General features: G+C 37.5%; 1 pseudogene; it reads left to right on the top strand.

The window, feature by feature from the left end:
• Nucleotides 1-15,789: 15,789 nt before the first annotated feature.
• On the top strand, nt 15,790-29,844 carry LOC101616867 (annotated as a pseudogene).
• The last annotated feature ends 42,245 nt before the right edge of the window (nt 29,845-72,089 follow it).

The following is a 72,089-nucleotide window of genomic DNA, read 5'->3' as shown; positions in this document are numbered from 1 at the left end:
CTGTCAGGTAGGGTTTCATAGAACTATGCAGAGAAGCCAGACTCTAAACAGCTAAAAATATGTTTGGTTGGTTATTTTTAAAACAATAAATGTGTCAACATTTGAGTTTGATGCTACTGGGAATTTTGAGGTAGTACGTCTCAGCCTACAGTGAAGAAATGAACTACCTGGCCTGTTGATTTCTTTCATTTTTTCTTAATATTTTTTGTTTATTTATTTATTTGAGAGAGACAGCCAGAGAGAGAAAGAGGCAGAGAGAGAGAGAGAGAGAGAGAGAGAGAGAGAGAGAGAGAGAGAGAGAATAGGTGAACCAGGGCCTCTAGCCGCTGCAAATGAACTCCAGACACATGCGCCCCTTGTGCATCTGGCTAACATGGGTCCTGAGGAATCGAGCCTTGAACCAGGGTCCTTAGGCTTCACAGGCAAGTGCTTAAGCTTTAAGCCATCTCTCCAGCCCTGATTTCTTTCTTTTTTATATAGCACATAGTAAATGCTTATTACAAAACCTTCAAACAACATAAAAAATAAAAGAAATGAATGTAAAATCAATTCCATATCCTTTAATCTCTAGGTAAGTACTCTTAGCATTTGGTTTCATTCATTTGTACATACACACACACACACACACACACACACACATACACTGTAATATATATATATAAACAGGTTGCAGATGGATATAGCTTTTATTTGGCATAGAATTTTATGCTATATATGTTTATATTACTGTTTACTCTGAAAAATTCTTTCTGATGTATGTTTAGGTTTAATACATTTTTTCACTAATATAAACATTTCTTCAATTACCAGTCTGTGCATGCTTTTCTAATTTTACAGATTCTTAGAAGTGGGTTTCTGAATCAAATATGTATGTATATTTAACAGTTTTGATACCAACTGCCATATTGCCTTCTAAATTTTTATCAATTTGCACTTCTATGTATATTCATGAACTTTAGATTAAGTAAGAAGGAAATGTCAGAAAAGTTAAAATGCAAAATAAATTAAGCCATGTAAAATTTGCTATGAAATAAAAAACTTTGCTTTTAATAAAATTGTATTTGGAACAAAAGGTGATCACAGAAGGGATATATCCACTATCCCTAAACTTTTGGCTGATGATCAGATTTTGACTTCTTGGACAGAAATCTGTGCAAATGATGCCCTTTACCCTTAGTTTCCAGACTCAACTGCCTTTCTGTTCACTGTTATTAAGGTAAGAAGGAAGGACATCTCTACTTCTTTCTGAAGCTCTTAGTTTATGCTATTCAAACACACTTTTTCTATCTGCTTCTCACTCTTTCACTCACACATTTGCTTTTCTTAAACCATAATCAAAAACCAACTTCTCCCTTTAAGCAGTCTCCTTGACTGTGCCTTTTCTTCTAATCTTTAACCAGGAAGAAAGAAAAATGTGCCAAGTCTGAGGTATCCAAAAGGACATATGAAAATCTCCACAACACAGTTCTAATCCTATTAGAACAAATCTGGATTTCATAAGCACATTGTGATCCTTTTTTTTTTTTTTTTTTGAGGTAGGGTCTCACTCTAGCCCAGGCTGACCTGTAATTCACTATATAGTCTCAGAGTGACCTTGAACTCACAGTGATCTTCTTACTCCTGCCTCCTAAGTGCTGGGATTAAAGGTGCATGCCACCATGCCCAGCTTGTGATTCTTTTTTTTTTTTTTATTAGTTACATATATAGTATGTATACAGCCATGATTATACCATTGTTAGCCTTCTCTCTGTTGTCCTCCCATGAGGATTGTGGGGGTGGCCATCAGTTATGGGGGAGAGGCAATGTCTCTGTGCAAAATGACCCAACTTATGGCTCTAACAATCTTTCTGCCCCTCTTCCGCAAATTTCTCTGAGCCATGTTGGGTTCATTTTAGGACTATTTCAGTGACAAGGTCTTGGGAGTCTCTGTGTCTCTCGATATCTGATTTGGTAGGAGGTGAGTGTTTTCTGTGTCTGTCTCCTCCACCCTAGTGCTGATACCAGGTTCACTGAGAAAGCATATCTTGCTCATTACTCCACTGACTTTATGGTTTCACTTGGTCCTCTGGTGGGGTGCTATGGGCTGATTCTCTCCTCAGATTCTGAGTCCACCTGAAAAAGAGAAGTAAATTCTCCAATGGAGAGTGAGGTCAGTGCAAGATACATGATATCCATTATTATTTTAGACAGAATTTAATAGGTGTAGGCCCTCTTGTAGCCCAGTATTGGTGGGAGCTTGATATTGGAGAGCAGGCTCATTTTTCGATATAGTTCTGACTTGTTTCCTCATTCCAGGTATGGGTTCCATTCCACTGAGTGGATCCGTTAGCCAAATCAAGAGCAGTTGGTAACCCACCATGGCTTTGTGCCACTATTGCACATGTGTGAGCATCACATAAGGTTGACTGCTGCTGAGTAGCTTAGACCACGAGTTGCTTAAACAGATGTTGGCCAATTTCCCCCAGTCTCTCATGTAACACCTTATGGCACTAGATAAGACTATTGTCAAGTTTCCAGCCAGATCACTCCATGTTCCATCCCAACAACATATGGTGTCTTTGGCAGTAGGGTCTTACCATTAACCTTTGGTGAGTCATCAAATACTCTGAAATAATTTTGTCTTCTTTTGGGAAAACTTGTCTTTCTGATCAACAGCTCATTGTGGATGTTAGCCACATGCTGGTACTGGGAGTTACAGGTTCATGCCAAGGGAGAAGAAGGAAGAAAAATACAAGTAATATAAAAGAGAAAGAAGAGAGAGAGAGAGAGAGAGAGAGAGAGAGAGAGAGAGAGAGAGAGGGATGGAGGGAGGGAGGGAGGGAGGGAGGGAGGGAGGGAGGGAGGGAGGGAGGGAGGAAGAGAGAAACAGGAGACGATTGAGAATGGTCTTTATCATACCCCCTTCAGGCTCCTGTGAATCAGGTATTCTCTCTAAGCACCTGATAAAGTTTCAACTTTTTAGTATGTATTTCAGGATGTAGGATTTTATGGTACCATTGCCATTTGGGTCCAGTTTTTACCCCCCACTTACCATCCCCACCTTTCCCACCATCCTATTATCCAGTCCTTGAGATACTTATTAGGTATGTCAGCATAAAGGGCAGATTCAGGTTAGGAGCCACAGGTGAGTGAGACCATGTGATGATTATCTTTCTGTGATTGGGTGAATTTGCTGAGAATGATCTGTTCTAAGTTTGACCATTTTTCTTCAAATTTCATTGTGTCATTTCTCCTTACTGCTGAGTAGAATTCCATCATATACATATACCACATATTAATTATCCATTCATCTAATGATGGATATCTGGGTTTATTCCATTTCTTAGCTATTATGAATTGAGCAGCTATAAACATGGTTGAGCAAATATTTATGAGCTGAGGTTTGGAGATTTTTAGGGTAAATGTCCAGTAAGGGAATAACTGGGTCTGTTGGTAACTCTGTAGTCAACCTTTTTAGGAGTTTCCATATTGCTTTCCATAGTGTTATACATTACATTTCCACCAACAGAAAATGAGTGTTCCTATTTCTCCACAACCTTGCCAGCATTTGTTGTCATAAGATGTTTTAATGGCTGGTTTCCTGTTATCCTTACTGGAGTAAGGAGGAATCTCATAGTGTTTTAATTTGCATTTACCTGATGATGAAGGACATTGAACTTTTTCTTAAGTATGTGTGTACCATTTGTAGTTCTTCCTTTGATAACTCCCTGTGTAGTTCTCTGCCCCATTTTGTGAGTGGGTTGTTTGACTTTTTATTGTCTAGGTTTTTGAGTTCTTTGTAGATTCTAGAAATTAGGCAATTATCCAATGTGTATCTGGTAAAAATTTTCTCCCATTCTTTGGGTAACCTATTGACTCTGCTCATTGTGTATTTGTCTGTGAAAAAGCTTTTCACCTTCCTGAGATCCCAATGGTTGAGTAATTGTTTAATTTCCTGAGCTAATGGGGTTTTGTTCAGGAAGTCTTTTCCCACTCCTATATCATGGAAAGGTCTTCTGATTTTTTTTTTTCTTCCAGTCATAGCAAAGTTTCTGGTCTTATATTGAGGTCTTTGATACATTTGGACTTGATTTTTGTACATGGTGATATGTGTGGATTGAGTTTCATTTTTTGCATATGTTATCCAGTTTTTCTAGCACCATTTGTTGATGATACTAGCTGTTTTTTTTTTTCCCCCAGTCTACTTGTTAGAGCATTTGTCAAATATCAAGTAACTATAATTACTTGACCCAAAGTCCTGGTCCTCAATTCTGTTCCATTGGTCTATGTTCCTGCTTTTATGTCAGTACCATGCTGTTTTCATTACTATGGCTTTGTAATATAGTTATAGATTAGGTACGGTGATACCTCCAGAGGTGTTTCATTTGCTAAGGATATGCTTAGATATTCAAGGCTTTCTACCATTCCATATGAAGTTTGAGATTATTTTTTCTATCTCTGTGAAGAAAGATGTTGGGATTTTTATTGGTATTGCAGTAAATCTATATATTGGTTTTGGTAAGATTGCAATTTTTTCAATGTTAACTGTGCCTATCCAGGAGCATGGGAGGTCTTTCCATTTTCTTGAGTCCTCCTCAATTACTTTCTTGAGTGTTTCTTTTTATTTTTTAATTTTTATTTATTTATTTGAGAGCAACAGACAGAAAGAAAGAGTCAGAGAGAGAGAGAGGAGAGTGGGCGCGCCAGGGCTTCTAGCCACTGCAAACGAACTCCAGACGCATGCGCCCCCTTGTGCATCTAGGTAACGTGGGTCTTGGGGAATCGAGCCTCAAACAGGGGTCCTTAGGCTTCACAGGCAAGCGCTTAACTGCTAAGCCATCTCTCCAGCCCTCTTGAGTGTTTTTATGTTTTCATTATAAAGGCCTTTTACCTCCTTGGTTAAAGTTATTCTGAGGTATTTTATTTTTTGATACTATTGAAAATGGAAAGATGTCACTTATTTCTTTCTCTGTATCTTTGTCTTTTGCATATAGAAAGGCTACTGATTTTTGTGCATTGATTTTGTATATGGCTACTTTACTGAAGGAATTAATCACTTTTAAGAGTTTTGAGATGGAGGTTTTTGGGTCACTTATAAATAGAATCATGTCATCTGCAAATAGAGCTAATTTAACTTCTTCCTTTCCAATTTGTATCCCTTTTATTTCTTTCTCCCGTGTTATTGCTTGAGCTAGGACTTACATTAATATGTTGAAGAGCAGAGGTGAGAGTGTACACCCCTGTCTTGTTCCTGATCTCAATGGGAATTTCTTCAGTCTCTCTCCATTAAGTATGATCTGGGCTTTGGCATCTTTATATATAGCCTTTTTATGTTGAGGTATAGACTGTCCATGCCTATTCTCTCTAATGTTTTTTATCATGAAATGATGTTGTATTTTATCAAAGGCCTTTTCTGCATCTATTGAGATGATCATGTGCTTTTTGGGTTTAAGCTTATTTATGTGGTGTATTACATCTGATAGCTTTCCGTATGTTGAACCATCCCTATGTTCTTGGGATGAAGCCTACTTGATCCTGGTGGATAATGCTTTTAATGTGCTGTTGAAGTCAGTTTGTGAGTATTTTGTTCAGGATCTTTGTATCTATGTTCATCGGGGAAATAGGCCTGTCATTTTCTTTTCTTGTGGTACCTCTGCCTGGTTTTGGTATTAAGGTGTTGCTAGCTTCCTAAAATGAGTTGGGGAACTTTCCCTTTTCTCTGATTGTGTGGCACAATTTGAGAAAAAAATGGTTTTAGTTCTTCAATGAAGGTTTGATAGAATTCAACTGAGAATCCATCTGATCCTGGATTCTATTTTAGGAAGGTTTTTGATTACACTCTCAATCTTGGTGATTGTGATAGGTTTGTTTAGGAGATTAATCTGCTCTGAGTTTAGCTTTGGTAGGTGATATGTGTCCAGGAATTCAGCCATTTTCTTGATATTATCCACTTTTGTGGAGCAGAGGTTTTTGAAATAAGTTCTGATGATTCTCCCAATTTCACTTATGTCTGTTGTGATCTCTCCTTTTTCATTTCTAATTTTGTTAACTTGTAGTGTTTCCTTTTTTTGCTTGCTCATATTGGCCAGGGGTTTATCAATCTTGTTTATTTTTTCAAAGAACCAGCTCTTTGTTTCATCAATTTTCTTAATTGTTTTCTTAGTCTCCAATTCAATAATTTCTGCTCTGATCTTAATTATTTCTTTCCATCTGTAGCATTTTGGGTTGGATACTTCTTGTTTTTCCAATGCTTTTTGGTGGATAGTTAGGTTACTAATTTGGGATATCTCTGTTATTGTTATAAAGGCATTTAGTGCAATGAATTGTTCCCTGAGAACCACCTTCATTGTGTCCCATAAGATTAGGTATGCTGTGTTCTCATTGTCATTCACTTCTAGAAACTTTGCCATTTCATTTTTTATATTATCCACTACCCATTTATTGTTTAGGAGTGTGTTGTTCAGTTTCCAGGAGTTGGTTGGGTTCCAGGTGCATCTTTTATTGTTAATTTCTAACACTATAGCATTGTGATATGATATCATGCAGGAAATTATGTTGATCCTCCTAAATATGTGGAGGCAAGCTTTATGACCCAGCATATGATCTATTTTAGGAAATGTTCCAATGGCTGCTGAGAAGAATGTATAATCTGTAGATTTTTGGTAGAATGTTCTGTAGATGCCTGTTAGGCCTAATTGATCTATGGTATTATTGACCTCTCTTACTGCCCTGTTAATTTTCTGATTGGATGATATATCTATTTCTGATAGTGGAGTGTTGAAGTCCCCAATTATGATGATGTTGGTGGTTATTTCTGTTTTGTTGTCAAGTAGGTTTTGCTTTATGAATTGTGGTGCACCTGTGTTTGATGCATAAAGATTAATAATTACAGTATCCTCTTGTTATATCATTCCCTTGATAAGTAAGAAGTGGCCTTCTTTATCTTTTTTGATTACTTTTGGTTTGAAGTCTATTTTATCCAATGTAAGTATAGCTACACCTGTTTGCTTCTAGTTTCTATTCACTTGGAATATCATTTTTCACCCTTTTACCATGAGGGGTTTTCTGTCTTTAGTGGTGAGGTGGGTTTCTTGAAGACAGCATATTGAGGGATCTAATTTTCTTATGCACCCTGTTAGCTTATGTCTCTTGATGGGTAATTTAAGGCCATTAATAGTTAGGGTAATAACTGTGAGGTTTGATTTAATACCTGCCATATTGTGGTGGTTTATGTGGTTTGGTGTTTTCTAGGTCTTTGTAGTTTTTGTGCCTTCTTGAAATTTGGTTATTGTGATCTGCTTCTAATAGGCACTTGAGGTTGTTTATTTGAATCTACTATGTGGAACATTCCCTAAAGTACTCTCTATAGGCTTGGCTTTGTGTTCATATAGTTATAAAGCTGAGTTTTATTGTGGAAAACTTTTCTTTCACCATCTATTATGAGGGATACTTTTGCTGGGTAGAGTAGTTTGGGTTTGAAGCCATAAGTTCTTAGAGTTTACAGTGTTCCATTCCAGGCCCTTCTGGCTTTTAGGGTTTCCATTGAGAAGTCTGAAATAATTCTGATAGGGTTTCCTTCATATGTATCATGTTGTCTCTCCCTTTTAGGTCTTTATGTGATTGATGTTTAGAGTCTTAATGATAATATGTTTTGGAGAATTTCTGCTTTGGTACACTCTGTTTGGAGTTCTGTTAGCTTATTGTAACTTGATGGGACTTTCTTTGAGAGAGTGGGAAAGTTTTCATTGCTAATTTTTCTGAATAAGTTTTCCATACCTTTGGACTGTATTCTACCCCTCTGATATTTCCATGTTCTGAACTTGAGATGCTTAAGTGTATCCCACAGTTCCCTCATGTTCTGTTCACAGATATTTTGAACTTGTTGAAACGTTTGTAACCACAAACTGTTTCTTCTGTTTTGTCTTCCAGTTCTGAGTCTTTATCTTCCGCATGGCTGACTCTATTTTTGAGAGCTTCTACAGAGTTTTGGGCTTGTTCACTTTGGTTCATATTTTCTACTGCTTTTTTATGTTTCCAATCCTCTGTTGATTTCCCTTTTAACATCATTTACTGGTTTTTTTTAATTTTTTTTTTGTTTATTTTTATTTATTTGATAGTGACAGAGAGAGAAAGAGGCAGATAGGGAGAGAAGAGAGAGAATGGGCGTGCCAGGGCTTCCAGCCACTGCAGACGAACTCCAGACGCTTGCACCCTCTTGTGCATCTGGCTAACGTGGGACCTGGGGAATCGAGCCTCGAACCGGGATCCTTAGGCTTCACAGGCAAGCGCTTAACCGCTAACCCATCTCTCCAGCCCCATTTACTGATTTTTTTAATGCTTCTTGGGGTTCATCCATGTTTTTTTTTTTTTTTATGTCTTCATTGAGCTTAGCCAGGCAGTTATTGATGTCCTCTTTTTTTATTTTTATTTATTTTTTTGCTGTCTTTCAGAATGTTTATCTTAGGAATGCTTCCTGCTTCTTTTCTAATGGTCTAATCTGGTGAGCATACCATTCATACAATTACTGGTCCTTTGTTGAGTTTCTCCAAGGTCTGCTATTTGCTTCACCAGGGTTGCATAGTTTCTTTATTCATTTTGTGGTTCTGATCCTATTGTCTCTTCTATATTTTGATTAGAGACATCCATTGTGGAACAGGGAAATTTAGCTGGATATATTTGCATCTGATTGTTCGTGATATTCCTTTTTCACTGTGGTCTGTCCATCACAATGTTTCAGAAAACCTAGGGTGTAGGATGCTAGCCTCCTGGCCAGGGGTGGGGAAGTAGCAGTGAGTAGGATGTTGATTTCACACAGAGTTCAGAACAGCTAGGGTGGAAATACTAGCCAGGGTCTCTGTTTGGGGGTGGGAAGGGCTGTGCCACTTGGATGGCAATAAAAAGTGGGTCCAGCAAGGCAGAGCAGGAAAGCAGACTGGGACTGCGATTGCACATATGGGACAGCAAGGCTGGGTGGAACAGTGATAATGCATGGGTGTCTGAAAGGCTGCATGGAACAGTGATTGTGTATGGAGCTGCAAGACTGGACAGGAACATGGATTGTGTACAGAGGCTGGCAAGGATGGGTGGGAATGGCCACCGGGACTGCCATCACACCCATGGAGTTCTGCCTGATGGTGGGATGCTAGCTTAGATACACTTGGACTGCAGTTAGTGCAGGAGGAATCTTCTACTTGGATTTCACTGAGGACAGCTGCTTGAGGGGGTTGGGGGACTGGTGGACTACCCAACAGTGTGTAAATCAGCAGATTCCCTATTTTGCTCCTCCGTACCTTCCCACTGAAAGCCTACTAGAATCAGCAAACCCCTAAACCCCACCCCTACCTCAAGGTTCTTGCTTTTCATCCCCATGAGGTGAGGTGAGGTTAGGCCTATGCCATCTTGACTGGAATTTATGTTTCTTTATTATATATAAAAACCAATGCTCAATTCCAAGAAAACTTATAATCCTTTCTTTAATAATTATAATTTAATGCATAGGAATTCTTTCCTATATATAATAAACTTTCCATATGTTCTCATAGATAATTTTATCTTTCAGCTTTGGGGACCCACTGAACTATTCTTGAGTGAGTTGATTTACCTCTTCTTATAAAGGAAATAAAATAAATCATGATTTTATCTAGGAGTTTTCATGTTATTATATGATACCTCCCATCCTTCATTACAAATTCCAAGTGGGGTATATGTGTCCTAGCTCTCCTTATTCCCCTCGGCACAATTCAACTCAATTCATTATGACCTTTACTTCTTCCAAATGAGCTAAATCTACTTTTGCAAAAATAACAGAGTAAGAGTCAGTAGTAGAAGCCAGAATGCTAGAAAGTGGCAATGAGAAAGGGAAGAGAAGAGAAGACTTTAGGAGAGCATATAGTAGATAAGTAAGTGTAGAGGCAAGATATTTGGAATGGAATCATTTAAGTGGGATCAGGTGAGGGGATACAGAGAAGAAGGGGTGGGAGGACAGTTAATAAAAATTAAACATGTCATAAATAAGCCATATGGAAACCTATTTTTTCATTAGCTAAAACACATATATAGATAGATAGATGTTATAGATATTTTAGAAGACTTTGGGGATGGAGAGAACTCTTAGCAGTTTAGGCACTTGCCTGCAAAGCCAAAGGACCTAGGTTCAATTTCCCATTACTCATGTAAAGCCAGATGCACAAGGTGGCACATGCTTCTGGAGTTCATTTACAGTGGCTAGATCCTTGCATGCCCATTCTCTCTATATATCTGCCTCTTTCTTTTTATCTCTCACTCTCTTAAATAATTAATAAATAAATAATTTTTAACCTTATTTTATTTTTTTCTCAATTTCTTAAAACATTTTCCATGATTATAAAAAAATATCCCATGGTAATACCCTTCCTTCCCCCACTTTCCTCTTTGAAATTCCATTCTCCATTATATCCCCTCCCCATCTCAATCAGTCTCTCTTTTATTTTGATGTTGTGATCTTTCCCTCCTCTTATGATGGCCTCGTGTAGGTAGTGTCAGGCACTATGAGTTCATGGACATTGAGGCCATTTTATGTCTGGAGGGAGCACATTGTAAGAAGTCCAACCCTTCAATGGGTGCAATAGTGGCACGTCTGTCATGGTGGAAACCAACTGCCCTCCAATTGGACTGGAGGCCCACTCCAAGGGAGGGAATACATCCCTGATACTGAAATCTTAAAACAGGGGTAGTCATGATCCCTAGGGGTGTAACATCTGCTGATGTCTGGATAAGTGTATATACTATGCTTATCAAACTGTCCAGTAAGCACTTCTCTTAATATTCATACCCATATATTAATACTACTCTCACTTTGGGTAGAGAATATTCTCTTTTCAGATGGTAGTGACCTTGGGAAGACTCAGAAGGTATCATGGTGCTGGAAAGAAGTGACTAGAGTACCAAGTAACATCTTGATCACACCTTCCAAGGCTCAGGGTCTAATGTGGAAGAGGTGGTGGAAAGAATGTAAATAAATAATTTTTAAAGGAGTTTAGGCATAAATAACCTGTGGAGTGGATAATGCAGTGCTCAGAAGCCATAGATTGTAACAAGACAATTTCTGTGCCAAGGGTGGGAACCATTTGGTAAGGGAGATCCCTGATAATCCCAATACATTACAGGGTATTGATGAAGCTCTTGGTTGCCCTCTAGAACTAGATGGTAAAATCTTACTGCTTAAGACTCCCCATGCTTGGGCTTCAGATAACTGAGAAATCAAACTGGAGCTGAGCTGGAAGCCTCCTCCCTATTGACTAGATGCTATGATGTTAGGAAGAGCTATGCAGCCTGTTATGGTAAGAAGTCATCAACAGGCTTATAAAACAGTGGACCCTGAACATTTACACCTGGCAAAACAGGCCAAGTGTGTCAATTGAGGAAATAAGGGGACATCTGTTATGAAGAAAGCCAACTGCTCTCTGATTGGATTTGAGGACCATTCCAAAAATTACAGATGATGGAGAACAGCAGTAATCCCACTAAGAAGGGCCATCAGTGGAAGTGAGGCAGGGAAGAGGGAAATGATGGTATCAACTCATGATGTGTCCATACAAAGTAAATTCATCATATAAAAAGAAACTGAAAAAAAATAACCTATGGAGGGAATTCATGCTTGATACTGAAAGTCTAATCAAAAGCCTTTATACTGGAAGATTATAAACCCTAGGCACAAACTACTACTGTTATCTGGCTAAATGGATATATTGTACCCACCATATACTGATATTCATGACCATACAGTAATGCTACTTGTACTTTGGTTAGGAAAGCTTCTCTTTTCAGATGATGGTGACCACTGGAGTGACTCAAAATTCATTGAAGTGCTGAGGAGAATTGACAATGGAATGTTCACTCCTAAGTGAGCCATCTCTATCACACCCTCCAAGGCTCAGAGATCATTGTGGAGGAGGTGGTGGAAAGAGCCAGAATAAGGAAGTAAGTGCTTTTAAATACTGTCTTCAAGATACAAAGTGGCCATGACATTCATGACCTTATCTACATATGACTTGCATAATAGGAGGGAAAACTGATGGCATCAAAATATATGACAGACTACTGTGAAAGCCAAAGGGATTCAGTGGAGGGGACGAACATAGGGGAACTGGAGAGGAATAGGGGAAAAGGGAGAAAGGAGGGTCAGTGGGAAGAGGTTATGAAGATGGAATATTGTATATATTTATGGAAGTTATCACTAAATTTTTTTTAATTAATAGGCATCTAATGTATATAGCCAGTGGCTTGTTTTTACTTGGAAATCTATGTGGTTTCTCTGGATTTTGATCATTTCTTTCTTTAAAGTTTCCTAATTCAGATTTTTTCACAAGTGTCCTCATTGTCGTTCTTCTACTTCTTTGTGTTCTTCTTCCTAGCCAAATTCTTTTGTTTCCTTCCCCTAGTTCATCCCTCAAATAGTACTTTGCCTTAAAATCTCTGTATTAGCTTTTGCTTACATAATAAACTATCCCCAGAACTTACCTATATAAGGACACAGTAATTTATTCTACTCACATGTATGCAAGTTGACTGATAGTTCTGTTCTAGACAGAGTATAACAGTGTTTCTTCCCAAATGAGGTTGGTTCCAGATCTCTTTTCTATGTATTTTCTGCTCCTTTGACCACTAGTTCAGTACAGACATTGTCTTTGCATGGTTGTAGCAAAAGTGTAAGAAGGCAAGCCTAGTCACACATGTCAATGTTTTGCTTACATTAAATTTATTGATCTTTTACCTCCCAAAGGAAATTATGTGATCAAGTTCAAAACCAGAGCCAGAGCGTATCATACCAATACTAGGAAGGTAGAGGCAGGAGGATATCAAGAGGAGGATAGCTTGTGGTGTACTCCAAAAAAACAACAAAAACCTTTCAACAAAAAGAGATGAGACAGTAGTACTATGATTATCATGATCTGTGTGGTAAAGAGTAAATACATAACTAATGTAGGTGAGGCATTGTAGCCTATAAGAAGATAGTCTGTGGGATTTGACATTGATCTCAGCTACCTTTATGGTTTTATTTCTTGGCCCATTTTCCCTTCATTGCAAAGCTTCAGTTTCAAAGATGCATTTCAGTTTTCCTGATGTCATATTCTTCTTGTTTAGCTTATATAAACTTGAGGTCTTAGTTGAAATGTTTCTCTCACAGAGGCATCCTCACTCATTACAGATGAAGTCAGAGTCTATCCCCTTATAAGTATTACAATTTTTCTTTGTTGTACTTAACCATGATTTCCATGGAATAATTTCTTTATATTTGTTTGATAATTTATTTTTTTCTACTATCACATAATTCAACTAAATTTTGGATAAGAATTGCTTTTATTTTGGGCTGGAGAGATGGCTTAGTGGTTAAGGCACCTGACTGTAAAATCAAAGAATCAGGTTCAATTCCTCAGGAACCATGTGAGCCAGATTCACAAGGGGGCACATATGCCTGGAGTTCCCCTGCAGCAGCTAGAGGCCCTGATGTGTCCATTCTCTCTCATAAATAAATAAATAAATAAATAAATAAATAAATAAGAATTGGGACTGGAGAAATGGCTTAGCAGTTAAGTCACTTACCTGCCAAGCCAATGAACCCAGGTTCAATTTCCCAGGACCCATGTATGCTAGATGCACAAGGGGTCGCATGCATCTGGAGTTCATTTGCTGTGGCTGGAGACCCTGGCATGCTCTCTCTCTCTCTCTCTCTCTCTCTCTCTCTCTCTCTCTCTCTGCCTCCCTCCCTCCCTCCATTCCTTCCTCCCTCCTTATTTCTTTACCTTAAATAAGGAAAAAAAGTGTCAAAAGATTAAATAAATAATGAGTCTTTTGTTAATTTTGTGTGTGTAGGCTACATGTGTATGCTATGGCACTCTTGTATCAGTCCTTACCTTCCACCTTGTCTGAGCCAGTTTCTCCTTCTACCCAACTGAGTTTCTCTAGGATAAGTGGCCCAGCAGATTTTAGGGGATTCTTCTGTCTCTGCCTCCCATCTTTCTATAGAAATTCTGGGATTACTGAAGCCTGCTTCAGAATTGGCTTTTGAATGTGGGTTCTGGTGATTCAAACTCAGGTACTCATGCTTATGTGGCAAGTACTGAGCTATCTCACTGGCCCTATTTTGTTAGCTTTTATATTTTCACTGTCTATCTATCCTTATAATAATAAATGAATAGAGTTAATGAATCTATATACTAACATTAAATTTTGCCAAATCTAAATTTGATTTCTGAAAGACTTTCCTAGTTGTTCACTAATACTTCTAGTTGTATATTCCTTAAACTCTCCATGTTTAAATGTCAAGTCTTTCTTTACTTCCAACTAGTAAAAATATCATAATTCACTCTAATACTCTGTGGTGGTCAGTTTTATGTGCCAACCTGACTATGCCATGGAATGTCAAGATATTTGACTGAACATAATTCTTGGAGTGTCTGTGAGTATGTTTATGGATGCGATTAACATTTCTCTCATAGACTGAGTAGTGCAGATTGACATCCCATGGAGGGTGGGCCACATACAATTTGTTGAAGGTCCGAGCCAAGCAAGAAGACTGTATAGGAGAGAATTTACCATCTGTTTGACTCCTGTGAGTTAAGATATCAGTCTTCTCTTGGTTGTGGGTTCACACATGGATTGGAATTTGCATGGATTTGCTCTCCTGGTCTTCAGGCTTTGAACTGGGGCTAGAGTTCCACCATCAACTCTTGAGAGTCTTGCTATCTACAATGATCTTGGGCTGTTTTAACCTCTAAAATCATGTGACAAAAAACTCTCCTGTTCTCCCTCCCTCTTTCACTCCTTCCTTCCAAATGTTTCTGCTGATATTGCTGATATGACACCCAAATAAAAATTCTAGAAATTGTCTCCAGTTCCATGCTTCCCTCAGCCTTTGAATATAACTTGTCTCTAAATCTTGCTTTTTACCACTTCTGAAATGTCTTGTTACTTAGAACCCGATTTTTCTTCCATATCATGAATAATATTGGCACCAAAAACTGTAAAAAATATTGTTAAGAAGGAAAGGAAGTTCAAGAAGGGGTAGAACAATCTAAGAAAACACCTGGAAGGTCTAAATTGTTCCAAGTTTCCTGGCCAGGCTGAGTCACATCCTAGAGAGTGGCAAACACACACGAGTCACACCTCCACAGGGAACTACCAAGGAAATGTAAAACACATGAGATAAAGTCAGACTGGAAAGCAGAGGAGGTTTGTCTTTCAGACAAGATTTCCAAAATATCTATTTGCAAACATGGTGTCTGCCTCCCAGCAGCTTGTGACCTTTCACAAATAACTAGACAGTGTGATAATACTGCCCAGAGTAAAGATATAGAAAGCAAAGAAAATAAGATTTTTTTGTCTTTATAGAATAAGCTGGGAAAGAATCCTGGAACACTGTCATTTGAACATGTGCTTCCTGATCATTTTGAGTGGGAGGTGGAGACTCGATGCTGATGATACACACTCCTTTAATTACATGAAGCTCACATCATCACCAGGACACAGGTATAATGCTTGCTCACATAGCATCTGGATAAAATTTTGACTTCATCATGAATATGCATCTTCAGTAATAAATGCTTTTCTGATATGTAAATATAGTATGAAATTTATCAAAAGTGCAATTTTTGAATTAAAAATAGCCTTAGCACACATTATTGATATCACCATACTAAAATCTACATGATCATTGGGTGTGTGGAACAGTATAACTGAAATGAGTTTGGTACTCTGATACCTTTCTGGAATCTCATTTTTCAGCCTACATTAAATTGTTCATTTGAATTAAAAATCCAATCAAGTCGCATGATGGCAGATATGAGAGGAGGTGATTGGATTTCTGAAGGTATAAAAAGGCAGAAAAGTTTGCACTTGCTAGAAATCAAAGATGATCTTGCTTAATCTCTTACCTAGTTCCCTAGACCTGTTTTTACACAAACAACCTGGACCCTTTCTGGGAGATAGGTCTTTCATAGGATTTAAACATTGTTCTTGGTCAAGTTCAGTCCCTGGAAGTTGGTGTCAGGTCTAGCCTTTTCCTAAGATAGCCCCTAGCACTAACCTACCAGCTGTTCCTGTGGTTCACCTAAACAGAAAGACAGCCCACCACTATAGGGCTATAAATACCTTTGCAGGGGAGGACAGGCTCTCTGACCACTTGGGAACTTGTAGCTGTGGGTGAGTTTTTCCCTCAGCTGGGCCTGTGGCCCAGCCAGATTAAGCCAAATGATGGTCCACCCTAGCCCTTACTCTCCACATGGGTTCTTAATCCTCTCCAGCATCCCAAATGGCAGGAGCTCCTAGAACTTTCTTTTCTCTTTTTTTGTCCCATGGTTTTTCCAGGCCCTCCACATGGGATCTCTAGCCATGTGGGTGCCTTGCCTTGGTTCTGTACTTCCCTCAATAAATATAATAACTTAATAATTATCCTTCTCTTTTTATTCAATACTTTGATTAAAATTGGAAATGAACCTAAGGGCCTGGCTTAGTGGTTAAGCACTTGCCTGTAAAGTCTAAGGACCCAGTTTGAGGCTCAATTCCCCAGGACCCAAGTAAGCCAGATGCACAAGGGGCGCATGCATCTGGAGTTCATTTGCAGTGGCTGGAGGCCCTGGTGTGCTCATTGTCTTTCTTTCTTTCTCTGTCTGCCTCTTTCTCTGTCACTCTCAAATAAATAAATAAAAATAAAAACAAAAAAAAATTGAACGTAGGGTTTGGGTTCAAGGATTTCCCTGGACCCCTAACACCCCATTACAGACAGAAGCAATGAGTAATGGTACATGTAGTTAAAAGGTTACAGTAGAAGAGAACATTTTAAAATATGAAGGCTGGCAATCTATTTCTCTCATATATTGTGAGGAATTGTCATATCAATTAATTAGTCTAAGAGGAAAAAAATATACTCTCTCAGGAAACTGTTCAAGGCTCAAACTAAACTATAACATTTGCGTGATTCCTATCAATAAGAACAAACACAAATCGTTACAGGAATAAGGTACTGAAAAGTGGAATTTTGATTAAAAATTATGACTTTATGTTATTAAATGATTATAAATGTGATTTAGTGCCCCAGAGACTATTGAATGCAGCTATCGTTCATGATTTATCTTATTTAATTTAACATTAAACATAGCCAATAAAGCAGTAAGCAAGATACGTACAAAAACAATATTCTTTTTAGCAGAGAAAACAGACAAGGCCCAGATGCCCTCACTGAGCTCTTTATGTAAAGCCCGGAAGGACATGAGATGGTTGGGGTCATAATTTGAATCTGAGATGATGTGCCCACAGGCTGATATTTTGAAATAATGGACCCCAGGTTTTAGTGCTATTTTGAGGTCTGTGGAACCTTTGAGAGGTAGGACTGATAGATAGCCAAACACTAGGTGTATGCTTTTGCAGATTTTATCCATCTCTGGCTTTGGTCTAGCATTCTCTACTGCTCATCTGGCTGTGTGAATAAGCTAATTCCCATTGCAGCAGACTAAGCCATTCTGCCATGCCTTCATGAATGTGATGCACTACAATCCTCTGAAAGCATGAGAAAAACTAAGTCCTTCTTCTCTTAGGCTGCTTCTGCCAGGGTTTTTTTTTTTAATATTTTATTTATTTATTTGAGAGTGACAGAGACAGAGAGAAAGCTAGATAGAGGGAGGGAGAGAGAGAATGGGCGCGCCAGGGCTTCCAGCCTCTGCAAACGAACTCCAGACATGTGCGCCCCCTTGTGCATCTGGCTAACGTGGGACCTGGGGAACCAAGCCTTGAACCGGGGTCCTTAGGCTTCACAGGCGAGCGCTTAACTGCTAAGCCATCTCTCCAGCCCTCTGCCAGGGTTTTTATTTCACAGTAATAAGAAAGGTAAGTAATGCAGTGAGCTTCCTGCATATCTAGAGAAAGAGTGCTTCTAGGAGACAAGAAGCAGAAGCAAAGGCTCTAAGATAGCATCACCTTGGTGTACTGAAGAAATCCAAGGAGGACAACAAGGCTGATGGGGAGTAAGCATGGAACAGAGTCATGAGAGTCAACATCAGGAGACATGAAAGGCCTTGGAGGCCAACGCAAGGTCCTTGGGTTTTACTGGGAGTGATGTGCGAAGCAAAAGGAGATTCGTTTTGTCTTAACTTGATGACTTTTTCATTTCTAAGTAATTTTAAATATATGGGGAAATGACTGAGATTTCAGAGAAATCCTATTAAGCCTTCATTTTATCTTGTAATGTTAATGTCTTGTATCACCATAATGAATTGTTCAAAACTAAGAAATGAATACTGATATAAGACTAGTAGCTAATTAGAAATCATTTGTAATTAACAGTTGTGCTACTAATATCCTTCTATTGTGTCCTGGTTGTGATCTAACCTAAGATACCACCTGGTATGTAGAAATAAAGGGTTTTGAGTACAGGACAGATAGTCTGACCTTCATTTTGCAATATTACTCTAGCTGCTATCACTAATGAAAACTCACTTGTAATGCCTAAGACTTGTATTCCACTTACATGACAGCAGAAAATGTCCAGTGATAGATTATTTGCACCCAACCTGACATCAGTTAGATGAACCCATTGATTTCTACAAGGAACCAAGTTAATTAGTCATACATTTGCCTACCTATACTTAAACAAAATTAGACCTTATATATTTAAGAGAATAAGCTCAAGCTCCAAAATAAGGTCATTCTTTAAAAGCTTAATTGGATCAATTATTCAAATATGGTCGTTAGCAGAGGAAACTTTATCTCTGTATTTATACTTTATGTTCAAGTTATAAAGTACAGTTAGGTCAGCTTATTTATTCCAATTAAATAGCACTCTATAAGATTATATACTGACAAAACAATGCTCATAATTGTCCCCATAGCCAATAAAACACATATCACACTTCATCAGGAATTATCTAGAAGAGATTTTATTCATCAGACTTATATAGAAAGCACAATGTGCTGGTTGACAAAATGTCTGAACCATACAACTACACAAGTTGAATTGGTGCCATGTAATTTGGCCACATGTTCAAGTAATTACCTTTCAAATCTGATAGTAAGGAATTCAACCTCACTGTTCTAAAGACACTTTGCTATTATTATTTCCATCCATGTTGATAGCCATTCCATTTTCCTGTTAACTTCACTGAGAGACACATAATTGTCTAAATAATAGCACCATTTTTCCCACAATATATCATTCTGAGATGTACTAACCTTTTAATGAATTCTATAAACTGTCAAGGAGATATTTAATGATTATGTGTATCAAGAGTCAACTACATTTTTTGCATGTTTATATATGTGTGGGTATGCATATCATAAGCACATGGGAGCATGTATGTGCAGGTACATGGGCATGTGTATGCCTGTCCATGTAGATGTCAGATATCTTTCCTGATTCTCTGTAGTTTTTGTTTTATTGAGGCATGGTGTCTCACTTGATCTCAGTGCTTGCCAATTCAGCTAGTGTATCCAGTTTAGTCTAGGGATCCTTTGTCTCTGGCTTCAGAGCTCTGGCATTATAGGCAGGCTATCACATCTATTTGGCATTTACTTGGGTTCTGGGGATCTGAATTACAGACTTAACACTTGCACGGCATGCATTTGATCCATTGATCCATCTCCCCATCCCAAAAGCCACCTACTAAACCATAAAGCCCAGTGTCCTAGAAAATATGCTTTAGTGCATATCATTTCCACACACAGTGTTGGAATTTGTATATGGCTACCAATTTTAGATTATATAGCTTTCATACTATCTGAAGAGAATGCTCTTGAAAAATAAAATTTCTTCCTTTCCATTTGTGTATCTTTTTTCCTCTTAACATCATGATGAATTTTTCTTTTTAGTATGGAAATTCATTCTAAAAGAAATAAATACTAAAAGAGGTTTAATATCTCTCAAAAACTACAATAGTTCTTCCAGGTTATACCTGTTAATTGTAGATTTACATTTCCTAGATTCACCTTGGTTTAATTAAGAAAATCCTGGTTAAAAATAAGAAATATGAATTTAAATAAACTGTAATTTTTTTCTTAATATTCTTAATTTAAGTAAAATTAGGAAAGAATTGTCTAGAAGTTAGTACCACTAGATAAACAGACAGAAGTTGTGGAAAAGAAATAATTGAATAAACAAGCAGTAGATCCTACTCCAAAACATATAAGGACTTGAAATGAAACGTGATGTTATTCAAGGCTAGCTAAGGTTCTTAGCACAATCGCACTAAGATTTTGATGTCATCTTTTGGGGGGTGAATGTTACAAGCTAATATGTCATGGTATTTAGCCTTTTCAACTTTTGATTTGTATAAATCAATTGACCTAAACGGTCTCATTGTTCCACCTTCACTCTAGTAGATGGATGGTATAAGGTACACTGTGTGCCCCACCAGATGTTCTTCATGAAATGGCATTTCCTTTATGTTTTCTAAATAGGCATGTACTTTGATTAGTTGTCTAGTACAATGTAAATGAATTAAGCTTCTATTCAATTTTAAGATTTTAATATTAAAACTAGTTGAAATAAAGCCAGGCCTAGTAGTGCATACCTTTAATCCCAGCACTTGGGAAGCAGAGGTAGGAGGATCACCATGAGTTTGAGGCCACCCTGAGACTGCATGGTGAATTCCAGATCAGCCTGGCCTAGAGCAAGATCCTTCTCAAAAAAATTTTTTTTGAAATAACTAATCACAATTTTAGTAGAAAAATGCGTATTTAAAATTGTATGATCATCTCCTAGTACATTAGGAGTCTTCAAAGAAAGAAGAAGAGAACTTATCTGCAAACATTTGTCATACATATACAACTTCTGGTGCCTTTTACCATAATTGTCTGTAGTTATTCATTTATGAAATTGATATTTCATTTTTAAGTTAATCTTTTTTTTTTTATTTATTTGAGAGCAACAGACACAGAGAGAAAGGCAGATAGAGGGAGAGAGAGAGAGAATGGGTGCGCCAGGGCTTCCAGCCTCTGCAAACGAACTCCAGATGCATGCGACCCTTTGTGCATCTGGCTAACGTGGGACCTGGGGAACCGAGCCTCGAACCGGGGTCCTTAAGCTTCACAGGCAAGAGTTTAACTGCTAAGCCATCTCTCCAGCCCAAGTTAATCTTTTTTAAAAAAGTTGTTTATTTATTTGAGAGAGAGAGAGAAAATGGGCATGCCAGGGTTTTCAACTGCTGCAAACAAACTCCAGATGCATGTGCCATCTTGTGCATCTGACTTACCTGGGTCCTAGGGAATCAAATTTGTGTCATTTGGGTTTATAGCCAAGTGTCTTTACCACTAAGCCATCTCTCCAGCTCTGAAATTGATATTTCTTATTCATAGTAGGAGATAATTTTCTGGTTATACTTACAATGGTATTGTTGTATAATATTAGTGTAATAACTGTCAAAATTCATAAAACACTGAGGAAATTTGCTGATTGTTATTTACATGATGGAAAATAATCATCACTTTTTGATGCCACTGTCTGTAATCAGCAAGCTATCATGAACATAATCAAGCTATAGTAGGCAGCTGTCAGTTCTGGGATAAATTACACATAACTCAATGAGACTTATACCTTGTAAACCTACCCATGACATCAATGTCATTAACATTAACAAATAATTTTCTCCAATGGTATTTAGTAGTCCAAAACTCATCAACATACTAACACTTAAATATGAAGAGTAACACATTTAAATACAATTACACAGTGTGATCTTGGCAATTCAGTATATTTTATGAAAGAAACTTTTGAGATAGATGTTTAATATTTGATAAAAACCAAGACATCTATTACTTATGCCTACCCAGCTGTATAACCAATGATTTGAAAACTGATGACAAATAATCAAATTCATATCCAACTCATAAATATACTGATCATTGCAATGCTAAAAGTTTTCACTTCACTTGCCTTGTACACTAGCACTTTTTAAAAATTTATGGCCTTATTTCCCAAGAAGTCTAGGTTTAGAAGTTATAATCATCTTCGGGATAATGCCATTTTGTAAAACTCACATACTCCATACTTCAACCCAAAGTCAAATCACAGAGCAGTTGATTCTTGATTGCTACTGAGGAATACTAGTAACTCAGACGAGAAGATGTTTGCATTCCAGCAGGGCTTGATGCCAAGTGGGCAGCAATATATTTTGGAACCATGTTTACACAATTAACTACACATTACTACAATTACACACATTTCTGATTCAAAACCAATATAGTATTTCTTGTTTCAAGCAGGTACTCTAAAATTGAAAATGAATAAGAAAACTTGAATGTTGGAAAATTGTGCATGCATAACTTATTGTTAAATATAAATTACCATTGTGATTCCAGGGTTACCATTGAACTTCCAGTGTTAGTGAGCCCTTATCACAACCTCCACCCACTGCCTTCAAGTCTGGACTAGGTCATCTCTCTACATAAGTCCAAAAAGAAACCTAGTGTTAAAAGAACTATCATACAAGAGGTCAATTTCCCAGAGGATTCATGTCACTTATCAACTTTGTCAAAATTCAGATTCCTGAAGAATTCTTTCCTTAAAATTGGCTTTAACTTTCTCTTCAAATCTTTCAGCTATTTTGAACAATTAGCAAAAACTATTTCTTTTAATTTTACTTTTATTCCATACTTCATTGTCTTGGGATGGGGTCCAAATAAGTACGAAAGTAGAAAGAGAAAATAATGGGAGAGGATAATAAAAATATTTCCCTAATTTTATAATCACTAATAACATCTGAACTATTTTTGATAGATTAGCAGCTGATCTTCATGGCAAAGAAATCAATTATCCAGTTCTAGAAAACTCTAGAATTTGTTAACAGTCAGAATGGTATTGGTTATGTATCTTAATGCCATTTTTATATGTAGTTATCTGAATAATCTTTTAAAGTGAATTAAGTAGCAGGATATTGCATAAAATTATAGCTGGAAGGTTACTTTGGTATTGAAATCAACGTGATGTTAGACCCAATACTTTCAATGAGAATAGCATATGTCTTGACTTTTTTTTTTTTTAACAAAACAGATTTCCTTACTGGAAATCTGGATTTTAAAACTTATATTTAAATTTTCTCCATATTTGGACTTTCTCCTCAGTTCTACTTTCTAAAATGTCAAATAAAACTCTTAGCTTGTGGGAATACCATGCCATTATCCTCAAAACTTAATGGCCAGTCATTCTGAAGTTTTAGCAGTAAGCAAAAGACTTATAATAATTCACTTGATTATTTCTGGAATACCCAACTGTTCATTGTGGTAGGAATGATGGATAAGCATTTACTCCAATAAGAATTCTATTTTTACTTACTATTTATAATTTTCCTCATATCTAAATTTCATTCAATTTCTTTGTATTTATTGTACCCTTACAATGCAACACAATAGTTGCAGTCTTTTAAACTACATAGAATCTTGGGGCTGGAGAGATGGTTTAGTGTTTAAGGAACTTGCCTGTGAGGACTAAAGACCCAGGTTTGACTTCCCAGAGCCCACATAAATCAGATGCACAAGGTGGCACATGTTTTGAGTTTGTTTACAATGGCTAAAGGCCCCCATGTGCCTATTCTCTCTCTCTCTCTCTCATAAATAAATAAATTAATAAAAATAAAATATTCAAAAAACTACATAGCATCTTTAATATTTTAAAGACCCATAATGATTATAAAGCCCTATTTAGTCTAAAAATGTTTTTAAAATCATCTATACAAGCTCACTGCTAATAAAATATTATATTACCTATATATGCATGGTTTACAGCTTTCAAAAGATGTAAAATACTGTTTTAGAACCTGTTTTAATTGTCTTATTTCATGCCAAAGACACTTGATTATCTACTAGAACAAGATGAGAAGACCCGACTGCTGAAGGCACCACAGGCTATGGTTGCAGGACACTCAAAAATCAAGTTTGAACTGAGATGGAAGCCAGCTCCCTGATCAATAGCTGCCATAGTATGAACTTCTGGGGGAAAAATAGTTGTCAACAGTCTAAGAAGCAGTGGATCCTGCATGCTACAAAATCAATCACACAGGGATGATGTACCCACCTGAAACATAAGTTATGTGTGTGGGGGGAGCAATCAGCTGCTTTCTGATTGGATATGAGTTCTACTCAATGGGAAGGAATTCACACTTGTTACTGAGAACTGAATCAAAAGCCTATGGCTTGGAAGATCATAGACCCCAGAGGGAAGCTAACACTGACATTTAAGTGAACAGAGATGTTATGCCCATTGTTTTAGTTTGAATGTACCCCAAAGATTTGAGGTATTTTATTAAAATTGAATATAAAGCTTTAGCCCCTAGGAGGAAGACTGCTATAGGAGGGCATGTCACTGGCAGTGGACCTGAGTTCCAGCCTAAAGATATGAAAGAGTAGTCTGAGCTCTGCCTAGGTCCCTGCTGTGTTTGCTGTCTGTCTGTGCTTACTTGTGATGCTGGCTGTTTGATGGTATCTTGGGGCTTGGATCTGTGAAAGGAAGCCAGTCTCTTCTGCCATTATCAAACTTCCCTTGCATCTGTAAGCCTGAAATAAATCCCTTCCTCCCATAAACTATGTCTGTTTGGAGGTTCATCCCAGCAATATAGAACTGACTACAACAACCATACACAGCCTTTGATTAATCCTGATCTCCTTTTTGGTTAGAGAACCTTCATTTTTTACAGATGGAACCAAATACTAAGAAATTCATCAAAATAACAAGAAGAGATGACCTAGGGTTTAGCACTGTAGGAGTCATCTCTATCACACCTTTTAGGGCTCAGGTCACATTGTACAGACAGTTGTGGAACTGTTTCTATGAAGATGGTGGTAGACACTGAGATGAGTCAAAATTCATCATAGTAGAAAATAAGAGGCTATCAGGAGCTCAGAACTGATAGAGATTTCTACCATGCCCTTCAAGGCTCAAGGAACAATGTGAAAGAGTGGGAAGACAGAATGCAAGAGCCACTGGGTGCATAGGCGTAATGTAGGACACTGTCTTCCCAACATGAATCTACTGGTGCATTTATGACCCTACCCTGTGGTGGTTACCAATAGCCCCACAGCAACATGTCCACATGCTGACATGGAGGATGGAGCAGGTCAAAAAGACTATAGGAATACAACAAGACAGAAGGAGGGTTACCTTGAAAGAGGAGAACCTTTAAGGAATGGGAAACAGAAAAAAGGGTCCAAAAAGATTAAAAGATGGGAAGGAACATAATCAAATTAATGTATGGTCATATATTAAAGTTTTCAATAAAAAGGAAAATAATTATTTAAAAAACTAAAGAGACTTCAGAAATTGCTCATTAGTTAAGGCACTTGCTTACAAAGCCTAAGGACCCAGGTTTGATTCTCCAATACCCACATAAAGCCAGATTCACAGTGGCACATGTGTCTGGTGTTGGTTTTCAGAGGCTGTAGACTTTATCACACCCATTGCCCATCTCTCTTTTTTTCTCTCTTCCTCTCTCTCTCTGTCTATCTCTCTCCCCATGTCTTATCTCTATCTATTTCTGCTTACAAATAAATAAATAAAAATATTTAAAAATCTGAGCATGATGGCACACACCTTTAATCCTAGTACTTAGGAGGCAGAGATAGGAGGATTGCCAAGAATCTGTGGCCATCCTGAGATTACATAGTGAATTTCAGGTCAGCCTGGGCTAAAGCAAGACCCCAGATCAAATAAACAATAAACAAAACAACAAGAACAACAACAAAGGCTGGTGGGATGGCTTAGCAGCTAAGCCATTTGCCTGCAAAGACAAAGGACCCAGGTTTGATTCCCCAGGACCCATGTTAGCCAGATGCACAAGGGGGCACATGCATCTGGAGTTTGTTTGAAGTGGCTGGAGGCCCTAGCATGCCCATTCTCTCTCTCTCTCTTTCTCTTTCTCTTTCTCTTTCTCTTTCTCTTTCTCTTTCTCTTTCTCTTTCTCTTTCTCTTTCTCTTTCTCTTTCTCTTTCTTTCTCTCCCTCTCTCTCTCTCTCTCTCTCTCTCTCTCTCTCTCTCTCTCAAATAAAAACAAATATAAGGAAAAAAAAACCTTACTTTTAGTATGTTATTTAGTGGTCATGTTTTCTGGTATTACCCAGGTGTGTATAGTAGCTGTATTAATAATTGCCCAAACATGGAAGCAACTAAGATGTTCCTTAGTAGGTGAAAGGACAAATATACTGGGAGATGTTCACATGGTGAATAATATGCAACTATAAGAGAAAATGTGCTATCTGTTAATGAGAGGACATGGATAAATTTTAAAGAACAGAAGAGTTGTAGTGTAATAGAAATACTCCCTAAGTATTTCCTTAGTATTTATTCTTAAGGAGAACACAATTTCAGAATCACACAAAAGGATGTTTATTTTGTTTGGTACTCTGTCAGGGTGGCTATAAGTCTAAATTATTTGCTGAAGCTTCTATGAACAACACAAGGGTGAACTGTATTGGAAACAATGGACTTTGGGTGGTGACTAATGTCAGTGGCATTTCATCAAATTTATCACCCTGAGATTCTGGCCATGGAGAAGGATATCTGTGTCTGGACAGGGATATATAAGGACACTTTACCCCTCCCTCTCAATTTTGCCCTGGATCTCAATGTTCATATTTTAAAAGTATTTAAAAAGGAAGAAAAAGAAAATCCATTTTACAATTGAGGAAGTGATGGTTACCTTAGACTCAGATTCAAATAGGAAGATCAGGACAAAAGAGTGTGAGTCAGAAGCTACTGTGAAAGTTTAAAAAGGATAATGACTTCTTTTCTATCTCTCAGATCATTGATTGATCTCAAGGTCATGCAATAATTTTCCCAGATTCCCTTGTGAACTATACCAGCTGTTTGTTGGCAGGCTTGGAGAGGAATTGCAAGGCTAGAGAGGAGGCAGGTAGAAGTTTTAAGAGGCCTGTAAAAATAGTAATGGTAGGGTCATATTAAATAGTTGCAAAAATAAACTGATCGCTTCTTGATATTTCATCTAAAGACTTCATGGATTATTTTGCCATTACCAACATTTGAAGTTTTCTCCTTTTCTCTTTCACTCACTCAGGATAAAGTAATATAAAGTTTTATGTTACTATGAACACCTTTAGAAGAGATTGTTTTTAGCTGATGGTCTTTGTATGCATACTTATTTGGAAACTGCTATTTCCCTTTGCTGTAAAAAAGTTTCTTTCTTGGAATCTCTGAAAAATTGTCTACAGATATATACAGTGTCACTATTTATTAGGAAAATGGAAATAAAAACCACATCTTTGTTAAGATGGCTATTTGTACTTTGAAAAACACTGTTTCATGTATGGACATGGGCACCCCATAGCACATGGGTAGAGGTCAGGTGATAAGCTCTAAGTGTCTGTAGTCCTCTCCATTCACCTTCTTTGAGACAGGGACTGTTTTATGTTTGCTGCTGTGAATGCCACTGTAGTTGGCTCACATTCTTCAAGATTTCCTGGCTCTGCCTTCTGCTGCTATGGGCACATTAGGATTACAGAGGCATCTACCACTTTAAATCTGGCCTTATGTGGGAGTTAGGGAAGAACAAACTTATTTTGGCAAGCTTGTGAGTAAACTTCTGAGCCAGTTCCCCAGCCCAGGATAGATATTATATATGTAATAAAACAAAAGCCAACAAATGATGGTTAGGCCACAGAGAAATAAGTTCCTGAATTCCCTCAATGGCACTACAAAATGGTGTGGCTTCTATGGAAAACGGTATGAAAATTTCTCAAAAAATTAAGACTAGCATACCATATGATCCAGTATCATACTTGTGGGAATATACTACAAAGAGTTCACATTAGGACCTTAAGGAAATATTAGTACTCCCATGTTTATTGCACCATTATTTACTGAAGTTAAGAAAACAATCTATATGCCCATCAAAGAATTAATGAAGAAAACAATGTGGAATTCACATACAATGGGTTACTACTACAATTCATCCTTTAAAAGAAGGAAATTCTGTAACATGGATCGACATTGATGAATATATAGAACACAATGCTAACAGAAATCAACTAGTTACAGAAGGACAAATAGCATTATTTCACTTATATACAGGATCAAAGGTGCTCAGACTTATAGAACCAGAATATTTACCAGCATGGAGAAAGTCCTCCCTAAAGAGTCAATACAACTGAGCCTCTGTACCACCAGACCATGTGATCTCTTCTGACCTAAAGACACACTGAAGAAGTTGGAGGAACATTTATCTCCTTAATGAGATAGTGCACTTAAATTTGCAGAAGCCCCTCCCTCAATGCAGTTGTTCACAGACCATCACTGCAGAGCCTGATTGCTTTTCTGAGTTCTAGCTCAAAAGATGAAACTTCTTTTTTATTTCCCCTTTGTAATCTTTGTATGCTGGCAGAAACCCTGATTGCTTGCCTTGAAATTCTGGGGTAACCACTTTTCACTTCCTCTCAATAAATCTCCTGTGCCTTAAAAAGTTGTTAATTTGATGGCACAGCATATCCATTTAATTAGTCAACAGTAGTGGCCCCTCACACCCAAGGGATTATAACCTTCCCAGTTATAGATTTGGGGTTAGGCTGTTAGTGCTATGCATGTATTGTCTCTCACGGAGTGGATCTCTAATCTAGAGAGCAATTGTTTACCCCCATACCAGTCATGCCACGGTTGCAGCAGTAGGCACCACTTGGCTGGCTAGTGAATTGTGTGGCACACAAGGATATTCATCAGTTGGATAGATATGTTGCATTTTCTCACCTAGAAGCCTGCACTATGGCTGCTAGTCAACAGGGAGGAGGCTTCCAGCTTAGTTCCAGCTTGAGTTTTCATTATCCTACTATTGACTCATGTGCTGTTTTTGGCAACAGGGTCTCACTGTCTAGTTCTAGTGGGCATTCAAGAGTTTTGGGAATAGCCTGTATCATTTAGGGGGCTTGAAAGACTTCCCTGACCAACAACTCAATGAGAGGTATACCACTGCATGGGGTTTTCCTATAACAACCAATTTCTTCTGAGAGCAATATTATTAAATTTCACAGGAAGTTGTTTGCAGATTGGTGCTGATGGCATCTTTAGTCAGAGAAACCTTTTTTTGCAGATGTCAATGATTGCTGAGAATAAGTGAAGGCTGAGCGCTCAGCACTAAGTAAAACATCTATATCATACTCTCCCAGGCTCAAAGAACATTGCAGATGAAAAGGAAGAAAAAAAAATTAAGACCCCACCCCTGGCCCGCCGGACCAAACTGATCCAGAAGGCTAAACTGGCCGAGCATGCCAAGCGTTATGCCAACTGTATGAAGGCCATGAAGGAGCCGGGCTCTGAGCTGACCAAGGAGGAGCACAATCTGCTCTTGGTGATGTACAAGAATGTGTTTGGGGGGTCTCAGGTTCCTGCCAGGAGGGTCATCTCCAGCATTGACCAGAAAACCGACACCTCCAACAAGAAGTTGCAGCTGATAAAGGACTATCAGGAGAAAGTGGAGTGCGAGCCAAGGTCGATTTGCGCCATGGTCCTGGAATTGTTGGATAAATACTTAATGGCCAATGCAACTAATCCAGAGACTGAGATCTTCTATCTGAAAATGAAGGGAAATTATTTCTGATACCTTGCTGAAGTTGCATGTGGGGATGATGGAAAAGATAGATAAATCTCAAGGAGGTTACCAAGAGGTATTTGATATAAGCCAGAAAGAGATGCAGCCCATGCAGCCAATCACCCTGAGTCTGGCCCTTAACTTTTCTGCATTTTACTGTATGATCCTTAATAAGCTGGAGCTTGCATGCACACTGGCTAAAATGGCTTTTGATGAGGCCATGGCAGACCTTGATACACTGAATGAAGACTCCTACGAAGACAGCGCCCTCATCATGCAGTTGCTCAGAGATGACTTAACATTATGGATATCAGAGTAAGAAACAAATGTGCCCCAAACTAAAGGCATACATGGTGTCATCCTCCTTCCCATAAAGGAAACCTTTTTACATCTCCAGTCCTTACTCCACTCAGGTTTCCTATAGCAGAGAAACCCATTCATGTGTATGGAACCAACTGTTTATAGTCTTTTCACACTGCATCTTTGGGAAAACTCCATTCCTTGATTTGTGTTTGTCTTGGCCTCCCTGGTGTGCAGTTACTGCTGTAGAAAAGTATTAATAGCTTCATTTTATATAAACATAAGTAACTTCCAGACACTTATGTAGAGGACTAAAAATGTATTTGGCATTTAAGTCATCTGAGCCACTTCTATCAAGTGACTGTTTTGTATTACTGTGAAGATATGAAAATGTAGTCAAATACAATTTAAAGAGTGTTCCTTGTAACTTCTTAATTTCTACATTCCCTCCCTGACTCTTTGGGAATTTCCTTTCAGAAAGCAATTTTTTGATGCTCTTACTGTATATCCCTTTTTAGTAGGAATTCTGAAGTATTTTATTGAATGGGAAAGCACTTAATGTATCTGGGCTTGGGGTCAGAAATCTAAAGACCTCCTCAGTTACATAATTTGGAAGTCATGTTTGTCTGTGACAACAGGAAGTTTCCTTAATTGTTCTTCATTTGCTGCTATTTGAGTTGGCAGTTCCTTTCCCAATAAAATTTCACTTACACCTCAAAAGAAAGAAAGAAAGAAAGAAAGAAAGAAAGAAAGAAAGAAAGAAAGAAAGAAAGAAAGAAAGAAAGAAAAGAAAGAAAGAAAGAAAGAAAAGAAAGAAAGAGGGAAGGAAGAAAAAAGAAAAAGAAAAAATGTAAAAGCCAGAGGCTGGGAAGCCAGTGGCTGTAGCTACCTCTACAAGACTCAACTATCTCATCAACATTTTAATATGGATGAGGGAATAGGGTGCAAAAAGTCACCAAAGCTGAAGAGGGTCTTACTGGAAAGAAGGAGTTTAATGAAGGGAGATGGCTGATGTGGGACAAAAGTAGGTATTGTAGGTATTTATTGGCAGGAAATTCTGATAAAATTATACTATCTTCAAGTACGATAATAAAACAACAATAAAAATTAACAGTAAAAATTGTTAAGATGTAGATTTCATGTTGAGCGGTTTTACTAGGTTAAAATAATTTTTATGACAGACAGTGAGAAAGAGAGAGAGAGAGAGAGAGAGAGAGAGAGAGAGAATTGGCTTGCCAGGGCCTCCTGCCACTTCAATTGAACTCCAGATGCGTGCTCCACCTTGTGCACACGTGTCACCTTGCTCATGTGTACCTTGTACATATGGCTTACATGGAATCTGGGGAATTAAACATGGGTGCTTGGTTTTCACAGGCAAGCACCTTATCTGCTAAGCCATCTCTCCAGCCCAGTAAAATAATTTTTAATCAAAGAAAGGAACATATTCTTAGTTGAGAATTACTAACAGAAACTTTATCCTCCCTACTAGGCTTTATAGAATTGCACTTTCAGGAAAGCACAGAGTGGCTTTGATGACACCAATTTTCCAAGTTTATAATTTCATAAAGCTTTCTTTTTACCCATCACTATAAGCCTACCCATTAAAACCATTTGTCTTCTAATACTCCTTTGTGTTATCTGATAGGCATCACAGAGACCTAAATATTGTCAACTTGCAGGCTAAAACTCAAAAGTTATGCAGAATTCTTGATCTTTCTTATTCCATCTAGAAAAATGAGCTTTTCCTGAGTAGACTTTTACATTGTACCACAGGGGTAGAAGGTAAGAATCTATCCAAATAAGAGTGGGAATTTTCATCTATGTACATAGCCTCTTAGGTAAAATTTGTTCAGCAAATATTTACTAAAACAATACAACGTGGCACACATAATACTAAACATATGCTGTGTATCATTGACTAAAGCAATGGTTTATCCTTGAACAAGGTTGTTGGAGTCATTAAGATATGTGACACTCTTGGCAGGGCCCTGCACATTGAAAGAAACAATGTGCAGTTTACCTTTAATAGAAAATAGGGCAAATGGCAGCATTCCAGGCTTAATTTAATTTAATAATCATATGTAATTGTTGTGAGGAATATTGTAAAAATTAAGGAATCAGACTAAGTCAAATATGCCAAATGTGTCCTTAGAGTAAGTGGTAAAATGACATTAATATAGTAATTGGTATTCTCATTTTCGCAGCAATATTCTAGTATGAGTCTTAAATTAATCCTTATGAAATTTCTAAAATTTATATATTTTTTCTGTTTCAGAATTATTTTTGAATAATGTTGAGTTTTATCCCAAAGACATATTCCCTCTGTTGGAAAAAAGATATAATGAGAAGCATTTTGTGAAATGCTTTTCAGCATTTGTTAAAAAGTGTTGTGTAGAATATGTTTCAGATACTTGAAAAAAGGGAAACTAAACAAATAATTTTCCATTATTTAAAAATGCCTTAATATTTTAAGTAAACCTTTCAATTATTTTTTTGCCATGAAAGAGGCTCAGTCAAAAAATTATACATTCAATTTCCTTTTAGAAATTAAAGTCATCAGTACCCAAAAGTGTCTTTTGAAAAAAAAAATGACACTTTAAATAAATAATAATCAACTTATTCTGTATATAAATACAGAATAGTGTAATAAAGTAGTCTCTTTTGTTGAGATGGAGTCAATTCTATATTCCAGTCAGTTTTGCAATTTACTATTGTACTCTAGTCCGGCCTTGAGCACATGCCAATCTTCCTGCCTCAGCCTCCTTAGTTCTGGTATTATAAGCATAAATGGCCATGCTCTACTATATATATATATATATATTTGTGTGTGTGTGTATGTATGTATGTATATATATATGTATATGTATGTATGTATAGATAGATAGATAGATAGATAGATAGATAGATAGATAGATAGAGAGTGTTATCCTATAGTTATCCTAGGTCAATCCTTAATGAAATTATGAGGATAGAAAAGAAACAATGGGAAGAGTTATGAAAATAATATTACCAAGTAAGTGGGAAGAAAAGCCCAATAGAACTCATACCATTTTCTTATATAAAGTTCGGATATTAGAATATCTCAGTTAAAGTCTAATACGTGGCAATAGACAATCTAAATAAAATGCGAAAATAGTTCAGTATAGAATTAGGCACCAAGGAAAGAGTTTCCTGATCTGATATCTTATCAACCTATGAAATTAGAACTGATACTTTTGCATTGTTTGTATATTACTTTACTCACTGCTCTGATCAAATACCTAACAAGAAACACCTTAAAGGAAGCAAAGGATATATTCTGACTTACAGTTTACAGAGGACAAATTTCATCATGGCAGAGAAAGCATAGCAGCAGTAATTGGAGGCCAGTCCATCACATTGTACCCAGGGTCAGGAAAAGAAAGCAAAGAGCAAGTGGGGCCAGGCTATAAAACTTTAAGACCTTTCCCCAGTGATCCACTTTGTCCAGGAAGATTCCACCTCCTAAATATGCCATAACTGCTAAACAGTGCTACCAACTGGGGACCAAGTGTTCAAATACATGAGCCTTTGGGAAAGTCAACTATATAAAACCTGCAAGTAGGATTTCTTCCCCCCCCCACCTCACATATTTTAGAAGGGAGTTTTATTCATCTGCCCTGCAATTAGATGCTAGCAGACTGTGATGGTTTATTTTTTGTTTTATTTTTCCATTTCTGAATTTTTCATACATGTACACAATATATTTTGATCTTATTCCCCCCCAATTACCCTGTCTTATCCTCCCTCCCTCCAATTAATACCCTTCCTCATTCCCATTAATCCTCATAGTACATTGATGTCTTTTTTTCCTTATTGAGTTAAATTAGGGTGAGGCTGTCACTATTTCATCGTCAATTGGGGAAGGACACATGAGATCCCAGACCTCCCAGAGTAGCTAACGGTTGTTGAGAAAGGAGGAGACAGGGTCCTCAGTGGTGTAGCCATTAACAAATTCTTCATTCCATAGTAAATAACCTTGTACTAAGGATCATGAATACAGTCTTTTTTGAATGAATGAAGAATGAATGAATAAATGAATGAGTGAGTGAATGATATGTAGGATGCAATCTAACACAAAATATTGATCTTTAGAACCTATGCTATGTTCCATTTGACTCCCAAATATGACTGTTCTTAAGCCTCTCTGTCTTTATCTATATGAGTCTATATTTGCTCCAAAATATTTCAAACACAGCTGCATATTCAGAAAGAGACTCCATTTCAAAAAAAAAATGTCCAATGAGTGATAGAAGGATACCCCCTATTCTCCTCTGGCTTCCACCTGCAGGTGCATTTGCACTTAACTGCATACACCACACACATCACCACCATATAATACAACATGTTCTACATATGCAAATATAGTGCCAGCAATCCAGGACAATTCAGAACATCCTGGTAAAGGCAACGTCATGACTTGTGGTGCTCGGGTCTGTAGACCTTGTCGGTGACAGATGCTTTTATTTGTCAGAATCATTACAAACCTACAGAACTTTCCCAGACAACCAAAATCCTGAAAAATGGCTTCAAAAAGCGTAAATGTGACACATAGTTAAGACAAAAGAGCTGCATTTTTTCTGTTTATATCCAAACTCATTTGACAAAGACTGCTTTGTGGCAAGTTGCAGTGTCTCATTAACCTCATTCCACAGATGGAGAAAGAGGAAGGAGGTTTCTGTTTGCTTTTTTACTGTCTTTGAGTTGATACAATGGTTTGCAATTTGTCTAAGAGAATCACTTTAGCAATTTAAAATGGAGTGTAATCTCTCAGACTCCTGTGAACAAATACCAGCTGTGTTTAATGAAACTCTCTTCAAGGTAATTTGGTTGACCTAGCAAACTTCTTCAGGGAAGCTAAAAATGGTAGAAGGAGATGGCTCTAAATCTAACACTCTGGGATGTGGTATCTAACAATAGTAAGTAACATTGGTTATATGATGCTATATATCTTTGCATGGGTGCTGCCTTTGACATGGTCAAAATATTTTGTTATCTTGTAGTTTGAGCATCCTTGTTACCTTGAAAATGTTAATTCTTCACATTCTTTTTTTTAATTTTTATTTATTTATTTATTTGAGAATGACAGACACAGAGAGAAAGACAGATAGAGAGAGAGAGACAGAATGGGCTTGCCAGGGCCTCCAGCCTCTGCAAACGAACTCCAGACGTGTGCGCCCCCTTGTGCATCTGGCTAACGTGGGACCTGGGGAACCGAGCCTTGAACCGGGGTCCTTAGGCTTCACAGGCAAGCGCTTAACGGCTAAGCCATCTCTCCAGCCCTTCTTCACATTCTTTCATTTACTACTGATTCTAAACAAGATCATAATAGGTAACATGGATTACACTTTATTTCACTTACCTTAAAAAGAATTATTAGTGCAGGGGATATATATAGCTCAATGGATTGAGTGCTTGCCTAGCATTCAGAAAATCTTGGGTTTGATCTCCATCACATAAGGCAGGTATAGTGGTACATGCCTGTGATCCTAGTATTCAGAAGTTGGAAGTAGGAAGTAGAAGTAGGAAGATCAGGAATTGAGGTTCATCCTTGGCCACACAGTAAGTTCAAGGCCAGTTAGATTACATGAAGCCCTGCCTCGAGAAAAAAAAAAAATCTTACTACGCACCAATAACCATGTAAAATTCTTTCTCAGTCTCTCATGTGAAGTTCACAAAAACAAAAACAGAAAATAAACATCTGGAATTTGATTGCAGTGGCTGATACCCTGGCACATCAATTCTTTCTCTCTCTGCCTACCTCTCTCTCTAAAAAAAGGATGTAGGCACTGATATTCTTAGAAGCTAAGTGATAGGTAGATGCTTACATAGGAGGAAAGTAACAAAAAAGTACAATTAAAATCCAGTATTCTTTACTGTAAAGCTTTGTTTTGTTTCTACATAATATTTTCAGATGAGCAAAAGACTAACCATGAGGGATAATTTAGTATGTTGCTGGAAAGGTCTTCCTAGGCACACTATCACATCATGCTCTTTCAAATCTCTAATTAGCATGTATCACCATTAGTCTTTGTCTTACTTAAACAATAAATTTTTCTATCTTCCTCCTAGTACTAGAATGTAAAAGATGACTACTTTCTGAGAAAGTGACATTTAAGTAGAGATTTATGTGACTAGAAACAGTACAGTAAATATCAAGAGAAAATATTCCCACCCAAAAAAGAAGAGCTCATTCAAAAGCCCCAGATTGAGAATGAGTTTAATGTCTTTGAAGAAAAATAAGACTTAGTAACTAGAGCATAACGGAACATGAAATGATTTTGTATGAGTAGCCAAAGGCCACTTCAGAAGGGTTTTTTCAATCAAAATTAAGCATAAAGGTAGCCACAAAGAATTTTCAAGTGGGGTGACAAAGTCTTTCTAATGGATATGACTGGTTTCTGTATCCAGAACAAAGTGAGGTAGATGAGCCAAGAGTAGAATGAAGGAGATAGTTACAAAGACATTGTAATATTCTACTTGACTGAAATCATTGACCTACACTAGGAAAAAAAAAGTGATGACAGTAGAGAGAAATGACTCGATTAAGAGTGTTTTAGACATAGAGTCACATAGATTTACTGGTGGACTTAATATGAGAGATGAGTAGAAGAGAATCAGCCTTTATTCTTTTCCACTTACTATGTGTGCCCTGATGGTTAATCTCTGTTTTTCACTGATAGGGTTTACAATTACCATGGCAAAAAATCTCTGGGAATGTTTATGAAGGATTTTCTTTTTTTTTAGATGAGGTTAATTTACTTGTGAGAAGCCTCCCTAAGTGTAGGTAGCACCATTCTGTGGACTAGAGTCTTAGAGTGCTGCTTTGGTCTTCAGTCCATGTTGGAAGGCTGATGAATCTGGTTTCCATGTCCATGAAGGATAGCAAAAACAGAACAGATGCGTGCACTCATGAGCTATATGGTCAGCCAGGCAGAAGGAGCATTCTTCTGGAGATTCTTTACTCGTAGTCTAACACTGGAAGGAGCTCCCACTCTCAGGGATGGTCTTCTTCCCTCATCAATTCTTCCTGGAAACACCCTTATAGACCTAAGAAGCACATCTGTTACTTGACTCTTAATATGATCAAGCTGACAATAGTTTAACCATCACAAACTATTTGTTTATTTTTTTCATTGATTTCTATATTAAAGTAATACTAGTATTTAGAAACAGATTCTAAAGGCTCTGTTTGTTGGTATTTTATATATGTATGCCCTATATAACCAACCATTAGATATAGACATATGCCATTTCTCATACCCCAGAAAACTCCTTAGAGCCACTTTCCAGTCAGCACGTTCAACCCTTATTCATAACTCACTAATTTTTATTAATCCTTTTAACACAATTTGTTTTGCACAATGTATCCAGATTTACCTTTTCAGAATACTTCTTTGTTGATTCTATTCTTCTGCTTGGTAAATTTAATCATGCTCAGTTGCAATCAGTTAACTAATTTTATTAACTTGTAATTGTGGTTTAAATGTAAAATGTCTCCCATAGGCTCATGTGTTTGAATACTTGGTCTCCAGCTGGTGGTCTATTTGGGAAGGTTGAGAAGCCTTTAAGAAGTGGAGGCCTGGCCAAGCATGGAGCACTTGTTTAATCCCAGCACTCGGGAGGCAGAAGTAAGGATCACTGTGAGTTCGAGGCCACCCTGAGACTATATAGAAAATTCCAGCTCAGCCTCACCTAAAGTGAGACCCTGACTCAAAAGAACAAAAAAAAAAAAAAAAAAAAAAAAAAAAAAAAAAAAAAGTGTAGGCTTGATGGAGAATAAGGGGGCTGTCCTTGAGGCTTTATAGCACAAGCTCCACTTCCTACTGATTATGAGCACAATGTGACCAGTTCTACTCCTGTTCCAGCCACCTAGACTTCCTTTACATAATGAAATTTATCCCCCTGGAATTATAAGCAGAATCAAACCTTTCTTTAAGTTGCTTCTGTTTATTTATTTTTTTCACAACAATGAAAACATAGCTCATATTATAACTTTCTATTGACTCATCCTAATTCCTTTCTCCTACTTCTTCCTCTATCATAGGTAGAGTATTTCCACAGATGTCTTGCTCATTTCTATCTTCTGAAGCTTGATATATATATATGTAGAACACTTTCCTTTCTTGTTTATATCCAATTTTTAGGGCAACAGTTGATGTCCATGCAAACTCTTTCATCACCCACCATTGTCAAGGGTATGGACATCTATGCTGATCAAGTCTATGCTCCAGACTTCTAATACTTTACTTCCCTTTAAAGCATGACCCCTATACTGGTCAATATCTCCCCTAAAGTTCACATATTGAAATACAGTCCTAATATGATAGTTTTAGTAGGTAAGACCTTTGGGAAGTGATGAGGTCAGAAAGGTCAACCGTCAAGGGTAGGATGAAAGCCTTTATAAGACTACAATGAGACAAGAGTTCTCCCTTCTGACATGTGAGGGTATATCACAGGAAGATGGGTTCTTATCATGCATGGAATCTTTTTTGTACCTTGATTTTTGATTTTCTAGCCTCCAGCACTGAAGTAAAATAAATAAATTTATGGGGATTTTTAGGTCTCCTGTTTACTATATTTTTAAGAGCTGCTGAACAGATAGTGACATCTCATTCTTTGACATGCACAATGTTCATGCTGCTTTACTGTGTAGTCTGCATTCTCTTTATTACTTGTGCATCTATCACATTATGCCTTATACATTTCTTATGAAGTCTCTTTTATTGTTTATGTATCTACCATACAACATATTATACATGTCTGGTACTCAGTAAATATTGGTTGATTACATGATGAAGCAATTAATAAATATACATTACTGGACTGGGGATATAGCTCAGTGGTAGAACATCTGCCTAGCATGTAAGAGGTCCTTGTTTGATTCCCTAGCACTATAAAAAATAAAGTGCAATGATAGTTTTCCCCTTTGAGGTTTGTGTCCTATCTCTACATCTGTATTGTATATTGTCTATAGCAAGAATCAAGTCATACTTCTCAAATATCATTCATAATATCCAGTAAAGTGAGTTAGAGAAAGAAATAATTTAAATTGTTAGCAATTCTTACCTTTTCAAAATGCATTTCTTTACCTATTATAATTGAGTTTTCACTGACCTAGGTTATTTTCAGAGGCATGGTGGGACAGGAGATATCTGATACATCACCTGTTCAAATTTCTTAGTTGTTAGCATAGTGATTCAGATATAAAATTATCTGTTCCTCTGAAAAATATCAAGCCTTCTTTGGTAAGTAGGTCCTATTTCTAGGAGTGTGGTTGACTCTTTTTAAATACTTCTTTTTAAAAAAAATATTTTATTTTTATTCTTTTTCAGTTGCTCCTCCATCCTTGTGGCAAGATCCTTCCTACTGGGTTTGTTTGTTTTGTATTTTGTTTATTTGAGAGAGACAAAGAGAGGCAGATAAAGAATGGGCATGCCAGGACCTTCCAGCCATGGCAAACAAATTCCAGATGCATGTGCCACCTTGTGCATCGAGTTTATATGGGTGCTAAGGAATTGAACCTGGGTCTTTAGGCTTCACAGACATGTGCCTTAAAACCACTTAGCCATCTCTCCAACCCCAGACAAGCCATCTTAACAATGCTTACATCCTACAAGACAGGCCTGTAGTGATATAGTGGAAGAGATGGAATGGAAGAAAGGATGGCAAGGCAAGGCAAGTTTTATGCTGTGGTAGCATTTGGGCAGAGACTTAAGGGAAGGTAGTCAGGCAAGCAGAGAAATGGAAGAAAAGCTCTGGAAAAAGAAAAAAAAAGCTAACGCACAGGGCCTGAGTTAAGACTGGCCACAACATGCCCACTAGCTAGGTGGAAAACTAGAGAGATGGTTCAGTGGTTCAAGGCACAATCTTGAAAAGCACGATGGCCCAGGCTTTGATTTCCAAGTACCCATGCAAAGCCAGGCAACAGAGTGGCTCATGTGTCTGGAGTTTGTTTGCAATTACAGGAGGCCCTGGAGCACTCATACTCATTCTCATTCTCATTCTCATTCTCATTCTCATTCTCATTCTCATTCTCATTCTCATTCTCATTCTCATTCTCATTCTCTCTCCCTCCCTCCCTCCCTTTCCCTCTCCCTCTTCTTTCTCTGTCTCTCTCATCAATAGATAAATTAAATATATATTTTTAACTAAAGAGCCAGGAGCTGTATCATATGCTTTTGATCCCAGCCATGGGGAGGCAGAGGTAGGAGGGACACAGTGAGAGACCCTACCTGGAAAAAAAACCAAAAACCAAAAACCAAACCAACCAAAAAAAGCAAAGGATGGGATGCAGAGGAGTCTCACCCCAAAGATGTGGCCTTTCTGCATCATCCAGGCTCCAAGGACCACCACACAGCCATCCCCCTGCCCAGAGGTCAGTCTTGAAAATGGATGCACCCCCAGGGCCCAGGAATCTCTAGCTCAGCGGCGCCGGCACGTGCCGCGAGAGGGGGACCGGCAACCCCGATCCTCTGCTCTCACTCAGCTGCCGCGCAAGGTCCCCAGGGCCGCGCTCACCACCGAGCACACGGCCTGCTCGGCGCTGAGCACAGGCTCAGAGCACGCCTCGGCTGACCTAAAACACTTCTAATAAGTACCTTTATAGTGGACATCGAAATAATTTCTATATAAACAAACAAGACTAAAAATAAACTACCAAGCGCTCTCAATATTTTTATTGAGAGAACTGGATTGATGGTAGCACCACTTTGATTAAGAAATCAGCAGTATGAGGCCATTTTAAGCATTGGAATATGCAGTGCAGAATTAGGGTTCAAGTTTCAGTTCTCCCATCAACCAGACCTGTGATATTGGAGAAGTTACCTGAGTTCTTTGAAATGTAATTTCCCTTACCACAAGGTAGAAATGAACAAAAGACAGAAAATAAGATAGTGCAAGTAAAAGTATTTGAAAGTATAAGTATTGTATATTAACATAATAAAGTAGAAAATATAATGTAAGAAAGCAAAAATGCACACAGAGATACCATAGCATCACAGCCACATTGTATTGTTTTCTGCTACTTATCAAGAAATGATGCATTTCAGGCTACTTCTTTTTACATCAACAACTGTGGCTATGGTTCTTGCCTCAGACCCGAGAGCTTCTCTGAACTGTCCTTTGGATCCATTTACATACTTCTCCATTCATGCTGGATTTCAGTAGCTGAAGGCAGTGCAAGCTGTCCTGTTTATTGTGGCACCTGACAACCAGGCAGAACCTTAAATTTTATGTCCGTATTTTGGTATTTGGGAATTATCATATGAAAACACTCCAATACTATGGTTCTCTGAATTTTCTTAACATGTGAATGGTCTGGAAAGCCACATTTAATTACATCAGACACCTGTGAGCAGTTTGGTATAAAATAGGTTATATTCTGGATGGCTCAGCTGTGCCTATTGTAAATGAGTATAAATCTATTGAGAAACAAGAAGGAGAAAGTGAAATGGCAATGTAAGGAGTGGGAAGGGAATAAGGAACGGGAAGGTGATAGTCAAAGTATGCCAAGGTTCAGTGAGCCACAATGAATGAGTTCTGGAAATCTGAAGTATAGCATGACTGTATTGTCTGTTTACTTTGACCTTGCTGAGAGTAGATTGTAAGTGTTCACAAACCACCGTCCACAAAGTCAGACAGTAACCTTGTGAAAATATGTTAGTAAAATTAACTTTGGTGATCATTTCACTATACATGCACACATCAAAATATTGGAGTTATATATCTTAAATATAAATAATTCCTATTTGGCAATAATACCTCAGTCTAATTGAAGAAATCTTCAATTTGAGGAATATCTTCCTTAGAAGATGATAATTTTAGTAAATAAATGTTTTTATAATATGTGTAGAATGTAGGTTAGCAGAAAGTCATGCCATAGGGATAAAATGTGCTAAAGAGTCAATTATATATATTAACTGCCATGTATGATAGATAATTCTTTTATGTTTAGGTAAGATAAGAGTTATTTTATCACCAAGTTTTAGAGGTGGCATAGTCAATTAGTGTAAAAAATAAATTTAAAGCCATTTAAAATCATTTTTAGCAAGGTCAGAAAGTAAGTTTTCAGGTATTCTTTCCAGAATAAAGCATTATGCCATGGCATTAATAGCAAGTAAAAGTAAATTTAGACTTCTGAGTAATTTTCCCTGAAGGAACACAGAACCTTGGGAGATGTTACTTTACCTCTCTGGGAACTGATGAATCCTTACAGCATCCCAAGAGTGCTCTGAGGTGTTTTATAATTTTGCATTACAAATGGGAAGCCAGAAAGCCTGGTCAAGAAATTTTACATTTAGGGATGAACTGACCAAGGCTTTAGTGACATTTTTCTTCCAAGTTTGTCATCATTCAGCTCCATACTTCCTGTCTAGCAGGGTGGGCAGGTCACATTAAGTGACTTGTTTAGTATTTTATAGTTTTATAATAACTGAAATTTGAGGAAATTTTTCTGGTCTATCTATGGTTGAGTGAAAAACTTAGTTTCTAATACTGACATTATATTTCTTTGCTCAGTCACTTGATGTACAACTTATAGGGATATATAAACCCCACATGTGACAAAATGACATCTGATTGGCCCTTGAGACTATTTGCTCAATGAAATGAAATCAGAAGTGACACACCATGCCCAAGCAGCAGCTTGAAGAATCATAGTAATAAAAAGAAGTTGCCCTCTGTAATGACAGGGGTACATCCAGATAGGAAATGCAACTTTCCATAGGAGGACAGTTGAAGCAGAGCTAAAATCATCCACTGAAGATGTACCATGAATAAGAGATGCATTCATGTTACAGCAAGCCACTGAGATTTTTGGGTTCTTTTTCAATGCCAATAACCTTGTAAAGGTTGCAAGTATACAGTACTTGTCACACACATGACAGATTTAAGTAAGCACCCACATTAATTCTAATGCATGGACGCAAGTATTCATCTAGAAATTTAAATAAAAGATTGATGCTTGCATTTGCTTCATTGTCATTGGATTTCTAACCTCTTAATTACAATATTGTCCAGGAACTTGAGTCAAAGAATAGGTATATCCCTTATAAAAGAAACAGATGTTAAATTCCAGTTTAGCACTCAACTGTAAAAATAAAAATCTATCAACTTCAGTAAGACTCTTGGACAGGCACACCAGGGCCTCTAGCCACTGCAAACAAACTTCAGGCACATGTGCTACCTTGTACATCTGGCTTTAAATGAGTCCTGGGAAATTAAACCTGGGCCCTTTGGCTTTGCAGGAAAGTGCTTTAACTGCTAAGCCTTCTCTCCAACCCACCATTCTCTTTCAAACACTTAGTAGGTGAGGCACTGTAGCTTCTTAACTGTGATGCCAAATCCTCACATGGATCACTTTCCAGGTACATGACATTGTTTTGTTTTATCTATTTCTTCTTAAGGAGAGTGCCCTTAGATTGTTATAAGCATTTCTTTGATGGCATTATTAAGTTCAAAGGTAACTCATGTGTAACAGAAAACAATCTGGCATATGAATGCCAACTCAAAGATACATTTCCTGACAAAGTGGAAGAATAGCTAATTAGACTGTAAACTGCTTAACTGATTGTACCATGTGACAAAGGGTTAACAGAATCTCGAAGTTCCTAAAGGTATGTCAAGTGCCTAGATCTTTATATCCCTTTTCAATATATTTGTTGATGGTTTGGACTATGCAATCAGCATGTGCTTAACACATTTACATATATGATAACATTTGAGAGAGCCAGAGGATAAACTCATGACTGAAAAGGAAGAAAAAGTAAACCCTTAATTACTTTAATTGGCACGTATAGCTTTGTAGGAAGCTAGTAAAACTGACTTTGAAATCCCACTTGCCTTAGAATTTGCTTTATGTCATCCAGGTGAGGTTCATCCACAAAGGCTATTGTCATCTTAAGCCATATTAGTGGAAATGGTTTCTAGATGCTAAGATGAAGGGAAAAATGTTTCCTCATTAGGCTCCCACAATGCTCACTGCTGCCTTCAAATATGGGGCTCTTGGTATATCCTATCTAATGAGAGTGACTCCACTAATCCCCTTAGGATAAACATAGCATTAATATTAGCCGGCTTGATTTCATTACAAGAATTTTTAATAGAAATGTAACAGATGGAAATACAGTCATGAGCTGCTATTCTGTGTGTTCAGTCATAGGCGGAAAACCATTTAGCTGGCATTCCATAGATGAAGCTAACAAACTAGGTAGTTGATTATGTTGTGGCCTTTATGGTATCTCTTCTGGGAATTTTCAAGATGCCATTATTCTATAACTTCTTGATATTTTAAATTTCAGTTCCAGGTTGTTGGTCCAACTCCTTCTAAGTTGTTCTTTTATCTCTTAATTGAATTGGCCGCCATCCACAGCATGTTACTTTCTGTGTGTTCAGTCTCATTTCATGGATCCAAAGGATGGAAATCTCATCTCTATTTATTATTTGCTGAAGCAGAATTCAGTTTATTTATCTTTAGGAAAACTTAAAATGAATAGTTTCTGGCAGAATTATCAAACTGAAAGGAAGTTCTCTTAACAAAATGAACACATCATACAGCTATCCATGATAAAATGTCCATTCAGTTTATATACCATAACCAGATAATTCTAATACTTCTAACTCTGTGTTTTATTGAAAAAAATAGATTATGTATTTATGCTTACAAATTTCCTATCCAAGTATTATTAACTTGACTTGTTAAGGTATAAGATCAGCTATAGTAATGCTAGAAAGTATTCTCTTAAGTATAATTTTCTATTTTAAATGTAAAGCCAACTTCCCCCAGTTTAAAAAAAAAACATGAATTTTTATAGTACTTTAACTGGTAATACCCAGTTAATGGCCTTAAAAAGCAACAAATTAGCAAATGAGAGCAAAATTTACTTGAATGAGAAGTTAGTAATATCCAAGCTTTCTATTATAAATAACAAAGAATGGTCAAGCACATTTAGATTCAATATAAAAGCGATTACTTTATCCTTTAGTGTAACCACCATAATTAAATGGTAAAATCTTTCATTGATTAGTTGAAGTTTTTCAAATGCTATAACAGTCATGGGAAAAGGTAAAACAAAAAGTCAAGGTGAAGAATCAATAATCATGTTTAGAAAACAACTAAGTAAATCTAACTGGAATACAACCATCCTAAAATGGACAAGTAAAATATAAAAGCATTGTTGTGTTATTTTATAATATACTTGTTTTTGTAAACTGGGATTTGCTAAATCAGAACTTCTCAGGGGAAATCTGCATCTATAAATACAAGCTGACTCCTAAATCACACTTAGAAGTTTATTCTGGAACACTTGCCATGTAAATGCTGCTTTCCAAAGAACCAGTGAGGATATATTTATTAAAAACATTCAGGGTTGAACATACATTATTCAATCTTACAATTTTCTACCACAGATATCACACAGGCTGTAAAGGAACAATGATTTACATTCCTTTATAATCAACATCTTATAAACTTTGAGGAAAATATCAATACTTATTTTGTGGAAATAATATCAATAGTGTTTCTAAGCTTTCTTAAGGGTTACTTTTATTATTATAGACTATAGTTAGCTGCCATTATGAAACATAGTTACTGTTCCTTTCGATTCACCTGTACATGGTTCCAACATGATAGTGTGGTAGGGTCTCAGTAATAGAAAGTCTTTCATTAATCTGTCTATCTACCTATCTATGTATCTATCTATCTATCTAACTTATTTTCACTTCATGGATGAAATTGCAAAGCACATGAGCAGCTGGCAGAACTCAACAATGTCAGCTAAACTAAATAAGAGCTATAGGATGCAGTACATACTTCTAGAATGAGCTGTGGATGAACTGAAGTATAAACTGATATCTGCTCAAACACCACCTTCTTCAAGAAGGCCTTCTTGGCCACAATAAGCAAGCCTTTTACAGCCACCCTAGTTTCTTACCATGTTTTGTGTTTTCTTTCTCAGCATTATTACTGATGCTGTGCAGCATGTGAATGTCTGTAATAACTTTCTCTCTCTCTTCCTTGAATGTAAACTCCATGAGGAGGAGCTAAGATATTGTTTAATCTGTCCATAGTTACACAAACTGATATGATGCCTGAGAAATTGGTGACTTTCTCCAAATATTGGTTAAATGAATGAATAAAAAGCAAAATCCCTATTTTTGGAAGCATTTGGCATGCTAAACATTTATTCAAGCATTACTAAAACCAGGTACAAATAATGCACATTTCTCTGAATCTTTTCTTAACATACATAAGGAGACATGAGAGTCTGAAGAAAACCTATCAAAACTTTTTATGGAAAATAATTGTACAAATTATTTACACAGATACAGGGTCAAGTCGTTTTGAGTCTTACCCTTTTTCCAAGCTGAATATTAAAAATATACAGTCACTAATGTTGAAATAATTGGATACACACAATCATAGAAATAGAATATTCTAAGCAATTAGAATGCAGTTATAGTCCATTGCTCTAAAGAATGAATTTAATACAAGAAATTCAGAAATATTGTGGGAATAATTACCACCAGAGAAGTTTAGCTGAATGTAGAATGAAAGCATTTATAATAATATGTTCATGAAATTTTCAGAATTTGGAATTGTGTATGAGTTATTTACACCCTAGGTGCTGCTGCAGTGAAATCAGGCAAGAAATATTTATTATTACAGGAAATATTTATTCCGGTGCTTAGGGTTTGCAGTCGGTGACTCAGTGCTTGGGGACTAGGAAGCTTTGCATTTATCTCATGGAGTCCAGAGCAGCTATCAGAATTTGCTAAGAACAATAGCTAAATCTCACATTTTACGTGTGTGGCACAGGACATGGAAGCAAGGGAGACATTTGCAGAGAGAAGACATTGCACTAAACACTGAGACTATCAGATAGTGGCTGAGAAAAAAAAAAAAAAAAAAGCAAAGGTCTTCTTGCAGTTATTTATTATTTATTTATTAATTGTTTTTGGACCGGTTGATTTGAAGGGAAAAAGATGAGACTATACTGATCGTGTAATGTTTTGTTTTACTTTTCTATTAGTCCTGAAGTATTAGCCATTGGTGTGAACTTAGTAATTCACCCCACTATTTTGAATTTTATTTGTAAAGACAAATCTCATATAATGCAACTTTAAAAATAAACACAGTGATGAACTCTTTCAGAAATGTAGATGAACCCAGTTATCTAAGAAAAGGAATTTTTTCTCATAAGCATATACATTTAATGGCACATTTTCCAGGCATCTGATAGCATGGCTCATCTTGAAATTTAATGGAAGTGATCAGTTAGTACAGGGTATGTAAATTCCAATCCAGTCAGGTTCTATTTGCTTATACCTTTTAGCTTTATGCATTTAAAGTGCTAGTATATTCACCTTTTTTAAAAAATTCCATTTAATTTATTCAGCAGTGTGCCCTTTTATTGTGTGCAAGAAATGCTCATTTCCTCCCTGTATAGTGTTTGCTGTGCTGTTGGATTCAGTGTCAATAAAACAGCCTTGACAGAGGAGGTAAGCCAAGTCAGTGACACACAGTAGTCAGTTTCTCAGTTCCAGTGCTTTGCACTTGCTTCTAATATTCTTTTGTGAAGAGCAATCCCTACTGTGTAAGAAAAAAAAAAAAAAACAAAAAAAAAAAAACTTCTATTTAAAGTCAAATGGAAAAAGAAAAACTTCACCGTTGTGTAGCAATATTGTGACAAGATATTATCATGGCAATGCTTTAGTCACAGTTTTAACTAGTGAGCACTAATTTTGTCCATTTTTATAGCCAAAGTCTGAAAAATACTATGTGTATTTCAGAACATAATAAGGAAGACTTGCTTTGGTTTTGCTACATGACTGTTTTCAGCACGTTCTTATTTTAGTGTGTCTTGCTGTTATTTTAGAGAATACTTTTAGTTCATACTCATTCTTATTTATCCTCTCTTCCCATTTACCTGATTGAAACTTGGATTTACTCAAAGCAGAAAACCAAAATAAAATTCCTTCTAGAAGTTATTTCCTACAGATAAAGTTTGGCTTCAAATCCAAGGAAAAAGAAACCAAATTTGATACTCAAAGACAGTAATTTGAGAACTTCTTTTTCTCAAACCATTTTGCAGTTCCTGATTCCTCTTTAAGCCTCATGCCTCTGTGATCTTCTGATCACTGGATGGCATTTACACTTTATCAGTGGCTAATCTACTGAAGGTCATGGCCCTCTATCCCATAAACCATTAACTGACAATACCTTTTCTTGGAGAAGTGGGGTCTCAGGAGCACCTCCACCACCAATAATAGAATGTTGATGGGCTCAGTCTTTTGCAGGAAATCACAGCTGTTGTGAGTTCCTGGGTATAATGCCATGCCAAGTCCAGAAGACTGTATTATATAGAATTTCTCCCTATCCTCCTGCTCTTATATTCTTTCATTACCCTCTTTCACAAATATTACCTCAGACTTGGGTGGGAGGTGATATAGATATCTCAGTTAGGGCTAAGCACATCATAGTCACTTATTCTCAACACTTAATAGAAGTGTGTCCTGCTAACTGCCCCCCGTTTATCCCCCAACGACATGAAAAGCACCTTCTCTGATGGAGGCTGAGAGCAACACTAATCTAGGGGCATGGGGAAAAACATGCATATTTAGAAGGAAGTTATACAGCATGCCCTTTTAACATAACAATAGTGGTAGGATTCCCCCTAGGACTTAGGACCTTCCCAGCTAGGGCCTGGTTTATAATACTAGAACTGAGTTACATCCTATACAGTGAGCCTCAACTTCATATTCTCATAGAAATCATGCCACAATTGCATAAGTGGTGTCATCTTGCCCAGCAAATCAGTTGTGTAGCACACAGGGCCCACCACTGGGAAAGGCAGTTGATACCTAGTCTCCCCTTGCATAGCACCTTCTGGAGGTGCTATGAGACCTAACCAGCAAGGAGTAAATGTCCAGTTCAGAAGCAGTTTTGCCACGGCTCAATGTCTTCCCATCCCCCATCCTCAAATCCTCTCTTCATCCTGTCTCAGCTCCTCAGGAGCCCACAACACATACTTAGGAAGCAGATATTAAATCAACAGTCCTTCATATTATTTGAAGATGATGACTTCTTGGCTGCTAGCTGGCACCTTGCTCAGACTGCTCCCACAGTGTGACACACCGGCTTCTTAGTATTCTGTGAACTCTGTGAGATGAGATGAGAAGACAGCAATATTAAGTGTCTTCTGTACAATCACCTGACAAAAGGGACAACTTTAAAGAAAAAAGATTTCCTCTTCAAATGGGAAGAAAGTGTTTTAGTAAATGAAGTGGTAGTAAGACATTTGGGCAACAAATAAAACATAAACTTTAAGAATAAGAGGATGGGATTATTATTATTATTACTTTTTTAGTTTTTGAGGCAGGGTCTCATTCTAGCCCAGGCTGACCTGGAATTCACTATGTAGTCTCAGGGTGGCCTCAAATGCATGATGACTCACCTACCTCTACCTCCCAAGTGCTGGGATTAAAGAAGAATGCCACCATGCCCAGCTGGATTTATTTATTTATTTATTTATTTTGCCAATAAAATACTATACATTTCAAAAAAAAAATTAGAAGGAATTTCCAGGTAAGATGGCAGCATAGGAGCCACACCAAAACAGGCCTGCGTTGGAAGAGCTGATCTCTCTCTCCTTGTCAGGTCTGGTTATGGGTTATATATTTTTGGCTGGCATTACCATTTTTAAATAACATGTATTTGGGGGTTGAATATTGTTGCATTTGATGCTTTCATATTTTTAGGGTCTTTGTCTTTTGCTTCTGTCATTATTGGGGGCAGGGTCTGATCCAGATCCAGGGTGACCTGGAACCCACTTCAGAACAGAAATCTCTACCTCCCAGCTGACAAGATTAAGATTGTAGAAAAAACATACCCTTAGGGATTTGGGCTTTACAAGACTATCTATTTGTTTTAATCCCCACACTGAGTACTTTGTGCTGGCTTTTATTGATTGTGTATGTTACCTTCAACTTTTCAGCATATTGGCATGGTAATTACTTTCTAAATATAACCCCAATTGCTCACAAAATAAAAATACTAACCAACCACTGGGATCTCATGAAATTACAAAGCTTTTGCACAGCAAAGGACACTGCGAATAGAGCAAAGAGACAACATACAGAGTAGGAGAACATCTTTGCCAGCTACATATCTGACAGGAGATTAATATCCAGAATATATAAAGAACTCAAAAAATAGAACAATAAGCCCTCAAACAACCCAATTAAAAAATGGGATTCCACCTAACTGCGCCGCACACCCCAGGAAAGAAAGGCAAGACATTAAGGGTTCATTAGGAGTAGAGCAATCTCCAATAGATTTCCAGTGGGAGGGCACAGAGGGGAAGAAATAGGGAATCACTGATTCCCTCATGTACAGGTAGCCCATTAGTCCCAGCCCCCATTAAGCAGCCGCCATACCCATAGTCCCAGCTTCAGGATACTCTTGCACTTACTGTAGGAAAAGGGTCCCAGGCCACCATAGTTCCACTTGCATCACTGCATAGGGGCGATCACCCTGCTACCCCTGCCCAGGAGTGACCTTGGGCAGGCTCTGCCTGCTGCCTATGGGAGCTCAGGCTCTTTTGACCCATTTGCCCACCACACTCATGCCGCTGTGCCAATCCATGCTTGTGCAAGCTTAGCCTGCTCGGCCCATTTGCTCACTTACTGCTCAGGCTGCTGCGCATTCACGTGCAAGCCCGGGCTCACTCCAACTGCCCATGGGAGCTCAGGTTATCTCTGCCTGCCCACGTGCCTCAACTCAGGTGCCAGCCCCTCCCTGTCTGCTACGCTGGCTGACTGCCATTGTCCTGTTGTGGGGGAGCACAGACTGCTTCTGGGTCCCAGTGTTCCACCACACCGGACTTTAGGCTGCTTTGGTGCTTGGTGTCTCAGTGTCCCACCTGGCAGGAGTGCAGGCAACAGCCGCATGAGAGCTCAGGCAACTTTGCCCAGACTGCTTGGCAACTGCCTCAGGCTGCTTCAGCTTCCCACTGTTATTGAGCCCAGGCTGATCTACCCACCTACGTGCCCATACACGATGATGGGCAGACCACAGGAAAAAAAAAAACAACATGAAAAATCAAATGCAAGAATCCAGTTAGATCACCCAGTCCTACAATGAACATCTCTAATCAAAACATAGAAGAGTCATTAGGATCAGAAAACCAAACTGAAGCTATGAGCAATGCAACCCTGACCAAGATACTGGTAGATTTACAGAAAAGCAACAAAGGACCGATAATCATGTGGATGCTGCCATCACTAGACTAGACCTAATAGATAAGAACATGGAAGGAGGGCTGGAGAGATAGTTTAGCAGTGAAGCGCTTGCCTATGAAGCATAAGGACCCCAGTTCAAGGCTCGATTCCCCAGGACCCATGTTAGCCAGATGCACAAGAGGCACACGCATCTGGAGTTCATTTGCATTCCTAGGCATATATCCTAAGGACTCATCCCATTTCCTTAGAAGTACATGCTCAACAATGTTTATTGCCACTTAATTCATAATACCTGGGAAATGGAACCAGCATAGATGTCCCTCAACTGATGAGTGGATAATGAAGATGTGGCACATTTATACAATGGAGTTCTATTCAGCGGTAAAGAAAAATGAAGTTATGAAATTTTCAGGAAAATGGATGGATGTGGAAAGGATTGTACTAAGTGAGGTAACCCAGGCCAGAAAGCCAAGTGCCGCATGTTCTCCCTCATATGTGGTACCTAGCTACAGATGATTGGGCTTCTGTGTGAGAAGGAAAAAACTCAGTACCAGAGGCTAGTAAGTAAAAAAGGGGATACAAAGGGAAGAGAAAAGAAGGGAGGAGGGTACTTATTAGGTTGGTATTGTATATATGTAAGTACAAGAATTGATTAATGGGGGGGAGGCCCAAAGTGAGGTCAAGGTAAGAGACTCAGTAAAGGAAAGGTGGAGGGAGGGCTAATCAAAATCTAAGAGAATGCAAATAAATCAGATGGAATCATGTGGTTTCAGGCAATAGAACACTCAGGAGCCATAAACCATTGTTAGAAAATTTTCAGTGCCAGTGATGGGATACCTCCAGTGTGTTGTTGGCCAGGGAGGTGCCTGATGCCCCCAAAACATTATAGGTCATTGCTGAGGCCCTTAGTTTCTGACCAGGAATAGATGGTAAGACCATATTGCTAAAGACTCGACATACTTGGACTGCAAGGCCACTGAGAAATTCTCCTGGAACTGAGCTGATAACCTCCTCCATGTAGACCAGCTGACAGAAAGCTGGAAGAAGCCATTCTACATGTAATTCAATGGGAGAAAGAGATACCACCAGTGAAGATACTCAACAGTGGATACTGCAAGCCTTATAATTGGCCAGCCAGGCCAAATAGGCCAACGGGTGCAATAGTGACATATTTGTCATGGTGGAAACTAACTGCCCTCCAATTGGACTGGAGGCCCGCTCCATGGGGGGGGGGAATATACCCCTGATAGTGAAAACTTAAAACAGGAGGAGTCATGAGCCCTAGGGTGTTACATCTGCTGATGTCTGAAAAATGTATATACTATGCTTATCAAACTATCTAGTAAGCACTTCTCTTAATATTTATACCCTTATAATAACACTACTTTCACTTTGGGTAGAGGATCTTCTCTTATCAGATGGCAGTGACCTTGGGATGACTCAGAAGGTGTCATAATGCTGGATAGAAGTGACTGGAGTACTGAGTAACATCTTGATAACACCTTCCAAGGCTCAGGGTCTATTGGGGAAGAGGTGGTGGAAAGAATGTAAGAGCCAAAGGAAGGGTAGGACTCTATACAATGAGCTCCTCCAGACAAAAAAATTGCTTGGATATCCATGACATCACAGTGTCTGACACTACCTACACAAGACCATCATAAGAGAAGGAAAAGATCATGACATCAAAATAAAAGAGAGACTGATTGAGATGGGGAGGGGTTATGATGGAGAATGGGATTTCAAAGGGAAAAGTAGGTGGGGATTACCATTGGACATTTTTTATAATCATGGAAAGTGTTAATAAAAATTGAGGAAAAAAAAATTTAAAAAAAGAAGCTAACAGGACTCCAAACAGACTGGAACAAAGGATAAACTCTCCAAGACATATTGTCATTAAGACTCTAAACATTGACACCAAAGAGAAAATCATAAAAGCAGTTAGGTAAAAATAGCACATCATTTTTAAAGGTAACCCCATCAGAATTATTCCTGACTTCTCAATGGAAACCCTGAAGCTAGAAAGCTAGAAAGGCCTGGAATGAAACATTGCAAAGTCTAAGAACCTATGGTTTCCAACCCAAACTACTATACCCAGCAAAAGTAAAACTCGTAATAGCCAGTGAAAGAAAAATTTTCCATGACAAAACTCACCTTTAAGATTATATGGACACAAAACCAAACCTACAGAGAGTGTTTCATGAAATTCTTCACAGAGAAGAATCAAATATTCAAATTCAAATGCCTATAAGAAGCAGAACACAATAAAAAGACTCAGAGAAGGCACAAAAAACTACAAAGTCCATGAAAACACCAAACCACATATACCATCACAATATGGAAAGGATCAAATCAAATCTCACAGTTATTACCTTACATATTAATGGCCTTAATTCTCCCATCAAGAGACACAAGCTAACAGGATGGATCAAAAAATTATACTCCTCAATCTGTTGTCTTCAAGAAACCCACCTCACCACTAAAAACAAACCTAGGGTGAAAAGGTGGAAAACAATATCCCAAGCAAACAGGAATAAGAAACAAGCAGGCATAGCTATGTTAATATTGGATAAAATAGACTTCAAACCAAAAATATTCAAAAAAGACAAAGAAGGCCACTTACTACTTATCAAGGGAATGATCCATCAAGAGGGTATTACAATCATAAATCTGTATGTACCAAACATAGGGGCACCACAGTTCATAAACCAAAATCTACTTGACAATAAAACAGAAACAAGCACCAACACCATCATAGTTGGGGACTTCAATACACTATTATCAGTAATAGACCATCCAAACAGAAAGTCAAAGAGACCTCAACAAAACCATAGATCACTTAGACCTAACGGACATCTACAGAACTTTCCTTCCTAAATCCACAGACTACATATTATTCTCAGCAGCCCATGGAACATTCTCAAAAGTAGATCATATATTGGGTCACAAAGCCTGCCCACATGTATTTAGGAAGATTGACATAATTCCTTGCATGACATCAGAACACAATGCTATATTGCTATAAATTAACAACAAAAGACCCACCAAGAATCCCATCAGCACCTAGAAACTGAACAGCACACTTTTAAACAATAAATGGATAGTGGATGAAATAAAAAATGAAATTGAAAAATTTCTAGAAATGAATGACTATGAGAACACATCGTACCAAAACTTATGGGACACAATGAAAGCAGTCCTTAGGGGAAATTTCATAGCACTCAATGCCTACATCACAAAGACAGGGAAATCCCAAATCAATAACCTCAGCATCCACCTAAAGTCACTGGAAAAGCAAGAAAAACCCAACCCAAAATGCTCTAGAAAGAAAGAAATAATTAAAACCAGAGTGGAAATTAATGAATTGGAAACAAAGAAAACAATTATAAAAATTTTCAAAATGAAGAGTTGGTTCTTTGAAAAACTAAACAAGATTGACAAACCCCTGGCCAATTTGATCAAGAAATAAAAAAGAGATGCTTTAAATTAACAAAATTCAAGATGAAAAAAGAAAGATCACAACAGACATAAGTGAACATGGGAGAATCATCAGGACTTATTTCAAAAACCTCTACTCCACAAAAATGGATAATGTGGAGGAGATGGATAAATTCCTGGATGCATACCATATATCAAAGATAAACTCACAGCAGATTAATCTCCTAAATAAACCTATCATACGCATTGAGATTTAAAAAGTAATAATAATAATAAAAAACCTCCCCAAAAAGAAGAGTCCAGGACCAGATGGCTTCTCAGCTGAATTCTATCAAACCCTCATGGAGGAACTCAAACCAATCTTCTTCAAACTCTGCCACACAATTGGAGAACAGGGAAAGCTACCCAATTCCTTTTATGAAGCTAGTATCACACTAATTCCAAAACCAGGCAGAGATGCCACAAGAAAAAAATACTGGCCTATTTCCCTAATGAACTTAGATGCAAAGATCCTGAACAAAATCCTCACAAACCGAGTCCAACAACACATCAAAAGCATAATCCACCTTGACCAAGTGGGATTCATCCCAGGAACACAAGTGTGGTTCAACATAAAGAAATCTGTCAATGTAATACACCATATAAACACGGTTAAACATAAAAACCACATGATCATTTAGATAGATGCAGAGAAGGCCTTTGACAAGATACAACATCACTTCATGATCAAAACATTGGAGAGAATTGGCATGGTTGGTTCATATCTTCACATAATAAAGGCAATATACAAAGCTCCTAATGCCCAAATAATACTTAATATAGAGAGACTGGAGGAATTCTCATTAAGATCAGGAACAAGACAGGGTTGTCCACTCTCCCCTCTGCTCTTCAATATAGTACTGTAAGTCCTAGCTCAATCATTAAGACAGGAGAAAGAAATGAAGGGGATACAATTTGCAAAGAAAGAAGTTAAGTTAGCTCTATTTGCTGATGACATGATTGTATACCTAAGAGGCCCGAGAGACTCCATCCCAAAACTCCTGAAGGTGATTAACTCCTATAGCAAAGTAACAGGATACAAAATCAATGCACATAAATCAGTAGCTTTCCTATATGCAAATAACAAAGATAGAGAGAAAGAAAAAAGGGACATGGTCCCATTTTCAATAGCAACAAAAAAAAAAATGCTTGGAATAACATTAACTAAGAAAGTGAAAGATCTATACAACAAAAACATAAAAACACTTACAAAAGAAATTGAGGAAGACTTGAGAAAATGAAAAGACCTCCCATGCTCCTGGATAGGCAGAATTAATGTTGTGAAGATGGCAATCTTACCAAAGGCAATAAACAGATTTAATGCAATTCCAATTAAAATCCCAACAGTGTTACTCAAGGAGATAGAAAAAAGGATGGCAAATTTCATATGGAAAGGCAGAAGGCCTGGCATATTCAAACATATCCTCAGCAAAATAAATACCTCTGGAGGCATCAACATACCTGATCTAAAGCTATATTACAAAGCCATACTGATAAAAACAGCATGGTACTGGCATAAAAACAGGACTATAGACCCATGGAACAGTCTTGAGGACCCAGACTTTGGGTCAAGCACCTATAGTTACTTGTTTTTTTTTTGTTTTTTTTTTAGTTACTTGATATTTGACAAAGGCCTTAACAATATAGGCTGGAAAAAAGACACCATAGTTAACAAATGATACTGGACAACCTGGAAAACCATATGCAGGAAATTGAAACTTGATCCACACATTTTGCCATACACTACACTCAAGTCCAAATGTGTAAAAGAACTCAATATAAGACTAGACAATTGGCTACTACTGTAAGAAAGTATAGGAAGTACTTCCCATGATATAGGAATGCAAAAAGCCTTCCTGAACAAAACCCAGTAGCTCACAATCTTAAACAGTCACTCAACCAATAGGATCACATGAAGCTGAAAAGTTTCTTTACAGACAAGCATACAATAAGCAAAGCCAATAGATTACCCACAGAATGGGAGAAAATATTTGCTGGTTATCCAACTGACAGAGGCCTAATCTCTAGAATCAACAAAGAACTCAAAAACCTAAATAATAAAAAGTGAAACAACCCACTCACAAAATGGGGCAAAGAGCTGAACAGGCAGTTAGGAGAGGAAGAAATACAAGTGGGAAACACAAACTTAAGAAAATGTTCAGCAACCCTAATCATCAGGGAAATGCAAATTAAAAAACAACTATGAGATTCCACCTCACCCCAGTAAGGATAGCAAACATCAAAAAATCAAATGAATATAAATGCTGGCAAGGATGTGGAGAATTAGGAACACTCATCCACTGTTGATGGAAATGTAAGATGGTACAACCACTTTGGAAAACAATATGGAGACTCCTGGAAAAGCTGACTATAGAGATACCAACAGACCCAGTTATTTTCTTACTGGGCATCTACCCTAAAACTGTTAAACCACAGGCCAGAGAGATTTTCTCAACCATGTTTATAGTGGCTCAGTTCGTAATAGCTAAGAGCTAGAATCAACCCAGATGTCCATCACTAGAAAAATGGACAACTAAGATGTGGTATATCTACACCATGGAATTCTATACAGCAGTAAAAAAAAAAAAAAAAAAAAAAAAAGACACAATGAAATTTGAGGCAAAATTGTTGAACCTGGAACAGATCATTCTCAGTGAATTTCCCCAATCACAGAAAGAAAATTGCCACATATTCTCACTCAACTACTACACCTAACGTCAATCTACCCAAGATGCCTTACACATACACAGCAAGCTTCTCGAGGAGTAGACAATAGGATGGGTGGGGAGAGAGGGGAAGGGATGGGAAACACAAATCTAGACTCAAATGGCAATGGTACCATAAAATTCTACATCCTAAATGGCAGATCAAATGATTGAGCCTTCACTAGGCCCTTAGAGAGAACACCTAAGCCACAAGACACTGGAGAGGGTATAATGAAGACTGACCTTAATCTTCTACAGCTTCTCTCTCTAGCTTTCTCTTTCTCTCTCTCTCTCTTTCTCTCTCTCCTCTCTAACTCTTTTATATTAGTTATCTTTTTCTTCCTTTTCTTAGTGGGCACTGACCTGTAACTCCCAGTGCCAGCATGTGGGTTTTGATCAGAGAGACCTACAAGGTTTCCTAAAAGAAAGATTTTGGTCAGAGTACTTGATGACCCACCAAAGGTTAGTGGTAAGACCCTACTGCTGAAGACACCATATGCTGTTGACAAGTAAATTGGAGTGGTATGGCTGGAAGCTGGAATAGAGTCAGTGCCCAGACAGTCAGCACGTCTAGTGCCAGAAGGTGCTACATGGGCAACTGGGGGAAAATGACCAATATCTCTCGAAGCAACTCATGGTCTAACCTACTTAACAGCAAATAACCTGTCGTGATGCTCACACAAGTGCAATAGTGGTGCACAGCTATGGTGAGAAACCAGCTGCTCTTGATTTGGCTAACAGATCCTCTCAGTGGTATAGGACCCATAGCTGGAACTGGGAAACAAGTCAGAACCATATACAAACATAAGCCCACTCTCCATTATCAAGCCACCACCAATCATGGGCTACAAGAGGGCCTACACCTATTAAATTCTCTATAAAATAGTAAGGGTTATCTCATTTTTTGGGTGCTATCTTTACTCTCTGTTGAAGAATCTGCTTCTCTTTTTCAGATAGATGTAGATCCTAAGGAGAGAGCCACCCCTCATACCTCCAAAGAGCCCTGGCTGAAACTAAAAACAATTGGCAAAATAAGGGTGCTGTTTTCTTGGTGAACTGGTACCAGCACAAGGGTGAAGGAGATAAACACAGAGAAAAATCATCTCCTACCAAATCAGATTTCCAGAGACCCAGAGGCCTCCAACACCTCATCACTGAAGCAGACTAAAAATGAACATGGCTCAGGGAAATTTTGCAGAAGACGGGGTGGAAAGAAGGTCAGAGCCACATATTGGGTCATGATATGCAGAGACATTTATCCTACCCATAAGTATGAACTAACTCCAGAGTGCATGACCTATATACTTCAACAAGGAGGGGCCAGGGGGAGGGGGTAGGACATGTATGAGCCTAATAATGGTACCAAACTGACTGTATTCGCTGAGCACAAAACTAATTAAAAAAATAAAAAATAAAAAAGGCTATGGAACTAAATAGAATTGGAAGAAATACAGATGGCATATAAACATCTAAAAGTGTTCTACATCTTTAGCCATCAGGGAAATGCAAATTAAAATTACCTTGAGATTCCATCACTCTCCTGTCAGAATGATATCGTCAAGAAAACAATTGACAATAAATGTTGGCAAGGGTGTGGTAAAAGGGGAACCCTTCTACACTGTTAGTGGGAATGTAATCTGGTACAGTCATTGTGGAAATCAGTGTGGAGGTACTTAAGACAACTAAAAATAGATTTGCCATATGGTCCAGCTATAGCACTCCTAGGCATATATCCTAATGACTCTTCTCACTACTTTGGAGATACTTGCCCAACCATGTGTATTGCTGCTCTATTCACAATATCTAGGAAATGGAACCAGCCTAGATGTCCCTCCACAGATGAAGGGATAATAAAGATGTGGTACATCTACACAATGGAGTTCTATTCAGCAGTAAAGAAAAATGAAATTTACAGGGAAATGGATGGATCTGGAAAGGATTATACTAAGTGAGGTAACCCAGGCCTAGAAAGCCAAATGTCACTTGTTCTCTCTCATATGTGGCTCCTAGCTACAAATGTATAGACTTGTGAGCTGGAACCAAAAATCAGTAGCAGAGGCCCATAAGCTAGAAAAAGGCTACAAGGGAGGAAGGAGAGGGAAGGACTTCAGGGGATGGTATTGTATATATCTAAGTATAAGATCAGATTTATAGGGAGAGGAAAGGCCTAAGATAGGTCAAGGGATGAGATTGTATACAAGAAGGTTGGGGGGAGGGTCAATAAAAATTCAAGATACTCTGTATAAGACATATCAAAATCTACTTTCTTGAATAATGGCAATCCAGAAGACATAGATTGTTACTAGAAAATTTTCAGTGCCAGGGATGGGATACCTTTGAGTGAGTTGTTGGCCCTGGAGGTCCCTGTTGCCTCCAAAACATTATAGGCTATTGCCAAGACCCTTGGTTTTCCATGAGAAAGAGATGGTAAGACCCTATTGCTGAAGACTTCACATACCTGAGCAGCAAAGTCACTGAGAAATCAAGTTGGTGCTGAACATAAAACCCTCTCCCTGTAGCCCAGCCAACTGAAAGCTGGTAAAAGCTGCACTGTATGCAGCCTTATGGGAGACAGGATTCATCAGCGTTGAAAACAGTGGACACTGGAAGCCATAAGTTTGGCCAGACAGGCCAAATGACTGAACGAGTGGCATGTCTGCTCTGGAGGAAACCAGTTCCTCTCTAATTGGACTGAAGGCCCACTCTATGAAAGGGAATGCATGCGTGATATTGAAAACCTAATCAAAAGCCTATGGCAGGGGAGGTCATGAGCCCTAGGAATATAAAGCCTGCTCTTGTCTGGATAAATGCATATATTACTCTTACCAAATTGCCCTGAAAGCAATACACTTAATGTTCATATTCATACATTAATGCTAATCTCACTTCTGGTTAGAGAAGCTTCTCTTTTCAGATGGTGATGACCACTGGGATGCCCCAAAGGACAACATAGTGCTGAGAAGAAGGGACAGAGGAGTGTCCAGCACTGAAATATCTCACACCTTCCAAGGCTCAGGGTCTCTTGTGGAAGAGGTGGCAAAAAGAATGTAAGAGCCAAAGGAAGGGTACCATTCCTTACATACAACTGTCTGGACACAAATTGGCTTCAATACCCAAGGCCTCACAGTGCCTAGCAATACCTACACAAGACCCTCATAATAGGAGAAAAAGATGATGCCATCAAATTAAGACAGACTACTGAAGAGAGGGATGGGATATGACAGAGAGAGCAGAGTTATGAAGGGGAAAGCAGGGTAGGGGAGAGAAATACTATGGTCTGTTGTCTGTACGTATAGAAGTTAAGTATATATGAAAAAAATATATATGAAAATTTTTAAAAACTAGAAGGAAGGATTTTTTGAAGTCTTAATCATAATGAAAAATGACAAATGTTTGAGGATATAGGCTTAATCTGATTTAAATACTGCACAGTGCAGCTGGAGAAGTGGCTCATTTGCTAAGGTGCTTATTTGTAAAGCCTAAGAACCTGGGTTCAATTCCCCAGTACCTATATAAAACCAAATACATAAAATGACACATGCATCTGGAGATTGTTTACAGTGGCTAGAAGTCCTGGAAACCCATTCTCTCTCTCCCTCCCTCCCTCCCTCCCTCCCTCTCTCTCTCTCTCTGTATGTATGTATGTGTATATATATATCTGTCTCTGTCTGCATGCAAATAAAGAAATAAAATGTTTAAATACTTCCTAGTATATGCCTGAATTGAAAAAGCATGTGTTAGTTATAGGTATATTTAATTGCGTGTTTTGCATAACAGAAAAAATTATACTAAACTTAAAAAGATGGGAGAACTACAGAAATCAGAAAGAAACAAATATTGATGAATTCATCTATAGTTGTTTAGGAACATATTGACTCTAATCCTTCTCTAAAATCTGATGTCCTGGTCAAGAATTATGTATTAATGAAGATGATTTGGTTAGGCAAAATTTACTAGCCTTGAGACTTCTGTCAATATGGTAGCAGGATCAAAATACTAAAGTCATTATAATTAATTTTGTTTTCTTCTAAACAGGTGCTGACAATCTAGAAATGTCTTAGCATTAGCAAAATATGAGATTGTACTTTCATATGTCTTTGCTATTTTGAACCTCATGATTTTTTTGATTATTTATAGGTCAAGTGACTACTGAGCAAAATAGTAAGTCAATGGTTGTTTTATCTTGCAAGTGTGGAATTGTAGCATAATATGAAAAGCACTGGGTTATGCTCTATCTACTTAACATAGAAGGTATGAATCAAATTACTTTATTTAATCTTGGAATGTAGAAACTGGATTTTATATTCTCTCCCTAGGGCTTGGGAAAAATCTGTTCTGATTAATTCACTTATTCATTCAACAAAACTTATTCCAAATTATTGCTCTTCAGTCATGCTTGCTGGGCAATTAAAAAAATAAAGAGTTATTTTAACAGAAGAAAAAGTCCACCTCTTGTTTTGTAAAAGTCATATACTTAATGAGGGTCAAAGGAACAATTTGTGTAGAAATCAACTATATGGCTCTAAATCTATAATATTGTGTCAAAGACTAATACTAGCTATGACAAATCTGGAAGAATAGAAGCAGGATACAGTTCCAAATGTAAGATAATGCAAGTTATAGTAATCAGGAAAAGATACAGGCATGAGAATAGACAAAAACCTCCAAAGAGAATTCAGAAATAAATCCAAATATCTATGACTCCTTAATTGATGACAAAATGCTAACGAAATTCAATGGGCAAAGCATATTTTTTTCAATAAATGTGCTAGATAAATGTGAACGTCTGTGAATCAGTCTTAAATCCTACTTCAACTATGCTCACAATCAATTGAACTATATGGATGTAGTACAGTATGCATATAATTTCAGCACACAGGAGATGGAGAAAGCAGAATTGCCAGTTTGAGGTCAGACAGGCTTACACAAAGGGACACTCTCAAAAAAGAAGTTGGGGGGTGGAGAGATGGCTTAGTGGTTAAGGTGTTTGCCTGCAAAGACAAAGGATCCCAGTTCAATTCTCCAGGACCCATGTAAGTCAGATGCCCAAGGACGCATGCATCTGTAGTTCTTTTGCAGTAGCTGGAGGCCCTGGCACACCCATTCACTCTTTCTCTCTCAAATAAACAAATAAACTATATATATATATATATATATATATATATATATATATATATATGGTTATATATATATGGTTATATATATATATGGTTATATATATATATATATATATATGAATGTATATGTGTATTTTTTTAAAGGAGGGAGGGAGCTAAGGAGAAGGGAAGAAGGGAGATAGGCATAGAAAGGGAAGAACAAGGGAAAGAAAGCAAAGAGAGAAAAGTAAAGAAAAAGGTGAAGTGTAGAATACTATATGCTTAGATGTGAATAGTAATGCAACATAGTCTCTTGTACTTAGCCTAAGTAGAGGCTTATCAATTTTACTGATATTAAAAAAAAAGAGCAGCCTTTGGCTTTGTTGATTTTTCTCTGTTTCCTCTTTTCTGTTTTCAATTTCATTGATTTTTCTCTCTGATTTTTATTATTTCATTCTTCTATTTATATTCAATTTTAATTTATTTCTTTTCTGGTTTCTTAAAGAGGAAGTGTAGATTATTCACTTTATATCCTTCTTTCCCCACATACAAATTCATTGCTATAAATTTCCCATAGATACTATTCTACCTTCTAAAAATTTTGGTACACTGTATTTTCATTCTTGTTGAATTCAAATTTTCTTGAGATTTCTTTTTTGACTTGGGTTTTGTTTAATCTTAAAATACTTTAAGACTCCTTCCCAGCTATCTTTCTGTTATTTATTTCTAGTATACATTTTATTATGGTATTATTTTTAATTTGTTAAAATGTACTTTTTGGTCTTGCATATGATGAAGCTTTATGTAGATATCAGGTAATCTTGTCTTACTCCAAACATAAAAGAAATGGATCTATTTTTGCTGTTAGTTGTGGAATTTTCTCTAAGATCCTTTAACATTTATTTATTCATTTATGTATTTATGAGAGAGTAAGAGGATTAGAGAAAAACAGAGAATGAGCATGGGCACGCCAGGGTCTCCAGCCATTACAAATGAACTATATATGCATGTGCCACCTTGGATATCTGGCTTATATTGGTACTGGGGAATTAAACTCGGGTTCAATTCCTTAGGCTTCACCAGCAAGCACCTTAACCCCAAAGCTATTTCTCCAGCCTTCTGTAAGCTTTTTATATAGTCTTTCTTTTTTTATGTATTTATTTATTTGAGAGAGAGTGTGTGTGTGAGAATGGGCACACCAGGGCTTCCAGCCACTGCAAACGAACTCTAGATTCATGTGCCACCTTGTGCACCTTGACTTACATGAGTACAGGGGAATCAAGCCTCGAACAAGGTCCTTAGGCTTCAAAGGCAAGTACTTAACTTCTCAACCAACCCATCTCTCCAGCTCAGCTTTTTAAAAATATATTTTATTTATTTATTTGAGAGAAAGAGGCAAGATAGAAAGATAATGGGTGTGCCATGACCTCTAGCCACTGCAAATGACCTCTAGACACATGTGCCACCTTGTGTATCTAGCTTTATGTGGGACCTGGGGAATTGAACCTGGGTCCTTAGGTTTTGTGGGCAAGCACTTTACTAAGCCATCTCTCCAGCCCTTCTATAAGCTTTTTGACTTAACTGTTTTTATTAAGGGAACTTGCTTTGTTTATTGTTTCTGAGAATTTTTTCTTTGTCTCAATTAAGTATAAAACTTTATTGAATGCCTTTTCTGCATTAAAATATGTTTGGTAAATTACACTGATATATTTCCCCTGGCTTTTAATTATTCTTGCTTTCCAGATTTAACAGTTAATTATCACAGTGTTATTTTTAATATTCTGTTAACATCAGTTAGTTATTAATTTACTTAGAATGTTCCATGTAAATTAGTAAGTGAAATAGGCTTATTGAGTTTTCTCCTTATTATACCAGTCTTTATTAGTTTAGAAGTCAACCTTATAAAGTTCTCTAATATCTTTCCTTTAAAAAATTATTTGAAAAATGATTTGAAGGTTTTTAGTGGGAGAGGAAAGTGGAAGAAGAGGGTAAGTGAGGGGATAGAAACGAATGATATTCATATATAAAATTGTCAAAAATAAAATTAATATATTAAGTAGGTCAAGGCCAAAATACGTCTTTGGCAAGTTTCTCTTATGTTGCACTTATAGTAAAATAAATAAATTAATAATACTGATAAAAATAAGAACCACAAAAGTTTAGGAACATTTGTTTCTTTCTGTTTAAATAAAACTTATGTTTCTCTAACCAATAGAGTGCTTCACTTGTTCTAAAAGGAAAAAAAAAAAACAGTTGAGCAACTTATAAAACAGTTCCTCAAGTATTTGATAGAAATTACCTGAACAATGTTCTTGGTTTGGCATATATTTTCTTTATTCTTTTCCTTTAAAAAAAGTATTGGCACAGTTCTTTAATATTATTTCTATATAGTTTTGAGTAATATGTTTTCAATTTGAGTGTTTAACTATTTTGCTTATTTATAGTATTGGCAATTTTATTATCTCCTCTTTAATGGGGTATATAGGACTGTATCACATTTTTCCCTTTTTATTTAAATTTGCTTAAAATTTTGTTTATTCCCTATGTTATCTTACAGTGATAGCACAAACAACCCTCATGAGAACATGCTTTTCAAGCACTTTGTTCAGTTTTTCAAGTAGAAGTTGGTGGACTGAGATACTGATTTAGATGGTAGGTTTTGTTTCATGAAGATAGACCATTTCACATTTCACATGCTATTCAAATAGAGGTCTATATTTTCTCCTTTTGATAATGGACAGGGTTTGTCTTCTAAGCATCCCTGGGCTATTTCAGAAGTGATGTTTTATGACTTTCTCAGCCAGATCAAAATATATAAAACAGCTTCACCCATGCTTGCTAGAACACAGAGATGGAACTGCTAGAGAAAAGAACAAGGGAATTATTCTAGCTGATGCTTTGCAGTTAATTTTTCCAATATTGGTGCTTTAAACAATGATGTCATCATGTTTGCAAGAGAACTTGTCTCTTTCCCACATCTCTGAGGTCAATGTCTAAACATGACTAGAATGACGCAGTAGGTGGGGCTGGAAACATCCGAATATTTCTGTAAAGGATTTCCTTTAATTAATAGAAGATACTCCTAAGTTGGCAGCTGCCTGCTTTTATCTTGGAGCCTCATCCTTGCATTCATTCTCTATGACAATTTACTATTCCTCTTCACTGCTACTAGAAAATAGGCAATAAAAATTTTATTTACAGCATATTTCAGTGGCCATTTACAGCAGAAGTAACAAAGTAGACCTCAGCATTTTTCATCTTCGTCACCTGCCAAGGCATTTTGGCTCCTAATTTCTTCACTTCAAACAAATTCTGGCTTTTGATTTCCAAGAAAGATTCTTTAATCTAACATATCATAAACATAATTCTGATTGCCCTCTTCCTTTTTAATATCTCGTTTGTAGAAAACCGTCAAACAGCAAGTATTCACTTCAGAAGTTGTGAAAGGACACACCACTTTATTTAAGGTTTTTCTGAACTCATATTGCTTTAACAAAGATTCTCTTCTGGAGGATGCACTTAGAATGGTGGTCGTTTGAAGAAGGAAACATTTCCTGAAATAAAAGAAAAAGTGGCGGGGAGGGGGGGCAGCCAGGCATGGTGGCACACGCCTTTAATCCCAGCACACAGGAGGCAGTGATAGGAGGATCGCCGTGAGTTCAAGGCCACCCTGAGACTCCATAGTGAATTCCAGGTCAGCCTGAGCTAGAGTGAGACCCTACCTTGAAAAACCAAAAAAAAAAAACAAAACAAAACTTTACATAAATTTGAGTTCATATCTAAAACACTAATTTTTCCAGGGGATGATGTTTATAGCAAAGCATAATTGTTTTAAGATGGGGCACACTTCCATTCTTTCAAGGAGAATAAAATAAAAAATCTTCAATTCAGAAACCAAAAGCTACTTTCTTTAATGTTCTTATTACATGTTATTTTGATAAAAGAATCAAAAGGCTGAAGAGATTGCTCAGTAGTTAGGGCTCTTGCCTGCAACCTAATGACTCAGTTTCAATTCCCTAGTACCCACATAAAGCCATATACATAAAGTGGCCCATGCATTGAGTTTGTTTGCAGTGGCTGGAGACCCTGGCTAGCCTATTCTCTCTCTCTCCCTCCCTCCCTCCCTCCCTCTCTCTCTCTCTCTGTCAGTGGCTACAGACTCTGGTGAACCCGTTCTCTCTTTCACTGCTTGAGAAATAAATGAATAAAAATATTTTTTTAAAACTCCAAAGAAACAACACAGATACTGTCTATCTATCTTCATACTAGGGTTAATTTGGGTTTTGTGTCATAAACAAGCATGTATTGTATTTGTGATGAATATAATTTGTTTTAAAAACCATATGATAGACAGTGAAAATATCCTAGAATGTTTTTCCAAGCAAACAATTGCCTATAAGGATTATAACTATTTAGTTGGCCATCACATGATTATCATTATTAGGTGAACATTATCATATATATGTAGTGGACAAGTTTATTTTCTAAGAAAATTATCCTTTCTAAACTTACCTTGTTCTAATACATGTGTTGTCCTTAATATCCTTTCAGAATTTTTGTCATCATTATTTACCAACATGGGTTCAGCTATTTTATGAATAGCTTTGGTTTGAATGTATGAAGATAAGCTTCCTGCATGGTTGGCCTTTTTCTTCTTAAGGAAAACATTTTCTAGTACACATCCAGAATTTTTTGGAAATGCTGCAACTGCTTTTCTCTCTTCAGTTTAATGACTCATAACACTAAAACAAGCTGTAATTTAAACAGTTGGGGAAGGTTGGTGGGTTTAGAATTGCCCACTAAGAAATACCCTAGGTCATGTCCAAATCTAAGGTCATTAAAAACGGTGTGTTTATTCTCTTTTGTTATGGGTTTAGGATTGCCCACTTAGAGGTCATATTCAAAGCTGAGATCATTAAGCATTATGCATTTCCTTCTAATTCATGCCATAATTTCCCATCAAATGAGAGAAAATATCTATACATGCAAAATTTTTTCTTTCTAAAACATTTTCTCTAGCTAGGTTAACAACAGGGTTATATATATATTACTATGGTGGTTGACTATTTGCATTATCTCCTATATATTGCCCAAATGTGAGTAAAAAAGATATTGTTTAGGTAGTGCTACAAGGATACAGATAATAGGAGAGAATACAATCATAGTAAGTTTTTGGAAAGCAGATAGACTAGAAATGTAAATCCTAAATTGGCAGTAAGAACTCTCAAAGGATATACAAAGAATGGCACCACTAACCTCTGTAAAATGGGGCTGGGAGGGGCTATGTGACTGAAAATTAAGCCATATCTGAAAGTCTCATTTATTAAAAAAATAGTTAAGTTCCACAGATCCCTCCACCTTCTAATGCAGCTAGACAAAAATGCTCCTTCATCACCCAGCCGGTCTAATCTGAGAATTCTGCTGTGGCGACACTGAAGGGATGGTCCAGTCAAATATGGGTTGAGCATACTGGTTGTTGCCCTTCAGGTTGGAGATATGAAGCATTTTGTTTTTCTGAGGACTCTTAAACAGTCTAGTCAAGAGGAAAGAGAAATAAATGCTGACTGACATTGGTGGCTCTAGTTTAAACACCGCAATAAGGAAAAGCCCTGAGACAACAAGCCACTTGCTTCCACACTGAGTTTTAACACCTTTTTGCTCTTAAATCCAAGATAGTTCAGGCAAGCTTCCTATAAACAGAGAAGAGAGCAGCTTTAGAAATTAATAATAAAGTAACTTTATAAACTCAATGAAAGCACAGTTAGTAGCAAAGAGGATTATAAAGTATTGGAGAAGATAAAGGTACTTCTATAAGATTGATGGAAAAGAATGATTGGAACCAGGAGCAGAAGGGCAGAGGTGTCACAGTGACACACTGGAATGGAGAAAACAGTCCTCCATTGCCTCAGGATATTGAGGGAAAATCATTTCCTTTCTGAAATTCCATATCCAATAAATGCAAATTAAATGTGTCAATGGAAAAATCACATCTCTCACCCAAAAAAGAATGAGGTAGTTTATTCTGGAGCCAAATATGAGTGAGCGTAGCCTGGGGACACAGATTTAGGTTATCCCAAAAACCATGATTCAATGTGTTAACAATTTTATGATTTTTTATAATCATAGAACAAAAGAAGATCAAAAAATCAAGGCATGCATCAAACATGGTAGAAACATCAAGTAGACAGGTTACAGTGAAATGGGGAAGTCTTTAATATTGGTTTCAGGTCCTGCTATCTGATTACATTCTTAGTTTTCTGATTGGTGGAAGCCAGGGAGGTCTATATTCCAAAAGGTCATTGTCAGAGGATTTGATGGCCATTAAAGGGACTAAGTAGACAAAGATGATTTGGCTGTGTACGTGCAATCATTCCAAATACATCAATCATCTAATCAATCAGCTAAGAGGATATTTGATATAGGTGTACCTGCTTTCCAGCAACTTCTGTTCACAAATGCAGAAATAAAGCCACCTTCAGATATGTGAGATCTCCCTTAAAGACATATTCTGTGATAATGAGGAATTGAAGAGAGAGAGAGAGAGACAGAGAGAGAATAATGGAGAGCCAAATGAAATGAACCAGTCTGTGTTGGAGTGAGTTACAAGGTTGGAGTGAGTTACAAGTGGCATTTAAAAGAAGGAAAGCATAAAGATTCCAGTGCACTTAGTTAAATAAGAGCAGATTTGATACTATGGAAAACTGGGTTCAGGGAATACATGAACTGTCTATTCTATACTTATTATTGGAGTTGCTAGGGTCAGAGGTTAGGCCCTGGCATCTTTAACAAGGAAGGATCTGGTACTGGTACTCAATAGGCCAAGTAAAGAGACATATAATAGTGAAAACCAGAGAAAGAAGATACATCCAACATGGCTACCCTGTGAAGAAGAAACATAAAGCATTCCAGTGATGCTTATCCCCAAGTCTATCTTTGAAGTCCTGACATGAGGCTTAGGTTGAAATAGAAGGTAGGGGGAATGTATAACTGAGCAGTCCTGCTCAAATTGTGGTACTACCCATCACTGACCCATCATTGTCTCTCCTATGAGGTAGTCTGACAAGTTGCCAGAACTGTGTGAAAATCTCTTCCTAGAAGATTCCTCTTATGGCTGGCACCAGACTTCAACCTTCTCCTTTTCTCAACATGAGATTCCTGAAAAAACTCAAGTTTCTTGGGGCCCAATATTTCAGTAGTCAATAGCCAAAGAGAGGCATGTCTTTGAGAATACCTTCATTCTTGCCAAAATAGTTACATCCTTGCATTCAGTCTAAAATACAAAGTTTATTTTTAAAAAAGAAAGTTGTTGAGAGATGAGAGTTGGGATCCACAAATTTATGTAGTTCTGAAAACATGACTGAACTTTTCTCTCATCAAATGTTGAAAATGGAAAAGGTTAATATATAAATGTTACATGAGTTAGGGTTAGAGCTGGGCCCCAATGACACCTACCTAGCCAGGTTTGGCCACCTGCCCCCAATAAGCCAGATAAATCAATGAGAATTGGTGAAAAGAGAAGAAGAAAGATTAGATAGATAGATAGATAGATAGATAGATAGATAGATAGATAGAGACAAAGACAGAGAGAGACAATGAGAGAGAGAGAATTAATATAACATATTACATATTATATTTAATATGGCTGCATTAGACAGAGGAACAAAGAAGTCCAGTGACCTCCCTTCTCAGCTTATCTTCTCTGATGTTCATGAGTCTTGGGTTTAAGTAGAGGTCAGGGCTATGCATAGCTAAGCAGTTCAGGTGAAGTTTGGTCCTGCCATCATTGGCTCAGCTTTAGCCTCTCCTGCAAAGTGGCTGAACAAGTTTTAAATATCTTTTCAGGAGAGGAGTTCCGCCTCTGGATGGTCCAGGGTTTTATCCTTTATTCTTCTCCCAGCATGAAATTTCTGGGGAAATTTCAATTTTAGGTAGTTTATTGTTTCAACAATCTGATAACCCTGGCATGTGTCCGTTTTTTTTTTTTAATTATTTATTTATTTGACAGCGACAGACACAGAGAGAAAGACAGATAGAGGGAGAGAGAGAGAATGGGCGCGCCAGGGCTTCTAGCCTCTGCAAACGAACTCCAGACGCATGCGCCCCCTTGTGCATCTGGCTAACGTGGGACCTGGGGAACCGAGCCTCGAACCGGGGTCCTTAGGCTTCACAGGCAAGCGCTTAACCACTAAGCCATCTCTCCAGCCCGCATGTGTCCTTTTGAATATACTTACTCCTGCAGCATGGTTACATTCCTACATTGATTTTGAAAAAATATTTGTGTGTGTGTGTGTGTGTGTGTGTGTGTGTTTGTTTATGGCCATACCAGGGACTCTTGTTACTGCAAATGAACTCCAGATTTAGTATTTCTTTATGTATCTTGCTTTATATGGGTGGTAGGGAATTGAACCCAGGCTGGTGGACCTTGCAAGCAAGTGCCCTTAACCACTAATTCATTTCTCCAAACTCTCCTCCACACACTGTTTTAATATCTCAATCTTGAGGTGAATTCTGACTGTATGTAAAACAAATGTTATGAACAGAATACAAGCAGGAGCCAAGGTTAGAAAACATTTTGTTCAAGTCTGGTACCATATATGACAACCATTTCTCTATAACCTCTTGTCTTTACTAACTTTCAGAATGGCTGGCACAAACAAATCCATTTTTACCCCCTTAGAAAGAGTTTCATTGTGAAGCCCAATCTGGCCTTAACTCATAATCTTTCTGCTGCAGACTCCCAAGTGCTGGCATTATAGGCAAACTCTACCATGCCCACTGTTACTTCATTTCTGATAATTTTCCACCTTGCTCCTCAACAATATTCTCTGAACCATGTGTTAGTTTAATTTGGATTGTCCTTTATTGCCAGGATGAGAGCTGTCTCAGTCTGATCTAAAACCATGTTGGTGGTTGGTAAAAAGCAGATGCCAAGAAATTATTGCTGATAAAACCTTTTTAAATATTTATTTATTTTTGGATTAGTTTTCTATTCAGCAAATTCAGGCAGTTTGGTATCATTATTAGGCTCATCCATGACCTACCCCCTCCCCATTGGCCCCTCCTTGTTGAGGTATATGGGTCATGCATTGTTGAGTTAGCCCACAGTTATTGGTATGATAAATGTCTCTGCATATCCTGACCCTGTTATGACCAAATTTTAGCAACTATAGCACAGGTATGTATCTTAAGTCAAGCATGCCTGGAGTCCATTCTCTATGTCTTGTAGGTAATGTCCTAGGATCTCAAAATACTCACAAGCTTATTTTATTGAAAGTTTTACCTCCATAGAATGCCAATAGATAGTTATAAAGCTTTACAAAAACACAATTATCAAGAAAGAATATTTAAAGAAAACTCATATTGAAATTAAGTATGCATTTATAGATTTGTTAGGTAACTAATGCATACTGCCTTTTCATTATTAGGGGTACTGTTTGAAATGGGCAGTGATAGTGTATGTCTAATTATTTTTGCTAAAAGAGATTAGTTACAATATAATTAGAAAGGTACAAACACAAAACCTGGAGGATTTTAGCATCATTAACATTTTTAGTTTGGAGAATACCATAGAAAATTTTTGCCTAAGCTTTGCATCTTAGAAGTCTTATATAATACAAGATGAATATATTTAAAAGAGCTAGCAACAATTAGGATAACTATAATGAAGAATTTTATAGATACCTTTTATGTATTAATTTAGCTTCTACTTTGGAAGCAAAATTTAGAATCTT

Source organism: Jaculus jaculus, chromosome 7 (genome assembly GCF_020740685.1).
Source record: "Jaculus jaculus isolate mJacJac1 chromosome 7, mJacJac1.mat.Y.cur, whole genome shotgun sequence".
NCBI lineage: Eukaryota > Metazoa > Chordata > Mammalia > Rodentia > Dipodidae > Jaculus > Jaculus jaculus.
This window is presented reverse-complemented; position numbering and strand designations above follow the sequence as displayed.